The sequence below is a fragment of the Rhincodon typus genome, chromosome 20 (genome assembly GCF_021869965.1).
Source record: "Rhincodon typus isolate 14 chromosome 20, sRhiTyp1.1, whole genome shotgun sequence".
NCBI classification, from domain to species: domain Eukaryota; kingdom Metazoa; phylum Chordata; class Chondrichthyes; order Orectolobiformes; family Rhincodontidae; genus Rhincodon; species Rhincodon typus.
This window is the reverse complement of record NC_063351.1, coordinates 20,291,799-20,363,887: the sequence shown is the minus strand read 5'-3', so window position 1 is coordinate 20,363,887 and position 72,089 is coordinate 20,291,799. Positions and strand designations below refer to the sequence as shown.

Genomic DNA, 72,089 nt, shown 5'->3' with positions numbered 1-72,089 from the left:
TTCATCCTTATCGTCCAGGTTGCCCATCCCTCTCCACCATTTTAGTGCCTTTCCTGTGGACCTAAAAACATGGGGCCAAATTTTCCATTTTATGGCTGTATTATTTTTGGGGAGTTACATGGAGATTTTGCCACCATGACCCATGGCAACTTGGCTCACATTGTATGGCAGCAGAGGAAGGAAATCCTCATCACTACTGGCCCTGGTGCCCCTCATGCCACCATATTCAAGCCCCATCTGTGCACAACTTCAAACTTTGCAAACCAGGACTGCTCTTAGTACCATGCAACTTCATCATTTTTGTCCATGAGATGTCCAAGAAAGAGAATCTTGCACACCCCCTGCTCTAGAGAAAGGTATCTGGAGGTGCTGGTGAATAGGATGATGGAAAAGTGGGTTATCCTCTTTCTTTTGGATTTGCAAAGAAGGCCATGACACCAGAGATATACGCCAAGGTTAGTGCCAATTCATGCAGCAAGGGAAATGCCTGGCAGTGACAGAAGAGGTAAATGATCTTCTCTGCTCCACCAGGGTTTGTGTCACCGTGTCTGTCTGTTACCTCACTCTCATTCTAATTCTGTCACTGTACACTCCTGTCACCGAAGTTAATGGTCTTCACTCTAACTATTACATGTACCATCTCCACGGAATCGCTCTCCTCATCCAGCCAAACTACTGACACTTCTTGATCTCTCTGCTTTCCGCTCACTCAGTTGGGCACATCACCAATTCTCTTGCACCTAAACCACCACCAATAATTCTTACATCCATTTTCATCTCACTCATAATTCCTCCTTTTGTCTCATTGCAGGAGAAAACGTTACATAATAGAGTTATGAGAGCCAAGATGGACGGCAGTGTGGTCCATATTCATGTCCTCATCCCTATGAGGAGAAGATCCTTGAGATGGCTAGAGAGGATCAGGCAGCTCTTGTGGGAATTCTGTGAACTCCATATCCAGGCAACCCAGTAAGCTTCATTGTGCATTGCCACTCTACTCTCTCGTTACCACAACTGCTAAATTATTCTTCGGGCATTCACAATTCTACCTCAGTTGAGCAACATATGTACCAGCAGCCAAGGTTCAGACCTGGTCCAAACATGCTAACTGCTCACTCCATCAGCTCCTCAGCCACCTCCCTGAGGAAGAAGCTACAGATCTTTCAGAGGTTTCCTCCTGCTCCATCCACTATCTTGGAGACTGTCACCTTGATGGGATCTCTTTCTCAATTAGACTCGAGCACAATTTCATGAGCACATCACTGCCACATTCCCACAGCTGGTCAAGGAAGTTTTGCGCTAGACCACTGGTCCTCAATGGACTCCCACTGCCCCAGACACCAGGCACCTGCACAGCCCCAGAGGGGAGAGGGCCCATGCTGTTGGCATAATACATGGACAGTCACAGGACAAGAGACAGAAGGTGTACTGTATCAAAGGTCGGAAGGTTCCATTAATGTTGGTCAGTAATGTGCTGACTCCAGCATGCACACATCTGGCTGTCTCCATGGACATGTTGCCATGGAAATCCAGGCCCAGCTGAATGCTCAGTGACTGCCAGAAATAACTGTATATATTCCTGAGATAAGGGGGCCAAAACTGTTCACAGTATTTCAGATGTGGTCTTTCTTGTGCCTTGTATAATATTAGCAGCTGTCTCTATTTTTAAGCGCCATTCCCTTTGAAATAAAGGTGAGCAGTCCACTTGCCTTCCATATTACCTGCTGAATGTCTATGCCAACTTTTGTGATTTATACATGAGGATTCCCAAATCCCTCTGTGCTGTAGCTCTCTGAAGTTTTTCGCAATTTAAATAATATTCCGCTCCTCTGTCCTTCCTGCCAAAGTGCACAACCTCACATTTTACAACTTTATATTCAATCTGCCAAGTTTTTACCCACTTGCTTAACGTGTCTATATCCCTCTGCAAACTCTTTGAACCATTTGCTTGCCACTGTTTCTGTGTCATCTGCAAACTGGGTGATAATACATTTGACTTCAATTCATCCCAATCATGAATATATACTATAAGTAATTGTGGCCAAGGTGCTGATCCTTGTGGCACTCCACTAGTTACAGGTTGCCATCCTGAAAATGCACCTCCCTATCCCGCCACTCTTCCCCAACTCTCTATCTACTCTGTAGGAATTAATAAGACAGAATTAATAGAAAGTATAAACAGATTCCAATAGACAGGATAAGAGAAAGAGCTAGAAACAAAGATTTCTCTTCATTATACAAGAATATTACGGAAGCAATGTATGCGTACCAAGGTTGATGATTTTCTGTATGTTTCAGACAGACATCAGTGATCAGACAGTGGTGGGACTGAATCAAGCAGAGCCCAAAAAGAGTTTTAGACAGATTTCTATTTAGTCAGTCTAAAATTGAGATTGTTTGAATAAATACAAAGTAAAGCTGCACACCTGAGTCCTCCTGTGGTCTGTGTAAAGAAAATTAACCATATTACTATTATTAGTTAGTCAGTCCTCTGTCCAAGCTAAGATATTACTTCCAACACCATGTGCTTTTATTTTATTAAGTAGCCTAACATATGGTACCTTCTGGATATGCTTGTGGAAATATATCTATACTGCTTATTACTTCCTCAAATAATTGTAATAAATTTATCAGGCATGATTTCCTCCTTATGACCCGATGCTTATTCTTGATTATACTATGTATTTCTAAATGCTCTGCCATTACATCCTTTATAATAGACTCTAACTATTTTCCCAATAACTGATGCTAAGCTAATTGGTGTATAGTTACCTTTTTATTTCCCCCTCTTTTTGAATATGTTGTCATTGATACGTCATTGTCTTCTGTGGACAACAGTTTATTGAATGTGTTTATTGACCTCCGTGTTCAGTCCTAGGGGCTGCAGGCCCCAAGCAAAAAATGAAATGTTATTCTTCAAGTTTATACTGAGGCGTGCTGGAGCACTGCGGTTGGCCTGCAACAGAGATGTTGGTGTGGGAATAGAGTGGTGTGTTGAAGTGGTGGGCAACTGAGAGATCAGTTTTTGCAGACAGGACGTAAGTGTCCTGCAAAGTGATCACCCAGTCTGTGTTTCATCTCTCCAATATAGAGGGGACCACATTGTGAACAGCGAATACAGTCTGCCGGATTAATGAAGTTTAGGTAAATTGTCGCCTCACCTGGAAGGTGTGTCTGGAGCCTTGGATGGTGAAGAGGGAGGAAGCAAATGAACAGGTTTTACACCTTCTGCCATTGCATGGGAATGTGGGGAGGTGTTGGGAGTGGAGGAAGAGTGGACCAGGGTGTCCCAGAGGGGAATATGCGTCTAATGGGTCTGGTCATGGCGTCCCACTGGAGGTGACAGAAATGGCAGCTTAGGGTCCCCCTGTCCTTACTTGCCACCCCATCCTCATCCAGAGGACCATATGTTTGTTGTGGCAGGGAAGAGGAGGGTGAGGGCAGAAGTCCAGGAGATGGATCAGACCACAGGTCAGGGCCCTGTCAACCACGGTCGTGGGGAATTCTTTGTTGAGGAGAGAGGATATTTCTGAGGCAGCTAATTGGCAGGTGATATCATGAGAACAGCTGCAATGGAGATGGAAAAACTGGGAGAATGGGCTCCTTACAGGAAGCAGGGTGTGAGGATGTCAACATGCATTACTTAAATACAAAGCAAAAGAGGAATGTGAGCAATCTCACATTCCTACCGAAGAAGCTCAAAACAAGTGAGCAATGGACATTAGGTTACAATGATTTTGTCGCAGTTCTCCAATACATGCTGCCTTTTGAGCAAGCCGTCTGCATCAGAAGCAACAAAATGCTGAATTTATTGCACAGAAATTATGGTGAAATCACCAGACTTAAGAATAGTGGAAGTGAAAGTTGTAGCTCAACAAAGTTGACTGAAAAATGCCTACAATAAACACATTGGCTAAAACTTAATAAACACAGGAGAGTTTGATTACTGGCACTCATGCAATGCATTACTAGAAAACCACACGGGGACAGAAAAGCATCAAAAGGAACTCCATTCTTATAGTGTTGTGATAGCTGTTATATATCCAGGTTAATAACCGACAACCACCTGCTAAGGAACAAACGGAATACCTGTGTAAAAGTTCAGATTTTCTCACAGTGGGAGGCGTTATTAAGGCACAGAAATTATTGGAAATTGTGGCATGAGTGACAGATGCATCAGATACACCATAATTTTCTGGGTCGAAAACACAGTTCTGAGGAAGGGTCACTGGATCCAAAACGTTAACTCTGTTTTCTCCTTCACAGATGCTGCCAGACCTGCTGAGCTTTTCCAACAACTTTGTTTTTGTTCCTGATTTACAGCATCCGCAGTTCTTTTGGTTTTTATAATTTTCTGGGTATTTTGCACTGCTCTGCTGAAACGTTTGCTGAAAATGTTGAAGAGCTAATTATCATAGTTCAATCTCCATTAAAATCAAGGATTCTCTGAATTTAATGCTACTGTGATTGCTACAGAGATCTTAAACCATTGCTGAATGGTGCTGGAGAGCTCAGAATCAGTACGGTACATCAAACAGCAGGTTGCCTGGGGATAACAATTTCACTAACTTCATTGGAACCCTAAATGTCAATTAAGTAATAAGCACTTTGACAACCAGATTAATAACAAAAATTAACTATGAAAATAATACTATCAAGGTCAGGCACTAAACGTGGATTGCGTGCATTGAAATGTGGCTGAGAATGGCGCACAGTTCAGCAGACAATTCCCTGCAAATAACTCATTTCTCAATGTCAATTTATATATTTATTTTCAGTATGATCAATCAATACAGTGTGACTCAATTTCATGTTATCAGATTGAAGCTGTTACTCCTAAATTGGTTTCTGTTGACATAGAAGTAGGACTGGGATGTTGAGCCCCACAGGAATGTCTCACCATTTAGTGAGGTAATGGCTATGACTAAACTCCACATTCCTTACTAGTTCCTAATTCCTTAATATCTTTAGTTAACATGAATCTATCAACTGAAATTTTCAGTTAACAATTGCGTAAACAAGGCATCAAATGCTATTTGCGGAAGTGAGTTCCAAATTTCAAGCATGTTTTGTGTGTGGAAGCATTTGTTCATTTCATGCCTAAAAGGCCTAGTGCTAACATGTAGAGTCTGACCTCTAGATCCACATTCCACAACCGGTAGAAATAGTTTCTTTAAATCTAAGCTAACTGTTTTGCACACTCACTGGAATACTCTGTGAGCAAATCACACTTTATATTCAAATGTACATCCGACAATAGTTTGTGCAAATTCTCTGCACAATTTAGCTGGAGCTGAATTCCGTAGGTAAGGTGAGAGAGACAGCCCTTGACATCAAAGCAGAATGTGACCAATTGTAAGATCAAGGAGCCCTAGCAAAACTGGAATCAATGGGAATTGGGGAAATCTCTCCGCTGATTGGAATCACAGTGAGAAAAAAGATTGCTGTGGTTGTTGTGGTCAATTATTCTAGTCCCAGGACATCTCTGCAGGTGTTCCTCGGGGTAATGTCCTAGGCCCATCCAGCTTATTAACGACCTTCCTTCCATCACAAGGTCAGAAGTAGGATGTTCACTGATGACAGTCCAAAGTTCAACACTATTCTCAACTCCTCAGATACAAAAGCAGTGGATAGCCTTATGCAGCAAGACCTAGACAACATTCATGCTTGGTAAATGATATGTTACATGCATATCCCAGTGCCAGGCAATCATCATCTCCAATTATATACAATTCAACCATCTCCCCTTGACATTCAGTGACATTACCATTGCTGAATACCAACACCATCCCAGTGGTTATCATTGACCAGAAACTGAACTGGACCGGCCACATAAATATTGCAACTATGAGAGAGGTCAGAGGCTTGGAGCTTTGGTGTGAGTAACTCATGTCCTCAGAACCTGTTCACCATCCATAAAAATTATGCCAGGAGTATGATGGCATTATGTGCACTCACCCACGATTCAAAACGTAGTAACCCACTTCACTGGCACCTTATCCAATATCTTTAATATTCACTCCCTCCACAGTGGCAGAGCGTGTATCATCTACTACAGCAATTCACCTCTGTTCATTTAACAATGTGTTCTAAATCCATGATCTCTGCCATCTTGAAAGACAAGGGCAGCAGATACATGGAAGCACCACTACCTGCAAGTTCCCCTTCAAGCAACACATGATCCTAAGTTGCAACTGTATTGTTGTTCCTTCAGTGATGCTGGATCCAATCTTTGAAATCCTCTTCTTACCAGCACTGTGGGATATACCTAATGGACAGCAGTAGTTTAAAAAGGCTGCTCACCACCACTTCTGAAGAGCAGTTGGGTTGGGCAATAAATGCTGGTCTAACCAGCAATGCCATATCCTGTAAAAGTGTGGAAAAAAAACCTTCTGGAGGCCACGGGCCATTTGGCAATTACATTGCACTCCATCTAAGGCTAATATTTCTAACGTACAGTATGGTAAATGTTCTGTTGTTCCAATGTGTGCTGGATCCCAGCACTTTCAGTGTGTATCAGACGCACATCTCACGCTTTCAATCTGTCACAGTGCTCACTAAAACATAATCTAATACCTTCAATTTGCACTGTAGATTCTCACTGGAAGATGAGGGAGCACAAGAGTCTAACTCATGACATCTGTCAACCATATCAACATTATAGCAACATCCAGGCATTTACAATGAAACACTGTTTATCTTGTTCAATCACAATAAATTAGCGACTGAATTTCTACCGTAACAGTATCCCCAACTCAACTGAAGCAATATCCCAAGGAGATCTGTTTGTAACTTATTGTATGGACACTTTTCTACTTTAAATCTTGAGTAATGAGACCAGTTACCAATTTACACTGCTGGTGGTTACTGTTTCTGATAAAATATTGCAACTACTGTGAATTTCATGAAAGAGGAAGGCTAATTTCCTGTAACACCCCATCTCTTTCTTTCCATAGCAACTGCCTGACATTCTCACAGATGTATATCATTTGATCTTTCATTCTTATCTCTAGCCTATTCTTACCACATTGTTTCCTCCAACCTTATTTGTGACAGCTTTAGATTTGAGTTCTTAAGATGTTTCAATTTCTCTACAGCACTGACTCTTAAGAAATGTGAGCCTCAAACTTCACATCTAATATGGTGCTGTTACCTCTTGTCCTGATTTAGCTAACCTCCTTGTACTTACCTGTTCTTTTAGTTATGTTAGAAATTAAAGTTAATGCTGTAACTTTTATTTAATATCGAGAGCAAACAGGAGTAGCAACAACTATAGTAATATGGGCAATTGACAAAGCAAGTAGACCATAACATGTTGTAAGGACACCATTGGTTAAGAGTATGTTTAAAGACCATAATGATCTTGAAAACATGGAAAACGCAAAAGGCTGAGCTTTTACTCCGTGGTTTAAATGAAGAACTTGACATGTCATTGGGAGCTTTGTATTAAAGAAATCTTCTTAAGAGGTCTTCTCAATGTTGAACCCAGGCCCAAAGCTATTAAGGAAAAGTTTTAAAAGGTTTCACTGCAGTTAGTAGTGAACTGACTATCGAGAAGGAATCCATGCTAACTTTGGTTTAACAATCTTGGGAAGTTCAAGGAAAACTTTGAGAAGAAGGCAAAGAAAAGAGAAGATGGAAGGACGAGTTGTTCATTTGTGCCAGCTGTCCTACCTGATCTTGCCTAAGATTTGCAACTTGTCACAGTCATATTTATAAGTTGTATAACTGGAACTTAACTTCTGAGTAAATTTAACATGCCAATCACAACGCTTGTAGTTAAGCCTGCAAGACCGACTGGAGCTTTGGTAACAACTGTTATGTCAAGATCTCCCCTTAAAATTGTCAGATAATGGTTTTCCAATGTTAGAAGGCCATCTCCACTCAAATGTTAAACGATCCATCCATCATGGTCTCATGGTGTCTTGCTGTAGGCCTACGTCTTCAGTACTCCTACAATTACACCAAACCTTATCCACAACTACAGGAAATTGCCACCATCTTTCTACTGGGCAAGACAGCCTCAAAAGTCACTGCTCAAAGTGAGATTAGCAAACTTTGAGCTGTACCACTTCAGTAATTTATCAAATGTTAGAACACATTCAGTGGCTTTAATATTAATGGTTATAGTCTCCATCACTTAAATTGCTGTATTTAAAGATCACCCAAGAAGGTAAATACAACACATTTTTTCTTCACTGCTAACCATTGTTTTAAAGCACCCTCCCAGTGTCATCCCTAATATTAAGTGCAGTGAGCTCATGGACTTCTTTTGTTACAAAGATTATGCTGCCTCTGCTGCCGCCTGGCATTCCTCTAGCTCTCTGGGCCTAGCTTCTCTAACCTTGGCTTAATCAAGATTGCACGCTTTTCTTTAGTTTCTCTGCTGTCTTCATAACATCCTTTCCATGTGCATTTTGCCAATGAGATGTTCCTGTTGTTCGTAGAAGCTATTTCTAATAAACTGTTGACTTTGCTGGCACCTATGCTAGTTGGTTAAATGAATGATTCTCTCTCCTCAGATACTTTAATACAGCTGTCATAACCATCTCTCTCCTCAAAATAAAACCAACACCTGACCTGTTTGCCCTTGGAATCTGACACCCCATCTCAAATTATCTTCTTGTCTGCAACTTCCTTGAACATGTTGATTCTTTCCCAAATCTAGCCCCAAATCTTTTTATGTTCACCTGGGGCTGAATTTTATGCTGGAAAATGACTAGCAGGCCCTAGCAAGAGGTGACATAGTAGTCAGGGCTGGCAGTGAAAAGTTGTTTGGTGAAGAACTTTACTGGAGACCTCTGATGGGTACAGGGCTTTACATTGATGTGGTACTTTCCCAGAACAAAAACCAGGCCATTACATTTTATGGACTAAATTGGCCATCCCAGTGCTGTGCCCTGCCATGGATAAATTATCTAAGAGGGGATGGAGCGTTGGGTAGGTGATAAGGACATGTTACTTCCATGGCAACCAATTTTACACACCCACTAGCTGCTATTCTATCACTTGGGCAACTACAAAATTCAGCCCCTTGTTAAAACCCCTCCAAAGAGTATAGGTCTTACCAAAGTTACAGATTACATTCAAGTGGATTGTGACACAGGCAGATTATCCCTCCTGATTTTCCTTAATCCATGTTCAGATTTTTGACAGGGTTAATCACAAAGATCTGATTCATTGTCTCACTGATCATTTTCTGGCTGGATGTGACTGCATTGTGTGCTTTCATTCTTATCTATCCTGCCATCGCAAGAGAATCATTTATAATGGCTTCTCTTCTCACTTCCACACTGTTATTCCTGTTTTCCCCCAAGGATTTATCCTTGGCTCCTCCTATTTCAGTGATATCACCTGCAACCAAGACATCAGCTTCAACATGTGCACTGACGACATTACTTCACCATCGCTTCTTTCAATTCCTGTACTATCTCTAATTTGTCTGGTATCCAGTATTTCCAGTATATTTCTATCGTCCTCATAAATATTGGGAAAAGAGAAGCTACTACCTTTCCACAAACTCCATTCCCTTGTCACTGATGCTATCCATCACCCTGGCAATTGTCTGAAATTGAACCACTGTTCGCAGTCTGGTGTTGTATTTGACCTTGAAATGATTTTCCTACCACATGCCCACACAATTGTTAGTTAGTTTCCCCTCTGCATCATCATTCAGCATTGTCGCTCAGCTTTGGCCTTGCTTCAGTTTATATGCTGAAACTTTGATTGCTGCATTTGTTACTACTAGACTTGATTATTCCAACACATTTAAGGCTGATCTCCCTCTTTTTACCCTTTTCTAATTTGAAGTTATTGAAAATTTTACCTGCTTGCATCCTGACTCAGTGCCTACTCATCCATCACTGCTGCACTCACTCACTGATATTATTCCTGCTCAAACAATGCCTCAGTTGTAAAGATTTTGTTATTGTTTTCAAATCTGTCCATGCCCTTCAACGAGGTAGATATCTACATTCCATCAATTCTGACAATGAGCAGTCCTACTTAATCAAGCTACCATTGCGTAAAGTGTCTTCAGCTCCCTATCACCTAGGCTCTGGAAATTCCTCCCTATATGTCCCACTTAGCTTTTCTTTCCTTAGAGACGTTCTGTCAAATCTATCTTGCCAACTTTCTGGTCATGAGGTCCAATATTTCCTTATGTTTTGGAATCAAAGTTATTTGCCATAAAGCACCTCAGGATGTTCCATTAAGATTCTATGTAATTTTAATTTAGTGATTTAAGGGATCATTGTCCCAGATACATTGCTATATATTTCATTAGCTTTTTGAAAATTGAATGATCAATGTTTTTCAGGTGTCTTCAGAGATGGGTACTGTTGTATTCCCAGCAAAATATCTTTGCTTTGTTAATGAAACAAAGCAGAAAATCTGTAACACCTGTGTGTGTTACTGATGTGCTACTGTATAGCAATACCCAAATAGGATGAGGAAGCAATCTACTTTCCAAGGCATTTTATAGAACTCTTTCAGTTGGGATTGCGCATCTTTCCAATTCACTTCTCAGTATCGTTTTAGAATCCAATGAGTCACACGAAAAGCACTCTGCCCTTTCAGTGGCTGTTTTACCTGATTGGTGGCATATAAGCTTCATACATGATTAAAGCTGAAATGGCAATATCTAATGCCTTAGTACTGAGGACTCCAAGTTTGCCAATCAGATTTGTTCATACATACCACACAATAGAACAGATGCTATGACCAACTCAACACAGTTTGTAATTTTTAAAAAAAGGAGTGGGCAAAAAATACATTTAAATAACATGTCTTTAGGGCAGAATTTTCCCATTTTCTTTGGTGCTGCCCTCTGCTGCTGGGACCTTGCCCCAATCACATTGTTAACACAAAATTTAAACCTCTGCTGTGCATCACTTCAAACACTAGAAGCCAAGAATTGACCTTCAGAGTCTATCGCTGTATCTATTTTTAATGAATGAGAAGTACAGAGGGTGAGTTAGCATCCTGCTTTGGTGAAAAATAGCTGGAGGTGCTGGAGGACAGAAGGGTGGAGAGGAGGGCCATCCTTTTTCTTGAGAACCATCAAAGGAGGTCACAGAATCAGCCACAGCCAGAGTGGACCCAGAAAGTGGCGTTGTTTTGCAGACCAAGAGAAATGCCTAACAGTATCACAAGAAGGTTATTGATCTTCTACGTCCCACAACAGTATGTGCCACCATCTTCTCTACTGGACCTCACATTCACTCTAACTCTGTCACTACACAAGACTAATGGTCTAGAACTCTCATCCTTGCATGCAGCATGTCCACTCAATGGTGCTTAACAATCTCATTCTCCTAATCTATTAACCATTCCTGCCCTCTGTGCTTCCTATTCACTCACTTAGACGTCTGCTGCTCCTGCACCAACACTAACAGCTCTTCAGTCCACTTCCAGCTAATTCAATCCCTCCTTTTGTCTCATTGCAGGAGGAAGTGTCTCATAACTGGTCAGAGGGGTGAAAGATCACTGACAGTGTGGCCAAAATTTGGCTCCTCAGTCCTATTGAGAGGATTCTTAAGATGTTTGGAGAAAATTGAGACTCATCTTGTCACCCAGTAAACCTCATTGTGCTGCTCTGTACTGCCCTCCTCTAACTAACACTGAAAATGTATTCCTAGCATACTATGGTTTCTAGCCCTATTGAAAACCTCAGTTCTGATGCAGCCACCAGTAGCATCCACACAGTCATGGCCTGGAAGAAGCCTGCCTCTCACCCCATCAGCTCCTCTACCACCTCTGTAGGATGCACCACCAAGGTTTTATGCTGTATCCTCCAGTAGCTCAGAGACTTGTATGCAATGGGTTCTCTACCTCATTAGACATAAGAACATTCTGGTGAGTAAATCACTGGCAACTCTCTGTAGCTGGTCGAGAATTCAAACCATGAGTTTTTGGGCCTCAAACGTTAACTCTCTTTCTCACTCTACAGATGCTGCCAGACCTGTGGATCTTCTCCAGCACTCTCTGAATTTATTTCAGACTTCCAGCATCAGCAGTATTTTATTTTCATTCCAGGTCACTCAGAAAGATGCGGGAGATGCACACGGATCTGCAAACCATCACCTTAACCATTGCCCTCAGCATCAGCAGCAAGGCTGAGGAGGGCAAGGGAACTCATTGTTCCACATGGTGCTTCCTCTCAAGGAGACAGGTTTGGTGGCAGCAGGCACCCAGACACATCTAGAACCATACACAAGCCCGTCAGAAGTCTCTTCTCAGGACATTCCAAAGGTGCCAGGGCACTTACTACTCCGCTATCCCTGTGATCCCCAACCCTATGAAAGTTACAGCAGAGAAATTTGATTTGGTGAAATTTGAGTTCAATAAACATCTAGAATTAAGAATCTGCCGATGACCAGGAAACCACTGTCAGTTTTCGGAAAAATCCATCCTTAAGGAAGGAAATCTGCCATCCTTATCTAATCTGGCCTACATGCGACTCCAGACCCACAGCAATGTGGTTGACTCTTAACTGACCTCTAGGCAATTAGGGATGGGCAATAAATGCTAGCTTGGCAAGTAATGCCCACGTCCTGTGAACGAATAAACAAAAAAGATATTTGAAGTGGAGGACCTAAGGTACGTTAGCTAAACTTGCTAATGATACAAGTAGGAAAGTAAGTTGTGAAGAGGACATGAGGAGCCTACAAAGGGATGTAGATAAGTTAAGTGAATGGGCAAAGACCTGGCAAATGGATTACAATATGGGAAAGTGTGAAATTGTCCATTTTGGCTGAAAGAATAAAAAAGAAGCATGTTATCTCAAGGGTAAGAGGTTGCAGGGTTCCGAGTTGCGGTGAGCTCAGGGTGCCTGAGTGAACCAGTCACTGAAGGTTAGTATGCAGAAACAGCAGGTAATCAGGAAAGCTAATAAAATATTAGGTTTTATTGCGAAGGGGAATTGAATGCAAGAGTAGAGTGGTTATGTTTCAGTTATAAGGGCATTGGTAAGGCTGCAGCTGGAGTACTGTGGACAGTAGTGGTCACCGTAAATACCAAAGGATATAAATGCATTGGAAGCAGTTCAGAGAAGGTTTACTTGACTAATACCTGGAATGAGCAGATTGCCTTATGAGGAAAAGCTAGACAGGCTAGTCCTGTATGCTCTGGAGTTTAGAGGAGTCGAAGGTGACTTAATTTAAACATGCAAGATCCTGAGGGAATTCAGTGAGTGGATGTGGAAAGGATGTTTCCCCTTGTGTGAGAATCTAGAACTAGGGGGTCATAGTTTAAAAATAAGAGTTCACCAATTTACAACAGAGATGAGGAAAGAAAAAATTCTCTCAAAAGGTTGAGAATCTTTGGAATTCCTCTCCTCAAAAAGCAGTGGATGCAGAATCTTTGAATATTTTTAAGGCAGAGGTAGATAAATTCTTGATTACCAGGGCGATGAAAGATTATTGAGGATATTTAGGAATGTAGAGTTGAGGTTGAAATCAGACCTTCCTTGATCTTATTGAATGTTGGAGCAGGCTCAAAAGGCCAAGTGGCCTTGTTCATATGTTTGTAGGGTGAGCCTCCATTGTGCCCTCTAGCTCTAGTGTTGTCCTCTAAATCTTCCAGGCCAGCAGGGTTTGCTACAAAGCAGGCTCCCTCTACTCTAGCTGCAGCATCTAGACATGGAGGACAAGGAAGAATAAATGCACTGTTGGCACACAGGTGGCACAAGTGACACATTACTGTAAATAAACATTCACATCTGGAAATATATATATATAAATTTTCAATCATCACCCATCTATTCGACAGTCATTTTAGCTCTAGGTCCTGGTCATGCGGCTACCATGTCAGGTTTAAGCAGCATCTCTGTACATCCCAAAGATAGAAGTTATATTGATGGGTCAGATTTCAGTCATCCTTCAATCCTTTATGGTCAAGGATATAGCCAGGGCTTAGCACTATAAGGAGGAGATCACTGAGGCCAATGGTAATGTGAATGCCATGCAGTTCAATCTTGCGTCCACTCATGTTTTACACTTACGGCCACCTTGTGTGTTTGAGTATGTGATTGAGTGTGTACTTCTTTGGAGCTAAAGATTCATTTTAGCCATGTGCTTAACAAAGGAATGTACACACATCCAAGGATGGGTAAAATCCAAAACTGAACTGCCAACTGGATTTGGTTACACACTGACACTGTCCAGACCAAATAAAGGAAACTTATTCCACTCACTGAGAATACATTGGCAGCCATCGCTTTTCCTTTTTGTCTAATTGAGGTTTGGTTAAACATGGCATGCTATCTGGGTCACACTACTCTGAATGAATTTCAGGCTCCATTTGACAGTCAAGGCTCCCACAGTCCTCATGTACCCTTTTGTACTGTTCCTGTCAACTCCATCAGATTTCAGGCTCCACACATTCCCATCCAACATTTTTTAGTTACTGGTCAATATCCCCAATATTCTCCTCAGCCTTTGGTTTCCCCCATTGTCATACCCACCATCACTATCCACTTTCAGCCCATTGACTTGCGAATACAACTCAGCCTTAGCATCCTATACCATATCATATCGCACCCTTTTCACTGTTAGCCCCTCTCGGTGTCCAGCCTAAAGCAACCCATCCCCAGACTTGAGTTTACCACCTTCCCCTATACAGTGTGGACCACCTCCTGCTAAACCCCTTGGTGTTTATTACCCAAATTCAGGACAGTGACTGTGGCACATCCTCCTAACTGACTTGTGAGGTATCCCTAACTGATCATGGCCCAGCTCCTGGACTAACATCTCCACAATTCTCTGACTGACTTACATGTGATCTGCAGGCAGGTTGGATTTAACCTGCAGAACTGACATGCCTTAAACCCTAGACTACAAAATCATGGATCCCCAAACTCTGGTCACACAGAAACTTAACTTAGCCAACCTAGACTGTACGATGCTCTTGACTGAGTGCTGTGCCACCCCATGATTAATCATACTCCCCTTCACTCCACTAAGGACAGTTCTCTTTTGAAATTCATGCTTGGTTATTTCATGGTGGATTTGTTGCAAAAGCTGCTGCCAAATTCTATAGATGTGACATTGCTGTAGCATGGTTCCAAACAGCAACATGTCCACCCCTTTGACTGTTCAGTGCTGATAAACATGACAAACTGCCTATCTTTGTCTTTGCTAAAAGATAAGGCAAGCCAGAAGTGCTGTGAGCTTCCAACAAGCACAATGTGAATGAGCACTAAGAAAGTCAGTTAAAGCCATGAAATGCATCCTGTGCAGATCATGGAATCACAGAATTGTTATGGCACAGGTGGCCATTGGTATCCAACCCAATCATGATTTTAATAACCTCAATCAAATCTCCTCTCAGCCTTTTTGTTTTCAAGGAGAGTAGTCCCAACTTGTTTAATCTATTCTCATAACTAAGTTTCCCATTTCTGGAACAATTCTTGTACATCACTTCTGCACTCTTTCAAATGCATTCATTTCTTTGCTTCATTGTGGCACCCATAACTCAGACTATACTCCAGTGTCTTGTACAAGTTCAACATCACTTCCCTGCTCCTGTACTCTGTGCCTCTATTAATAAATCAAATGTGACCTCCAGCTCTCTTGCCACCTTCAATCATTTCAATACATATACACCCAGCTGTACTCCAAAACCCCCTCTATAAAATAAGGGGTACAATTCTAGTGTCTTCCAAGTGCATCACTTCACACTTCTCTCCATTCAACCTCATCTGCTGCTTCTCTGCCTAATCCACCAACTTGTCAATGTCCTTTTAGACTTCCACACAGTCCTCACAGTTTACAATTCTTCCAAGTTTGGTGATATCTGGAAACTTTAAAATTGTCACCTGCACACCAAGATCCAGATCACTAAATATACAAACATATATGTGTATAATAAAACCAAGTGTCCGAATACTAACCACTGAAAACTCCACCACAAACCTTCCTCCAGCTTGAAAAATATCCATTGATCATTACTGTTTCCTATCACTGGGCCAATTTTGTATCAACATAGCTACTGCCCCTTTTATACTATAATTTTCCTCACAAATCTGTTGTGTGGCACTTAATCTCATGCATTTTATTTCGAGAAGCCATTTGATAAGTGTGTTTCCCTGAATGTCGAAGACTGTGGCTGGAACATGGCAATATAAGGTGTACAGGAGCTCCAATGTGCTGGAAGATATTGAGTTATTATGAGATCAGCCATGACGATATGGTGAGACTGGTATTTTGCTGATGTGAATGAAGGGTAAAATTGGTCATTATACGTGGAGCGTGTCAAGAGATGTTGATGAATGGACCAAGATAAAAGCTCAGAGAAGTTAGTGGTCAGCTGCTTTTGACGGCTTTGACTTTCAAGACTGGATTTGGCACCATCTACTGTCTCAACAGAGTATGGAAGAATTGTAAACTGCATATAAGAAAGGCAAGCTTAGCAAATCAGATGCAAATGCATAGAAATATGGTACTTGCTGCTTATTAGCAAGATTTTTGTCTAAATATTTAAGTCTTAAAAGAGAAATAGGAGTTTATACTGTAGGAATTAACTATGTATTTATGAAAATACAGTAAAATGTGTACAAGTCACCATAATCTGGTACCATTTTAATCACAAATTCTATAAAGAAATAAATTATACAATCTAAGGTTTTGGAGTATATTATACAATTGTATATTATACAAATTATACAATGTTAGGACAAATTTAATTTTTTTGTTCCATCCACAGCTTCTTGATTTTCTAAGTTGCTATGGGATACTGTCACTCTCAACAGCTGCCAAAGCTGTCCCTGAGTCTGCAACACTGAGGAGGAAGCACAACAAAGCAGCCCCTACCGCCACCGACCGGACTCAGAATGCCATCTCTGCCATTCACTCTGCCAACTTTGCAGATGCTGCCAAAACATGAGAGGAAAAGCATAGAACCGAATTCATCAACACCAGAACAGTTGCTCAAGCTGCGATCACCATGCCTCGAGGAATGAACTGAATCTGCTGTCAACAGCTCCCTGCAACCTCTCTCTGCCATCGCAGCCACAGAAGGAAGGTTAATTTGATTCAAAAGTTAAATGAAGAACAAAAAAGGATAAAGTCGGTCATGTGAGAGGGAGCATACAGGCCCGGCAGCCTGACCACTTCCTATCTTGCCTCCTCCGCCATTTTGTAATATAATTATTGTAATATATTTCTTCAAATCTGACATGCAAATTTTCTTTCATTTTTTTGCCATATTCTCCCACTATTCTCGCCAAATACTCTCAGTCACTCAAAGACTGTAAAAATCATGTTTTTTTTTAAATATACAGTTCCCATAGCAATTAAAATCTAAAGAAATTGAGATGTCACACTAAGGCTAACTATGCTGTTAAAAACCTGCTTATATGGGGGGTAGCAAATCCAAACTTTATTAGACAGGCTAAGTATATAAAATGAAAGCACAAAGTTTTGGCATTGCTCAATATATTTCAACGGTGCGATTATCCAGATAAGTGCAGCTTCTGGGAAGAACAAATACATTTGGACAACTGAATGCATGATTAAAAGTGGATAATAATCTCTGGTAAAGTGCTGTTCGCCCACTATTATTTCAAACTCAAAATCTCAGACATTGCCTCTTTTGTCTGTACACTAATTCTGCCTCTGAATGTCTTTGATAATTTCATTACTCTTATTTCAGAGAAATAACAAACTTGAGAAAGATTGTCTTTAGAGTGAAAAATGTCAGCATGGTGGTCTAAGCTTTCACTGATTGATGCACAAAGATTAATGAGATCCAATCTGGTGGTTCTAATGACATAAACTGAATCACCTAAGTTGTTACAAAATAATTCAATATTAACAGAAACTAAGTGAAACATAATCATACAATGCTTTTATTTTTATGTTTTAAGCATTTAAAGCAAATTATGAGAATGTCCATGTGGATTACAAGCATGAAACATACAACATAGCATTTTGCAAAATTTGACACATTAACCTGTCACCTCAATACAGCAAATCGGAGGACAATGAAAGCACCATTAATCAAATTTCAATTATCTATTTTTCCCAATTACAGATCCCACCACTTCAAATATGCAAGTCTAAATTGGAGTTATTTAAATCAGAATTGCTTGCATCAGCCAAAACACAATGCTATCCTTTTCCATTAGCAACAGTTTCACAGCTTTTCATAATAACATCTTGGATACTCCCTTTCAAACAGAACCAACTGTGGTTAGTTCACATTTCATTACGGTGCACTGAATGTAACCGAAGTCTTACTCTGACAGACTTCTTTTCCCTTAAACTTCAATTGTTTGTACACATTTTAAAATAGTATCCCCAAAGATACCTCCAGATGCTTCCAAATTTCTCTCTCATTCTTTTCCATTTATTCTATGTACCGCATTGATGGCTCTGGCCTTCGACCTAGCAAAATAGTAAAGACTAAGAAAGCTGACTTACTCTTGAAAAGCAACACTGAAATTTTGAGGATTCTCCTTGTGGGAGTCTTTAAAACTGTGCAATACAAATTCTGCTCTGTAGCCACTCAAGGCCAACTAACTGGAATTGAAATGATTTTTAATTTTATCAAAGCTATCATGCCAAACTAAGCATCTGGCAGAAACGGTAACTCGCATTTGCACATAAAATGCCTGCTGTAAAAGGTTTGGACTAAATTACCAAAATTTTTAATGTGACAATGCTCCTGTGAAACAGTGCTAACACAGAGCCTGTGAATGCTTCATTTGTTATTTGAGTTGTATATATCTTCATTCCCATACCTAATGAATTACTATACTAGAATATGAGCGAAATTCTGGAACGTCCAGTTATCCAACAGGCAGGTGGGTTACCTCCATTGTAATGATCATGATGTTTCACTGTAGGTTTGTTATTTTTACATAAATTCTAAACAAGCCTATAACAATAGTAATTAGCACGAGTACTAAGCCAACTTTTAAAATTTCACGTATGATCCAGTACATTTATTAATGTTGTCATATCATGGATATTTTTACTGTAATTTATCACCAAGACAAACACAAGTGCAATCAATGAAAAAACTTTGCATTGAAATTAAGTCCAGTAACAATACAAAGTATACTTAATAAATTTGATATCATGTAATTGGCTTTTAAAAGATTATTTAAAAACTTCCTAAACAAAATTTTCAATCATAATTGATCTTATTCCATTTAATGATTTCAAATATAATGCAAGATCTCAACTTTTCAAACACCCCGGTATTCAATTACAAGAGTCAGCTACATCACGCTTTAGTTGCATGTATTTCAGTTCATTCACAGCTTTAACTAAATTTCGTACAGCTGTTCTTTTTACACCCTCTTCATTGTTAGAAATAACTAGGAATCTCACACAATTGTGCCTTTTCATTATCAGTTATAATGTTTTAAAGAAGGAATTCTTCCCAGCGGTGGAACACTGAAGAAACGTATAGAGAAGGTTGAACGCCTACACATCCATCCCAGGGGGAAGATTAATCTGAAAATTGTAAAGCATCCAACTGTTTCAGCGATGTGTTGAACTGTTATTCATATCAACCAAAATTTCTAAACTATTGTCTCTCACTTCTATGTAAAATATTTCACAACTTGTGAAATGGTTTCCATGAAAATTAAATCCCAATGTCACTGTATTTGTGGAACGGGAAAATTATTTTGAATAGATACAGTCTAACTAGGCAGTGAGGGGATGGGGCTAATCAATAAAGAACACAGTCTTTGAGATTGTTATTATCACTTGGCGGGGAGAGCAGGAACCCAGCAGCTACAGGAAAGGTGAACAAGGCCATTGTCAATGGCTGCTTCTGAAGACTTCTTCACAGGATCTGCCACATATCACAAGCATGCATCTTCACTTGGATATCCTTAAACAGCACTGGATGGGGTACTTAAGCGTCTACCTATGTAGATTCTAAAAATAAAGATAAATTGATAATAGAATTAGATGCATTCTGGGTAATTACAGCACTAGCCATGAGCAGTAATGATTACAACCGAATACCTTGTGGCTAATATAGAATGTGGAGAACATGTTTTGAGAAATTGACAAATAGTTAACTGTTTTTTAGTTCTTAGATTTGAACATTGGTTATTATAAATGTATAATTAAAAAAATGAATTTGGAAAATTGCTTCCTGGACAGGACCGATTACATTTTTGTAGCAGAAAGAGATAAAATGGTAGACTTTTGGCACTGGTTCTTTGATCTCCACTGTAAATATGATTATAATTCTGAAGAATGGGCTCCCAGAGATCTGTTAAGGGACATAGGTGGGTTGCATAAGCCCTTCCCAACAGGCCGATAGAACAAAAAAAAATATCGAGGTTGATCACAGCAGGACACATAGCTTCACTGACAAACCGGTTTTTTTCAATTACAATTTTATTACTGAGTACCAAAGTAAACTTGGAATTTGACAGTAGAAAACATTTAGATCACTGCAGTGTGTAGATCTTGATGCAACTCTACAAACTCTAACAAGCAATGATCAGATTGAATGAATACTTACCCCAAACCAATGGCTAACATGTGGGAGATAAGCAGGGAAGGTAGGAAGACTTTCAGAAATTCAGCTGAGAAAATGCCACCTTTTTTCATGACTCCAGTGTTCCTCATACTCAGCGTGGCAGACCGCTTTGGATGTTTGAACTGGAATTCCCTATTTCAGAACACATATCTTAGTTGGTGGTACAGTGTCAACAATATGACGGTGACCAAAATGACGTACGTTATAACAAAAATTAAGGCTTTTGGACCATTAGAATGCTGGATTTTCTTCATATGGAAGATCAAACGTAATTGCACTTTCCTACCTGTGCCAACTCACTATTTGAAGCAATTATCTGCTTTAAAATAATTTATGTAGCTTACTTCATAGCTTCTGGCAGAGCCACGATCTGTGTAAAGATTTTTAATCAGATGTGCCTCAAAGCTTTTTGTGGCTATATCTTAAATTTATGTCCTATCATTACCATCTTAACAACAGAAATAATGACCTATTATTGGTCTCACCAGAATGCTTTAAAATTCTGGACATCTCTATCAGATAGGAGTGTTAACTCCCCAGGACTGTCCTAATTTTGCTGACCCTACATCTGTGGATCATGTTATTAAAAGCAATTACATGACGTATAGAAAAAGATTAATAATGGATTATAAGCCAACTGTGTACTTACTTTGGGGGTATATTTTCTGGCCTGCTTGACCAATCCCAGATCCAATCAGCATTTTTCTTCATTATATTTTCTACTTCTCTCTTTCTCTCGAGATAATCTTCTTCAGACTGAATGAAGAGATAATGAAAATAGAATTGGATGTAAAAACTACAATCGTCACACTTGCGAAAATTCATTACATCAGGCCACTTGATTATAGAAACAAATGAATAACTTTTGAAAAAAGACAATTACTTCATGCTGAGGTCTTCGAACATGGAGTCAAAATTCTACAGAAGCTACAAGTATCTTCTAATTAACCCAAAGAACTTACAAGCAACTCCAATCACCTGGATTCCCCTGTTTTGTCTACTTCCCATATGGGGTACTTCAGCAGAACAGATTTTCATAATCAACTCCATCTCAATAGCTAAATACTACACTGAGACTAACTGGTAGCAGTATAATTAACATTCACAAGCTTGAACAACGTCCAGAAATTAATGGTCTATGCAGGTATCATCCATATATTTATAATTCAAATAAGTGATGATCCATCCATGAAGTGAAGAATGTTTAAAATCACAGTGCATGAATGCATTTCAATGTTAGGCTTGATAAATCAGGCAAAATCTATATAAAACCCAAAAAATAAACTGCCTCATTAGAAGTCATTTGTTATCAGTTTTTATTATCTACTAATCTTGACCCATGATGCAGCTGCTTCTCTGCTCTAAAGCTTGGGAGAAGAACCTTAGACAAGTGAGGTCTGTATCAAACAATGGTAATGTTTGCCAAAGTCAAATAAAATCTGCTAACACACTGTCATTTCGTGCATGAATATGCATGAAAAATGGCTTTCAAGGTATCCCAGCATGAAACAGATAAAAGTCATTTATTAACCCATCTATTTTAACCTCCTCATAAGGGGTTTAATTTAATGACTATGATGGTCACTGCACAATTGGGGAAAACCCTGCAATGACAATTTAGGGCTACTCTAATGCAATTTGCCTGACTATCAGGCAAATCACTGTTTGTTAATAGGCCTGTCTCTTTAAGGATGAAAGGCCTACCTCTATGAACTGCTGACTCTCTGAATCCACTTCCTTTGCACTGGGTGTGTATTTACCAAATGAACAAATGCCACCCTCCTCCTGCCTTAGTTCACGGCCCAAGAGTGAAAATGTATTCTACCTAAAGTAATTTGACACTAACTATTTTGAAACGTATAATTTCAAAAGTGTACCCAAAACTTAGTCATTACAATGGTTTCTTTCTAAACCATTCAGTCCATCTTGTTTGCACTGGCTCTCTAGATAAACAATTCATCTAGTCTCACATCCCCACCTTCTCCCAGTAGCCCTATGCATTCTCACTTTACAGGCATGCAGGCGCATACTTCTGTATAAATATTTCCTTTCATCTACCTCCTGATAGTAAATTATTTCATACTGAATTGACTGTTCTCCCAAATTTTTGACTGATTTATTTAATGCATCTAATTTCACCGTTCTAAAATCTTTTGAGTAAAGGAAAGTAAGGGTTATGCAAAATTTGAGTAGAATCAATATAGCACATGGGCAAGTGCTGACACTAAATATTTTTGCCTGATTAGCATCATTAGATCACTATTTTCTCAGCTCACCTTTAATTTTGACCCTTTTATTTTGCTGTGGCTACAATTAAAAGCACACTGAATAGCTAGTACACATTTGCAACACCTAGCAATATGTTAAATATTTTGCAAATATGTGGACTTTTTGTCAATGTTTTTCAGTATAAAATTCCAATGCTCAGAGTTAAAACAAAAACTGCTCAAGCAAACTTGTCACACTGTAATTATACCCTCCTATTATCGTAGGCATTGCCATCTCCTCATCTTCATCATGTATCTGCGATTTTGCAAATTAAATGCCTTTTAGCAGTACTGTCAGTTTACTTTTCTTATAACTACAGTTGACTCATTTTGTCATACTGATTTCCACTGTGAATGCGGGGTTGGTTTTCTAAGTTTATAACAGCATTGCTGAGTTATTACTGTGCCAACTATGACTGAAAAATAATCTTTTTAAAGGATTAAAAGATTAGTTTAAAAAGGAATCAAGTGTAGTCTGGAATTTTCTCCCTGGAAATAACACAAGGCAGAATGTTCTTTATAACCCTTTAAAGAATAAACAGCCTAAGTATATACAATATAATTACGTAGTTATGAAAGTTATCAGCCTTACTGGTTATGCCTGCTGTACTTCAGCATCTATTTGTGAACGGTGACCATTACTTGATCATTTGTGATCACTCTAAAAGTTCACAAACCGATTAAAATCTTATCAAAATTACCTTCAATGAACATGTTAATAATTCCATTACAGGTGCATGTGGCATGTGATTGATCAAATACTTCACTCATTTTTTCATACCTGAGAGCTGTTTTTCTCTCCATTGCTATGTGTGTCTATTTCAGAACTGCAGCGAGGCTGCTGAGGAGTCAATGAACGTGGAGGGCTATAGGGAATAAAAAGGAAAGAAATCAAAATTGCAAATTGTACCAAAAGTACCAGCTGTCCACTTTAATTCATGATTGCTGAAACAAATAATATTTTTCTCAATAACTCAAGAATGTCCGCTATTCACTGCTACTGCCTCGAGTTAGATTCTGTACCTACAGGAGAACTGACATGATTTTTGTTCGATTAATGTTAATGTAATGATACTTAGGTAGCTTTAATAAAGGCGAGGTATCATCTGTCAGACAACCACCTAGGAAACAAAGATGAAATCTTACCGTAGAGATGACACTTAATCGTGCTATACATTGGACAACCTATATAAATTGGGAGAGTCAGAAGTCACACAACAACAGGTTATAGGTTTAGCTGGGGTGGAATTTGTTAAATGTGTTTAGGAAAGATTGCTCAAGTATTATATAGAGGATCCTACTCGGGAAGGAAGGTTCGACCTACTTTTGGGAAATAGGACAGGACGGCTAACTGCAGTGACAATGGGGGGAGCACTTTGGGACTAGTGATCATAGTTCTATTAATTTTAAAATAGTTATGGAGAGGGACAAAACTCGGCCACAGGTTGAGGTTCTAAATTGGGCAAGGCGAATTTTGATGGAATTAGACTGGAGCTTGCAGGAGTTGACTGGAGTAGTTTGTTTGCAGGCAAAGGGACCTCTGGCAAGTTGGAGACCTTTAAAAGCATGATAGCTACAGTTTAAGGTCTATGTTCCTGTGAGGATGAAGGGCAAAGTTGGCAGGAGTAGGGAACCCTGGATGAAAAGAGATATTGAGGCTGTGACCACAAAAAAGGAGACATGACTCAGGTACAGGCAGCTGGGATTGAGGGAATCCCTGGAGGTATAGAGGGGGTACAGGAGTTTACTGAAGGAGGAAATCAGGATGAAAAAGGGGGCACGAAATCGCTTTGGCTGAGAAGATTAGGGTGAATTCAAGAGATTCTTTAAGTATATTAGAGGAAAAAGAATAACGAGAAAGAGAATAGGACCCCTCAAGGTCCAAAGTGAGCATGTATGTGTGGAACTGCAAGAGATGGGCGAGGTTCTCAATGAATATTTCTCCACGTTTACCGTGGAGAAAGACAAGACTACTTGGGAACTTGGTGAACTTAGTGGCAATATCTTGGGGACAGTCCATGTCACAGTAGAGGTGGTGTTGGAAGTGTTAGAATGTATGAAGCTGGATAAACCTCCTGGTCCCGATCAGATATATCCAAGAGACTAGAGAAGAAATTGCTGATATATTGGCATCGTTAGCCACGGAAGACTGGAAGGTAGCGAATGTTGTGCCCTTAATCAAGAAGGGCTGCAAAGAAAAACCTGGGAATTAGTGACCAGTAAGCCTAATATCTGTCGTAGGTAAGTTACTTGAGAAGATTCTGAGGGATGATATACAGGTAGTTGGAAAGACAGGGTTTGATTAGTAGTATTCAGCATGACTCTGTGTTGGGAGATCATGCCTCACAAATTTGTTGGAGTTCTTTGAAGAAGTGACCAAGAAGGTTGATGAGGGCAGGACGGTAGATGTAGTCTATGTGGATTTATGTAAGGCCTTTGATAAGGTTCCACATGGTAGGCTGCTCTGGAAGGTTAGATCGCATGGAATCCAGGGAGAGCTGGCAAATTGGATACACAATTGGCTTGACAGTAGGAAGCAGAGGGTAATACTGGAAGGATGCTTGTCTGACTGGAGGCCTGTGACTAGTGGTATGCCTCAGGGGTCAGCACTGGGCCCATTGCTGTTTGTTATCTATATCAATGATTTGGATGAGAACGTACAAGGCATGATTAGGAAGTTTGCAGATGACACTAAAAGAGGCGGTATTGTGGACAGTGAGGAAGGTTATCAGAAATTGCAGTAGAATCTTGATCAGCTGGGGAAGTACACCGAGAAATGGCAAATGGAGTGTCATCTAGGCAAGTGTAAGGTGTTGCATTTTGGAAAGTCAAATCAAGGTAGGAGTTTCATTACGAATGGTAGGGCCTTAAGGAGTGCAGTAGAACAGAGGGAGCTTGGAGTTCAGGTGCACAGTTCTTTGAAAGTGGAGTCATAGGAGACAGGGCAGCGAAGATGGCTTTTGGCACACTGGCTTTCGGCACACTGGCTTTCATCAGTCAGGGCACTGAGTATAGAAGTTAGGAAGTTATGTTGCAGTTGCACAGGACGTTGGTAAGGCCACACTTGGAGTATTTCAGTTTTGGTCACCTTGCTGTAGGAAAGAGAGCAGAAGAGATTTACAAGGATGTTGCCAGGACTCAAGGTACTGAATCATAGGGAGAGACTGGACCAGCCACATTTTTCTTTAGCACATAGGAGACTGAGGGGGGATCTTATAGAAGTGTATAAGATCATGAGAGGCATGGACAGGGTGAATGCACTCAGTCTTTTTCCCAGTGTTGGGGAATCAAGGTCTGGAGGGCATCAGTTTAAGAAGGGAAAGAATGGGAACCGGAGGGGCAACTTTTTTTAATAAAAACACAGTGTTTGGAATGTGCTGCGAACAGAAGTGTTTGATGTCAACAACATTTAAAAAGCATTTGGATGAATACACGGATACAAAAGGTTTAGAAGGATATGGGCCAAGTGCAGGGAAATGGGGTTAGGGTGGATGGACATTTTGGTCAGCATGGAACAGTTTGGGTTGAAGGGCCTGCCTCTGTGCTGTAGACTCAATGGCTCTCTATAACTCAGGCTGGAGTTTATTTTGCTAGTTAATACCTGAAACTCCTTTTCTTTGAAAGCCTTTTTTGCACACTTTGAACCAATCATAATGACTTAAGTCATACAAAATAGAAGATAATTACTTTGTGTTAATGTTTTAAAATTCTAAATACCACTTGTCATTGAATTTTCGCAAAGTTTACATTTTCACTTTAACCTTACAAGCTGGCACAAATGTCATCCCATTTAACAATTGGCTAGTTTACTGTATGATTAATACAGGCAATATCTGTATCATGAAGTACAAGCACAGATAAAACTTGCACACTTTAGAAGAATTTCAGTACAATCTATTATTTCATGAAAATCAGTTGTCCCTAATGTGCAATGTGACACTTTCATAGCTCAGAAACCATGTACACAGCAAGATTATTGCTACAATGTCACACAGTAAGATGATTTGATGGTATGTATTAAAACTCGCCCATTCAGTTCAGCTGGATAGCCCACTTCCTTATGGTTTCTGAACTTAAATTCTGAACCATTTTTATCCCTTTCCTCTTTCCAAAAGAACATGCAACAACCAATTCACAGGCATTGTCAGTACTGACGATAAGAAAACAGTGGCTGTGAAGCACGAGTAGTGTGAACCAACTAAGCCTGTTAAGTTGTTTTCCTTTAGCCTTAACAGTTAACAGGAAAGAAATTCCTTTGCATAGCACCGCAGTTCAGATTTCCCAGCAGTAGACAGCATTATAGGCCACGACAGGCACAGCCCATCCAGCACCTTTCAAATAATGTCAATGAGAAAAGCCACGTAGATAATGCCAGAATTGATGAAAGCGTGTAGTGTCTCTGAAAAGGGCAGGATGCTCATGAATTTCTCCCTTAATGCATGTTGTTTGCTTGCAAGGTCATGAAGAGCTCACTTCTCAGACTCGTGGCCTGAACAAAATAAGAGCAAAAAGTGGAGACTGAAAGGGCACCTACAATTTTCCATTTTTAACAATCAAGTAAGCGCTTAATCATCAACTCTGAAGCACTCAACACAAAGTAATTCAATTCAACCATAACTCTAATGTCAGTCCAGACTTGTACACCCAGTATGAACTATCTACTCAATCCATCCTTGAAACTGCTGAGAGGAATGAAGCTAACTATTTTGTGACGTATTTTACACTGAAAATAAATTAACGCCTTATTCAGTAGTTTTATCCCAGCAATTCCAGGGGAGTTTTATCCTAGAACTGATTTAAGTCCGGCTCTCAGAAGTAAAGGAAAAGTATATTAACCCATGCACCACTGAGTTAATAAAATGTCCAGCTTTTTAAACTGAGGTATGCAATCTTATGTAAAGAACAGAATATTCTCTTGCTGCCTTTTTCCATTCTTGTTCCAAGTTCCTTTGCAAAAAGTACTGGTAACTGCATGGTTGCAGTTTTCTTGTGTTAATGCCTACCATTCAAGTATGAAACAAAACATTTGTTGTGGAGTTAGAGATTAAGACGTGATTATGGTCTTGTCCGCTAAAACATACTAACTGGCAGCACTTCATCAACATTGGCTAGTTTGCCCGTTAAATTATAACGTGCTTCCTTACACAAGAACTGTAAGAATCACTACTATGCAGGAAATGTGGACAATGACCAAATAGTGTGTGGGGAACAATTTAAACATTTTCCCATATGGAAAATTTAGCAGACTCTCGGGTATGATGTTAGGCAAAAATCCCACAATTTACAAGTAATCAATAGTAAATGAACAGCAGATGGGTCATGGATATGAAAATTAAACAGCTCACTGAAACATCTTATTGGCAACAACAAAATTAAGGGTCCAGCAGTGTGGCCTCTGCATAGTGATACTGATGCAGTCACTGTTCAAGTTATTTGCAAACCCGTGTATGTGAGAACAGTTTCTCTGTTATGGCCCAACATCAGCTTTTATACCTAACTTATTGCTGTTCCTGAGGGACATCCAACAGCAATGTTATTGCTGGAATCTTGGTGGGGTTCATAACCTTTGCAGTATCCAATGTCTCCAATCGCTAGTGTCCAAGCGAATCAAACAACTACAGCTATAGAAAATTCTTTAAACTAATGGGGGTGGGAAGGTAGGAGGAGGAAATGGAAATGTAAGCTTACAAAGCTGGAGGATATAACTGAATCATACTGCATTTATTTGTAAAATGGTACCCAAAGTGGACAGGAAGGGACAGAATGTACAAACATAGAAAAACAACAGTAAACAGGGTTAAGAGGAACAAGATGGTTAAAAGACAAAATTAATGGCTCTTTAATTAAATGCACCTAGTATTTGGAACAAAATAAATGAACTAATGATACAAGTAGAGGTTAATGAATATGATCTTATAGCCATTACAGAGATATTTTTACAAGGAAACTAATAATTCAGGGGTATGCAACTTTTCAAAAGGATAGGCAGGAAGAAAAGGGTGGTGGGGCAGCTTTGTTCATATAGAACAGAAAATGTATAATAGCAAGAAATGATCTTAGATTGGGAGATGTACAATCCATATCAGTGGAGGTCAGAAAAAAAAGGGCAAGATACTGGGCGGAGTGGTCTTTACAGCCCTAATAGTGGTTATGCAGTGGTACAGTGAATAAATCAGGAGACAATGAGAACATGTAACAAAGGCACATTTAACATGGATGACTTTAATCTTCATATAGACTGGGGATAGGCAGAGGAAGCCACGAAGAAGAATTCAGAGTGTGTATATTTTGGACAGTGTTAGAACAATGTATAATGGATTGAATGGGGTTGGGGTCAGGTTATTTTGGATCTGGAGATGTATGAAGAGGGTGGTATAATAAATTATGTCACAGTAAAAGATCTCTTAGGGAAGTGTCCACAACATGATAGAATGTAGCATTGAGTTTGAAAGTGAGGAACTTAGATCAGAAACAACATTGCTAAGCTTAAATAAGGGTAAATACAAAGAATTGAAAGCACATTTGGCTAAAGTGGATTGGGAAAGGAATTTAGCAACAAAGACAGGCAAGGAACGATGCCAGACATTTAAGAAAATAGTTCACAGTTCACAAAGATATCCCCGTCTTAGAATCACTGGGATATGTCAACCATAGCTCTCCAGGAAAGTTAAGGATATCATCAAAAGAATAAACAACATGATAAAGATTAGTGATAAGCCAGAAAATTGGGAATCTTTAAAAAAAATCAGAAAACAACAAAGAAGATAATAAGGAGGGAAGAGATAAACTTTGAGGATAAACTTGCAAGTAATATCAAGATAGGGGTGTGACAAGAATTGTGCAAGTGTCAGAGTCTGCAGAATGATATAGATAGCTTACGCAAGCAAGGAAAAACTTGGCAGATAAAATATAATTTGGGAAAATAGGAAGTTATGCACTTTGGTAGAAATAATAGAGGAACTGAATATTATTTAAATGGCAGAAGACTGCAGTAACTTGCAGAGGGATATGGGAGCTCTTGTGCATCAATCAGAAAAATTGGAATACAAGTTTAGCAGGTAATAGGGAAGGCAAATGGCATTTCGGCATTTATTTCAAAAAGAATGACGTATAAAAATAGGAAAGTCTTGCTAAAAATACACAAGGCAGTACCACTCCATGGAATACCCCATTAAGATACATGCTAGATATAAGACCATTGATTGCTCTAGCTCTCGATGTAAACTTGTTACCACATTGCACGGAGAAGATATCTAAAGTTACGATGACTATTTTGTGAAAAGGCAAATTAGAAGCACGGGATCCCATCTTTGCTGTTTCAGATATAGTGCACTTTAGCACCAATTCTATTTCTGCATAACTGACAGAATATTCAATCTACAATCATAACTATTTAACAACATAAGCTAAATGTATTCATGATTTAGGTTTCTCACAAAATTACGTGTTGCATATACCTGTCACAGTGAGAACTTCCTCTGGAGCTGGTTCGGCCTGATTCATGTTGAGCATCTAGGAGTATTTTTTCCATTTCCCCATTGAGGATTGAAGTGGGTGCTGGAACCTGTTCCTGTGCTCCATTTTGTGTGCTGCTTCCATTGCTGCCATTGTTACTGTAGTGCAACTCTACCCAAGATCCTGAGTGGATTAAAAGTAAATTATTGTCAAATCCCTATATGAGTAGTCTGGGATTAAGTGACATCCCATAATATCCTGGCATTTGAGCTCTGTTGCTGGCAAGTTTCATTTTTACTCTTTACAAAGTCAACATTGTGCAAATATCCTGTTACATCCACGGTTGATGACATAGATAAAATGCAGGATTTAACAGGATTCCACTAACAGATCCACAATGGGGCTATGGGGAAGGGGAGATGTTAAAACAAAATTAGCAATTAACAGTTACAAAAAGCAGAGTTAACAACTAGTTCCCCCATTTCGGCTTACGTTTATCCCTTCTTCACTCCAATCTTGTCTGTGATTATTGTATCTCACTCAGAAATGCAGCTTTTTACTCTTGTTTATGAATCTAAGTTAGTATGACACCTTGGAACTGTAAATACATTTCTACTGTATTATAAAGGCACCTGCTTGTAGCCTGGGGGTCTGTGATATCTCTATGTTTAGATGATAAGCTGGTGACTCACTCTAACCTCCAGATCACTTTTACTTAAACAGTGGTTACAAACACGGGTCAGGCAAGATGATGCAGCAAATCATTATTTATTTTGTACTTTTGCATTACAGTTTATTTTTTGGTTACAAACTTGCTTATATAAAAGAATAGAATAAGCTGAGCTTAGTAAATGACACTGAAGTAAAACTGTCAAATTAATAATGTATTAAAAAAACCTGTACTCTCCTTTATTTAAAAAGGACCTTGCGCTACATTCATTATGTAAACTATCAATGCTGAACTGAAATTCTGTTTTTGGAAACTCTTCAAATTGATTTACTATCTAAAGATGAATTTTTATTCATAAAGTGTCCTGCTTTTTTATAAATCACAGAGCAGGAAAATAGCTTATCAACTTAAGTCAGAAACAAGAACCTGAATTTTATGGGCCCCTTCACACTGCAACGTCAGGCAGGGGTGTACTATTGAGCACCATGACAGTGGCACTGTGTCCGGCACCCGTTTGTTCCAACAGCTACTATTTCTACAATTAGGGAGGTGTCAGGCAACTCTTTGGAAAAATTGCTGTGCCTGGAAAGTCCGACATTGACTGCTCAGGCTGCCAGTAAAAGCTGGGAGGATTGGTTGAAGAGGAAGAGGAGAGCACTCATCACCCTCTGAAGGTTTCCCATACACCTTTGCCCTATCCACCTAGGCCCCACAGCTGGCTTCAAGATACCCCAGACTCACCTTGTTCTGGATTCCTGCCTCCTCCTCTTCAAGGGACCCACTGTAGCTTCAGCAATGGTCCCCACAGCAGATAGTCCTACTCTGACAAGGACACTACCGGCCAATCTCAGAGGTGGGGCTTCCTCCCATAAAGAAAGTTCCATATCAAGCCAGTTAAAGACCTGACAATCATAAAATGGCTTCAGGGTAAAAGCAAGAGGGCTTGCCTTGGCATAAAATTCAGCCCCAGCTGACTGAAGCTTTGCAATTCTGTAAATAATGGAAACAATCTGGAAAGAGTGAGAATTTCCTACTGATTAGAGAGCAAGCATAGGTTTGAAAAGGATAGGTCATGCCTGATGGAATTTTTTAAAAAGAGGCCACTTAAATATTGATATATGTTTCTTATACGGACAGGCAGAAGGTATTTGATGAAGTTCTTCATAAGACAGTTAGCTAATGCTGACATTTTTGAAACTGAAGTCAAATTATTACCTTGTTAGGAAATTGTCTGAGCAGCAGGAGGCAGAGTATGAATATTGAGCAGGTACCATAACTCAAAAGGATAGGATTAATAGTGTTTCACAGGTATCTGTATTGGGATCTCAACTGTATGTGATATTTGTTAATTACTCAGATGATGAGAGAGAAAGCCACACATTTAAAATTTGCCAATAACAATCTAAGTGGCGTCGTAGGTTGTGTAGATGGAAGTTTAAAATCAAGATAACATACTGAACGGCTAAATAAATGGACAAATAATTCCTAAAAAGTGGAGCCGCAGGTAGATAGGATAGTGCAAGCGGCATTTGGTATGCTTGCCTTTATTGGTCAGTGCATTTCATTTGGTGGTCTCGTTGCGGCTGTACAGGGCATTGAATAGGCCACTTTTGGAATATTGTGTGCAATTCTGGTCTCCTTGCTATAGGAAGGGAGTGGTGAAACTTGAAAGGGTTCAGAAAAGATTTACTAGGATGTTGCTAGGTTTGGAGGGTTTGAGCTATAGGGAGAAGCTGAATAGCTAGGGCTATTTTCCCTGGAGTGTCAGAGGCAAAGGGGTGACCTTATAGAAGTTTATAAAATCATCTCCGCGGTATTGGAGTCCAAAACTAGAGGGCAAGGTTTAAGATGAGAGGGAAAAGATTTAAAAAGGACCTAAAGGGCAAACTTTTCACGCAGAGGGTGGTGCATGTACGGAATGACCTGCCAGAAAAAGTGGTGGAGGCTGGTAAAAATTACAACATTTAAAAGGAATCTCAATGAGTACATGAATAGGAAAGGGTTTATAGGGATATGGGCCAACTGCTGTCAAATGTGACTAGATTTATTTAAGATATCTGGTTGGTTTGGATGAGTTGGAATGATGGGTCTCTTTCTGTGCTGTACACCTCTATGACTCCAATTGCAGTGCCAGAATGTGATACTGCCAAAGGTTTTCAGCGGCACACTGCCATTCTGAAAGTGGCAGTCCAGCGCCAACGAGGTTTTATTTTTCCACTTAAAAACTCTTTAACCTCTCTTCCAATGGCAATTTGAGATCAATGCTATTTACCTTATCAACTGTAAGTCCCACATACAGCATACAGCAGAAGCTATATTTGGTCTCAGCAGGTAACAGTTTTACTTGGCTTAATGGGAGTAAAATTATGCAATAGCCCCCACAATTCCAGAATCATATAACAAAAGATGGGCTGAAAAAGCATCCACTCTAACTGGTTAATTTCAGCAGCAACTTTAAAGCAACTCTTACCAATTTTTTATAGATGCACTACAGAAAGCATCCTTTCTGGATGCATCATAGTTTGGTAGGGCAACTGCTCTGCCCAAAACTGCAAGAAATTATAGACAGTTGGACTGGGCTGTGTGCACACCATGAAAACCAGTCTTCTTTCCAGAGTCTGTATATACTTTCCGCTGGCTCGGGGAAGTGGCAGACATAATCAAAGACCCCTCATCCATCGAGCAGAAGATACAAAAGTTTCAAAACACATTAACAGAAGATTCAAGAACAGCTTTTTCCTCAGACTTATAAACGGACCTCTCTTACTTTAGAGGTGATCTTCCTCTGCATCTTCTCCGGAGCTGTAACACTATATTCTACATTCTGTTCTATTACCCTGGTGTACTTATGTAAAGTATGATTTGTCTGGTTAGCACACAAAACAATTACTTTTCACTGTATCAGAGATAGTAGGAACTGCAGATGCTGGAAAATCTGAGATAACAAGGTGTAGAGCTGGATGAACACAGCAGGCCAAGCAGCATCATAGGAGCAGGAAGGCTGACGTTTTGGGTCTAGTCTTCTCTACTTTTCACTGTATCTCACTAAATGTGAGAATAATAAATCAAATCAGGAGGAAAGTAACCCAAAGGTCTACAATCCACCTTGAAGCAGAGTTTCTTATCATCTGTCCTTGAAATTCTTTCATGAAACTGTTCTAAATTAATGCAATATTATTTGAACAATTTTGCTGTATTTAAATGTGCAATTTATTCTTAAAAACAGGCTACTCTCTGAAGTACAGGCAGGAGGTAATACAATCTAGGTAATACAATTATCTCAGACTTGACCTCTGCATAAATATAACCCTCACAAAATGTGTCATGACCTCGCTATGTAAATCATATAACTTACAATAATAGTGGTTCAAAATGGACTGAATAAAATGCTACTCTACTGTGCAAACATACATGCTCCACATAGTAAGCCAAATACCTGACAACTTTATGCTGGAAGCTAATATACTATCAATAACCCTGTTAAATAATCAATTACCTGTTTCTCTGTACTACATGTCTAAATGCATTGAATAACAAAGATTTTGCATTTTAATAATAACACTTTCTCAGGTCTATATTTTTGAACTTTTAATTTGACAGTAATGACAATTGTGCCATGATTTTCTATGAAATGTCTTTGTTGCCAGAATGACAAATGGGTGTTTAAAGTACGAATGATCAAATCTGGGAATCAAGAAGCCAAGCAATCAAATAAATACATCTTAGGTATGGGAGTATCACTTTTCCACTTTCTTGACAGTCTCAATCATCCTCTCCTATTTTGGCATACAGATTAGCTGGAGGCATTCTGATCTTAAGGAATAGCATTTATCAGTTTCACTAAGTATTGCACACTAGCAAAGCTTTTTTTTGCACATGTTCACTAATCGAGGGGGTACTGCAGGTTAGTGTAACCCCAACTGTAGGTTAATGTAAAGGAGAAGAGAAACTAATAGAGACGGAAGTACGAGACCAGTTAGAAAACAGATATGTAACACTGATATCTACCATTTGCAACAGTTTAAAAAGATTCATGCAAGTTAAATTTATCTAGAGCTTACTGAAGAGACTCAAGTTGAACCAAGTTGTTGACAGAAGTTACAGCAATCTAATACATGCAAACAAGAATATCAGCACAATTTATACTAAGTCAAGGTGGCATTGCTCTGTGATTCTATGCCACTGTGCCTTGCAGACAGTTAAGAAACTTGACTGGAATCAGGTGAAGCTTTTTATTTTTGATACACCTGAAAAGTTTTAACAGACACTGCACCAGTTCACTGAACTCAGCAACAATAGGCACAAACTGTTATAAAATCTCAGTAGATCTGGCAGCTGTGGACACAAATACAGTTAACATTACTCTGATAGAACAAGACATGCTTAAAAGAAGTTAGAAAACTCAACAACCCAATGCTCTGCAACAATGTTGCCGGAGATTTAATACATATTGAGGCAAGACACCTTGTTTTATTGCTCATGTGTGTAACTTTGAAGGCTATGAGTTAAATATCCAAGTCTTGATGTGAAGCATTACCTGGACAGATAATTAAGTTTCGTTTTTGAAATGTTCACAGTTGGGTATTGGGTTGTGAACCACATACATTCCTGGAAGTTTGATCACATCATATTTCTCTGCACTTTGCAAGGGATATTGTAATTAATTTATACAAGTTGGGTTACCTGTAGTCAAATACCCAATTAGAGTTAATGTCCTCAGGAGGGGGAAAAGAGAATAGGAAAAGAAATTATACTAATTTGTGCTCTAAGGTCCTTAAATCATAAACAGAAGTAAGTAGCAATCTTATTATGAACAATAAATCAATGCACTTCCAAACAGATTCTTGGGTTACTGCTTCTTTTTAAACCAGCTATTTAGCATCTTTCAGATGGCACACCATCCAATGACAGAATTTACTTCGAGATGGATTGTCTATTTGTGTTAGGGGTGCCTGCTTTTGCAGCCAGTACAGTTCCTGCAATGTGTTCAAGTAGTCTACTTTTAGATTTTATTTGCTTTGATGTCACTTGGAGACTGTGCAATCAGAGGAGGGTTAATGCAGTCCTTGGCCTGCTCAACTGAAATTGGGAAAACGCCATTCATGAAACCATTCCAGGTGACTGGTTAATTACTTATCACTAGAACATCCAGCATTCCACTTCCCCTCACCCTGTTGCTGTTCCCATATTTACTATATCTGTAAAATTTCACAGGGCTATTGTATCCTAATTCATCCAAATGGAAACTATGACTAAATTGGATACTTCTGATAACATCCAGTCGATTTGAACTGGTGAAATAAACCTTATCCCATCAATTTTCCATTAGAAGAAAATGAACACTTTAGACTGATCAATTATTCTTTTTCTCTTACCTGGCACCAAAAAAGTCTATGGAAAGGAAGAAGTGCCAAACTCAATAAAACTTCGCACACACTGCTGCACTGAGCCAACACTTGGATAATGGAGCAGTGGGGTGTGGAGCCAAACATACCTGGAAAGAATGATTTCAACCGGTATCTGAGCTGGCACTTTTTTTTGGAGGAGTAGGTTTGTGAAAGGGAAACTCTAACATCCTCTAGAAAGTAACAAGGTGGACTTGTTGGGCTGAATGGCCTGTTTCCACGCTATGGGATTCTATGATCTATGACCTTGGAGTGCATTTCAAAAGATTGTTCCTTTGTGCCAAAGGAGGTGCTTTTCATGACCACCCAAGCACAAAATGGGCGAGTTTGAATTCCTGAAAATTTGCATTTGAGAATAAGAATATACAAACAGCTAATCAAAAATGCTGCCTTTTTATGCAAAATACCAGAGACTAATAACTATTAATAGGTACACCTCTGGTACTTTTGTACTTGAGAGCATCATATTCAATTTAAGTAAAAAAATTTCAAAGTTCTGGAAAGCCTGAAAATTGTTTTCAGTTATGGCATTTCCTTCAGTATTACAAGTATGCCACCTAGTGCTATATAGAGAGATAGTTCCTGTAAAATTGACAATTAAACAAAAACGAGACAAGCCCAGTGCAAGGGTTATATTTCAAGTTTTACTCATGTTCCAGAACAATTCAAATAGAATTATAGGAAGATTCACTTCCAAACATTTTCCATCAGAAATGGAACATACGTAAAACATCCAACAATGTAAAATAAAAGGGTAAAAGTTAAAGTTGCCATGGTCCCATATGAGTGCTGTCTCATTAGAGACGACTGAAGGTGGTTGAGGAGGGTCCTTCATGGTAACCGTAGCCGGTGTGGAAACTGAACCCACGCTGTTGGCATCACTTGCCTGCCCTCCAGCCAACTTAGCTGACTGACCCCCATACCCAACCATATATGGGCAGGCACACTATAAAGTGTTTTAAGTGACAGGCATTACATTAAGTACTCATTAGAATCCAGAAGGGGCACAGAGGGTTTAAACTTTAAAGAAAGCAGGAAAGCCTAACCAAATGATCTTCGGGGAATTTATTACATAAAATATTAATCAGGAATTAAGGTAGGAGTGCATTTCCTGCACAAACCCACTCTGGCTCTATTTCCCTCCCATCTGAAATCTCAAAAGGGCATGGTGATTTTAATTATGGTGCAATGTCCCCTCAAACTCTCTTTTTTGTACAAGTTACTTGTTAAGTGCTTGGCCTCTTTAATTCATTTTTGGGTGGCTGGTGTATAAACATAAGTGTGCCGACCAAGATGCCGCCTGTATGATTACTGCACTGTTTACAGAAAACAATGCTGCCAAGCCATAATTAATTTTAATGGCCAACATGCTGCCCATATGCACCCAGCAGCTTTCAGATAAATGATTGGGGGTTGGGGGCTGGGGGGAGGGAGGAGGTAGGAGAGAGTACAAACCGACATGTCATGGAAAAGATGCTACAACCTGTTTTGTGTGGTCCAAACTGTGAATTCCAGCTCTTAAAGATCCCACAATGGAAGCTTTTTTAAACATATTATAGTGATAGTTCAACATATTTTTGACTTTAGCCTAGGTTAAGGAGAAGGGGTTTCATCAAAATACTTTTTTGCCAAGGTACCTTTACACACCTTCAGAAATTGTTCTTTCAGAATGAACACAATTGTTGTCACCTTAGAATAAACGCCAAGCTAACGAGCAACAGCACAGCACCCTATTGATCACAGACATGAGACTCTCTGAGGAAGCCTGATGAATCGAGTGACTGTAGGTTGAATTTCCACTCCAACAGGAGTGCGTGAATTGGGAAATTTTCCAGCTTGCTACATCTATCTTGGAAGAAACTATCCCATTAGAAACAACTTCTGCTCAAAGGGAGTAGGTGTGGGGTGAATTTTGGCTTGTCACCTCTGGTTGTGAATTGAAACCAGGCATAACAGATGCTGATTGTTGAGATATGCTATTTAAAAAGACTCATTTTGGTTATCTGGAACCTTGTCCAGGATTTTTCTTAAATTTAGGTGCTCTAACACTCAAATCACTTCATCCCCATCCATTCCCAACTCATGCCAACCCATGTTGCCTTACAGTCTCTGCCATTAAGGCTCTTTCTGTAGCAAAAATGGGGTCTACGTGTTATGAGCATTCTCCTTCACGTGGCCCTTGTGTGTTTGGGCTTCCCTAATGTATGAATCATACCCCACCACTTCTCCCCTAGCAGCAAAAATTGATACATCGGAATTGAGGGCAGAACGTCTGAATCTGGGTCCAAGGTTCTCACCACTCTGAAAATTTACCCCTATGTGTTATCAATGATTGCTAATATCATCAGCATCTCAATTCTTTTGCCTCCAGATCTTTGCAGAGTTTTCATGCAAACATGCCCAGGATCTCCCAATCACTCAAATACATAAGGTGACTGATGTCTTGTTTATAAGGACTAAAAATAACATCAAATTTGCCTGCAATTGTATCAAAGCCCATAGGTTTGCGGCTCTGGCTGGCTTCCCAAAGGCAAAAGGCACCACTGACTGCGCATCCATAGCAACTAAACAACTAGGAATATTTGTCAACTGTAAAGCTGCCCTCTCCAACAATATGCAGCTGCATGCAACCACAAAAAGGATCTACTTGTAGGTATGCAGAAACTTCCTGGTCTGATAAAATGATTCTTTTGTCCTGCAGAAATTCCCCAACACCTTTAACTCAGACTTAGTTTGTCTCTGAAGCTGAGATTAAGTCATATAGGCTCATGTCACAGGGGCTGCTAATAATTGGTCAGGAAGCTAGAAGACATGATATTGAGATGGCTGAGTTAAAAACCCACTTACCTACAAAGAGCACTTACTTTCACTCTTCCCATACACTGTCAAAACACCCTACATCCAGGGCATCACCAAATTAAAATCAGTGTCAGTTTTTCAAGGATCCTACTGTTTTCAAAAATCTGATAAATGTTTGCATATTTTATGTACTGCCTGTAAAAGGGTCGGTTAGCTCAGCTGGCTGGTAAACTGGTTTGTGATGCAGATTGAGGCCAAAAGAGTGGGTTTAATTCCCATATGGGCTGAAGTTACCACAAAGAACTCTCCTCAGCCTCTCCCCTAGTCTGAGGTGTGGGGTGTGGTAATCATCAGGTTAAACCACCAGTCGTCTCTCCCCAATGGGAGAGCATTCCTATGATCTGGTAAGACCACGATGACTTGACATTTAGAACTAGTAAGAAGGTATTTTAGACAACATTCTTCACTAATTGAATACAAAAAAAAACTACTGAGTAACAAAATATCATGCTTAGAATTCCTAACATGTTCATATAATGATTCCTGAACCAAATTTATGGAAAAGCACACTTCACCAGCTGACATAGCTCCCTCCTGTTTTTGTTTTAAAAGTACGTTATGTTTCCTGGTATGCACACACCCTGTCAAAACCATGTGACAGTCACGTTAGAGCTAGAGTTTACTGCTTACTTATGTCAAACCACCCAATCACAGAACAACCAGCTGATGCAACTGTTACTTTGATGATATTTATAAATGAAGTGTGGAAATAAAGAGAGGTGATGCCACACTTGTTCCACTTCAGAATTCCACTGGAAGCCTAATACACCTCCCTGGAAAGGGCATCCAGTGACTGTCCTATACATCTAAAAAACTCAAGGTCAAAATATATCATAATGCTTTCAGTCACAGGCTTCTTCAGAATAGTTGATTATATATAAATTACCAGCCATTCTCCTCTGACTAACAATGACAAGTTTTGCATCTGGTATAATTTTATATCACAGTTATTTTCTAAACCATAAAATTTCTTTAATAGCAGATGAACGTGTTCTATAAAAATTAAATGGTGACATTTAAAAGTTATGATAACATTGAAAAATCTCACCAGGTACGTAAGCTTTTGTGACCAATCATTTCTGCTTGCCACCCTACTCCTTTTTCTCTGATTGTTTGCTTAAGTTGATTATATCTAGCTTCTTCAGACTCTGATGAAAATTTAATGTTGAAATATGAAATGTAGGGTGGTATTGTGGCTCAGCGGTTAGCATCGCTACTTCACAGTACCAGACACCGGGGTTCGACTGTGCGTGAGTTTGCACATTCTTACCGTGTCTGTGTGGGTTTCCTCCTGGTGCTCCTGTTTCCTCCCACAGTCCAAAGATTTGCGGATTAGGTGAATTGGCCATGTTAAATTGCCCGTAGTATCCAGAGATGAGCAGGTAGGTGGATTAGCCATGGCAAATGCAGGGTTATACAGTGGATCTGGGTGGGATGCTCTTCAGAAGGTCGGTATGGACTCGGTGGGCCAAATGGCCTCTTCCCACACCTGTAGGGATTCTATGGTTCTATTCTATGTTAATTCTATTTAATCAATCAAAAGAGGCTGCAAACCCCTCCTTGTGAGTTTCCAGCATTCTTTTGGTTTCATTTCGGATTTCCAGCATCAGTAGTATGTAGACTTTGTTACTCTTCTGACATCTGGAAGGCACAAGTCAAGAATGTGACGGAAAACTCTCCATCTGTTAACAATACTTAAGGATCTCAAATTATTCAGAACAAAGTAACTCATTTGATTGGTATCCCATCCATCACCTCCACCACCAACACACAGCGACAGCAATGTGTACAACTTGCAAGACGCACCAGCAACTTGCCAAGCCTCCTTTAATCGTATCTCCCCAACGTGAAGAACAAGAACAACTCTGACCATTTATTTTCTATATGTTGCAGACAGATAATCCACAATGCCCAGATCCAGAGAAAGGAGAGTCTGCCCTCTATTTTTGAGCAACCAGATTGATCTTTTTGCACAGACAAAAACTGTTATGTGCCTGTATGCCTTACCATAGTCACATTTGGATAAATTTTTGTTGAATCTAAATGTATCAGTGTTTACACGGCCATTTTTGTGGTAAAATTAATTAAAACATATTGTTGACAAAACAAATGTTTGGATGTGGGTCAAGAAAAGAAAGAAACATTATAAACTATTCAAACCTTAACTCCTTGATATAAAACATGGAAGAAAATGTGGGAAAAGCCATTGAAACATCTATATTGGGCAGAAGTACATGAAAATTTTGCCTAACATCACCTCCAGCACATGCTTGTGAATATCAACAGGAGGCTAAAACAAAAAAAAAGCACAAAATAATTGATTTTCCATTTTGTTTTACATTTTCTGATACCTTCTAGTGAATGCCTGAAATCTGAAAAATGCCTGCTGTCAAAATCCATTGCACATTATGGTTTGTCTAGTTTTTGCTGTATAGATTTCTGCATGATTCAAATAAATGCCTTTATTACATTACATCTGAATCAGAAGTTTATATCTGGCAATGTGTGATGTCGGAGAATTCATGGGCAAGAACTGAAAACACACCTTTTGTGTATATAGGTTCAAGGGGCTTAACAACCAAATAACCCATTAAGGAATACTGCTCAGATGTTCCCATGTCCTATAGAAAAGTGTTTAGAGAGAGTTAGCAGAAAAGTTAAGATGTATGAAGTGTGCACGTGTGAACACTTATGGATAGTATCTATTTATAAATAAACTTTAATATCTGTATGAGATGGAGAGAGTCATTATGAAGGAGAGTAACAGAATACAATGGATTAGAACAACAGTTAACGAAGTAAAGCAGAGTTGGGGCGGGCAAATAGATATACCAGTGAATCTGTGAAGTGAATAATGTTGGAGCTGACTAAAAATAAATAAATAATATCAGACACACAGGGTAATATTAATAATATAGTACTGGGAGCAGAAATCAAATGACCAATATCAGTACTGCAGAACTAAATAACTGAGGCAAGGAATAAAATAAATACTATTTTGATCAAAAATTAAATAAAATTAAGATTAGAAACAAAATAGATAATATCAGAACAACAGAATTAAAAATAATCTTGGAACTGGGAGACAACAAATACTACTGCAGACATCAAATGAAGTAAATTATGGTGGGCAAACCTGAGCAACTGAAATCACAACAGTGCCTGCAGGCACCTAGTGACAGACAGATAGGTTTTACCAATTATGAAAATGTCACCAATAATTAATTACACCAGCTTCTATTGATCTGCAAGCAACATTTCATTCCATTCTTTCACCCCGCAAGAAGCAAAGTGTAATCATAATTCAATAAGGCAGGAATTTCATAAAATCACGGTAACAGCTTGGAGATGAGGCTGTTTGTTAGAAACAGAACCAGGATTATTTTTAAAGTTTTTTTTGTTAACCACTTATGCTATTAAAAAAGTGTATTTATTTGCACTTAAATAAACTATTAAACAAACATATCTGTTTTAATGCTTAAATGAAAGCACAAGTCAATAACTCACTGTGCATTTGGGTACAGTTCAACTGAAATATAAATATTTCTAAATTGAACACATGGTAGAGATGGCAACATTTACCAACCTCCCTGAAAGTAGGCACAGGGATTGCGGTAAGACCATTTACAGCATTTAGACAATGTAATAAATCAGTGCAGCTTACAATTTTAAATGATTATTGCATGCAGCTATTGTTACCCACACTGGTAACTGGCTACACCATGAGAAGGGACCTAATTTTGTAAGTGACTAGAACTACCTAAAGTCTGGAATAAGTGATGGGAGTTTTAGAAAAAGTGAATCTGGACTGCAATACTTTGAATGATGGCCAGACATATGACAGAGAATACAACAGAATTCTTGGACAATGATTTAGAGGTCTTGGAACAAGGCGGGGTAATTAGGAAGAACGATAGAAAAGGTACTTCACTGTACTTAGCATTGGGTTCAGCCAAGCAAGGGTAAGACAAAGCATCAGTTTAAGTGTCCAATTGCACAACGTTAGCACTGGCACCACATCTATATTGCACATGACTCTTATCATGATCTGTTTTCAAAGCTGCCAGTGGTTGTTATGATTCATAAACAAAGTGGTGCCACATGTTCGCTTCAGAAGAGGCCATGCGTACCCTTGGACTCCATTTTTGGGCGGCATTGTCATGCCTAAACATGGGTGCTACGCAGGCCAATCTAGTCCCCTTTCATTTACAGGGCCAGTACTAAGATTTTATCACTAATTTTCATTTTTAAAAAAAAAACAACCTTGTGGTACATTTAAGTTCAGCATTTTAAATCTGGATAGCAGGAAAATAAAGCCAGACCCAGTTTAACAGCTGGTCCCCAAAGCAATACAGTAACATAAACGCTAATTTTATCACCTGCATCTCTGGAGCTGATCTGGATTAAGGAGGCTTAGGGATATGGGTTAGGACACGTTAGTGCAATTATTAAAAAGGTTTAAAAAAAACAAAAAGTACGTCCTGCAGAAGAAGCTATAACGTACTTCCTCTGAACTGCTTCTCGTCCAGACCTTTCAGACTGCTCTACAGGGTAATCATTAACTCGATGTACACAAGTCCTTCACTGAAAATAAAGCAACTGCCACACTGCTTTGATGAAGTGCACGCCTCTTCATAGCCCACAACATTTTCTAGATTACAGGTTGAAATTTTTTTCATTTAACTTGCCCAGACATGTTAATGTCAATATTAATTGTATATACAAGTTGCATATAATGTGTTCTTTCTGATCAGCTCTTCTTTCCCTGCACTGGACAGAATTGAGCCTTTCACACACAATTACTACAGGGACTATTTTTGTTCCTTATAGTGACCCAGCACATTACACTGAATACGTCACTTGAACAGTTGTTTACTTTCAAAAAATCATAAGAAATAGATGTTTCCATCGAAACTGAGCTACCGTAAATGAACAGATGTTCTGAACTAATCAAATGAGACAAATCAACAAAGCCAATGATAATTTAGTTTTATCTTTGTAAAAATAATTGGCGCCAACTTTCTAAAATTTGCTGTTCTGGTTACAAAGCTTCATATTGTGAGTAACACATACTGGTGTGACCATATTTCTCTCCATTCTTGTTTGCGAGAAATTGCAGGAATTTGCAAGGCATGCTTCTGGGGATGAGGAGTAAGATGCTTGCCTCATTTTTACTTGACTTAATACCCAACACTCACGGTAAATTACCTTTAAACTGCAGTATAGATGTGCCTTCCACTTTAAGTACCGTGAGAACATCACCCTCCATCCCAACTGTTGTCTTTTTCCAAGTGAGATCATGCAACTATCCAGCCCAGACAGGTAATCATTTTGGCTCTGCATGTTGCCAAGACATCTTTAGAGTGATGTGAGATGAACATTACATACTCCTCTCTTTGTAGGCAGGACACTGTTAAAGCCAAGGAACTATTCAACCTATTGGCAAGATGATAGAAAGAGGATCATAGAAGATCATAGATCAGATCATAGAATCCCTAAAGGACTTGATCCCCAGGACTTGAATTAAGAAAAGAAAGTCAGAATGTCTGACCTAGTGTAGTCAATCCAGTGTGAACACCACTCCCAGTTTATGGAAGTTTTAGAGGGAAGCACCAGAATTGTATACAGGAGGGCTCACGTGTACATTCCCCTCTAGCTGTCGCATAAACAAATGGATCCAAACTGAAATGCAACAACTAATGACATATCCAATACTCAATAGTACTGACTGCTATATATGTGCACCAAAACAGAGCACATCCCTTAGAAAGGGCGGTTATATTTTATATTTAGTTGCCCCGGCATGTCAAACAAATTTTATTTAATCAAATAATTATTTGAATAATTATACAAAACAAATGTACTCATGGGTTGTTGATCTAGTTTGTGTTTAGTAGACCAAGGTTAAAAAGATACTGTTCCAATTGTTAATCTTGTTGTCTAGGGCCATAAATAAGATCATAAACAGGGATAACAAGGTGTAGAGCTGGATGAACACAGCAGACCAAGCAGCATCAGAGGAGCAGGAAGGCTGACGGTTCAGGCCTAGACCCTTCCTACTATCTCATAAACAGGGATAGTTAGGAGGGAAAAGTACAAAATGAAAAATAAACAACTTATTGCAGAAATGTAAGATGATTTGCTTTTGGAATTTAGTTCTGTTACATAAAATTAGTAGACACTTGTAAGTCACATCACCATAGTTTTACCTGACCATAGGGCTGCTCTTTCATTAGAGAGAGATGACTGGTGGTGCTTTAACGAGAAGGTCACCACACCTCAGTCAAAGGGAGAGGTAGAGAAGAACAGTCCTTCATGGTAAGCCGAGTCAGTACAGGAATTAAACTCACAATATTCAAATCAGCTGTCCAGCCAACTGAGTGGCACTTGTTTACAAACATAACTGTTTCATCACAGACCACAGTTATATGGTCAGCTCCAAATCAATTTGCAAAGTTTTATATTGACATACACAGGAACCAGCTAACAACTTTCTTGAGACACATTGCTTCTAGAGTATTTAGAAGCCAAGCTACATGCAACCTTCTTATGAAATCTACTCAATTAAGCTGTGTTTGTACTAGAGGTAATATTATGAAATTGGGCTGTTGATGTTGAATCTCATCAAATGAGCCTGCAACTATGCATTAAAATTGATCATTAAAAATTTTTGGGGAAAGAAGACAACATCTCCAAAAGGTATTCTTGACATGTTAGCTTCTAAAATGGAAGAGTAGCTTTCTAAATTTATTCTTTGGTGTAATTAATTCCAGCAGTATTATAGTTAGTATGAATCATCCTTTAAACATTGCAAAAGCAACAATATCAAACTACACTACAAAAATAATGTTATTCTTTTTAGTTTGTTTCTATTGCTATCTGGAAAAGTTGCATGCCTGCTTCAAATCAACGTTGATAGAAAAAGCTTACTATTCACATAAGCATATATTTTGGATATCCAATATGAAGCATGGTGCAAGCAACAAGCAAAGCCTGTGCAAGATTGTACATCCACAGCTAGAATAACCTCCTGGCATGTGGCCACAGGCAAGATCAAGAGATAGCAGCCACAGAACACACGCAGTAAAGATATAAGGTGATAATTTATAGTCTTGTTTAAGACATCATGGGAAGCTGGTGACTATTTCTTACCACACAAGTTGAAGGAGGGCTGGAGAAGGGGTGCATCTAAAGCCTGAGGTAATTATTAAGTGGGCCGAGACCCTAAAGGATACACACTGTTTGGTGCATTTCAAACTCCACGTGCTGCTCATTCAGCCTGGCATGCTCTCCACAATAATTTCACTGGTGGGAAGTCTGGGATGTGTCGTTGATTCATCTCATGAGAAGTCTGCGCACATACATTCTGCAAGTTGCAATCATCTGCTGGAAAGCACTTGAGCATGCATTTTGAAAAGTCAGTGGGGTGATGGGGGTGGGGAATAAGGATAATACTTGGTGTAGATGAATCCAACAGAATGTGAGACACACCTGCTGGGCACCAGTCGATCATTCAAAGGTGAGGAGGCTTTAGGAGCCTTTTGTAACAAGATTCTGACTCCAGTCTGCCACAAGTCAGTCAGAGATTAGGGACCCTACCTCCGAAGGAAGATCAGAGATCAGGAGCTCATATCCTTGGTAAATAGAATGAAGCAGTGCTTTGCCCCGGTCAATAGGGCAGGGAGTGGGCAGAAAATCTAGTCCATTGTACCTGGCATAGAAAACAGAGGAACACTTTGGTCTTTGCTGAACTTGTTTTCTTCTACAGTTAAGCTGCCATTTTAGATGTTACATTAACCACCAGTAGAACTATCCCAATAAAGGGGAAAATTTATAACAGCTCTGTAGAGAATAAACAGACAGCCTATACCATTGCGTGTTTTATCAGTGAGCAAGTAATTAAAATTCATTTGTGAGAGAATTTTGCAGTAAAGGTTCAGAAAGGATATACTCAGTGAACAAACAGACTCCATCACTGGCACTAAGTACAGTGAATATTTAATATTTTTACAACACACACTGTCCATGTGAATGGGGTGTGGGGGAAGGTATCAGCGGATGTGCCGTGTGGATTTGGTTTATATTCTGCGGCAGTGCTCTCATCACTAAGCTGCTTTGGTTACAAAGGGAGTTTTACTGAGGTTCGGTGCAGGCTGCAGTTAATCCCCGATCATCAGACTTACCCGCTTTCGAACGGAGAGACCGAGAGGCCGGCAGCAAAGGAGGAGCGGTCCCCCCACCCCCGGCGGGGGGTCGGGAGTCGGGAGTCGGGGTCGGGGTCCGGGCCTCTCCCCGGCGGGGGTCAGGGTCAGGGTCGGGGTTGGGGTAAGTCCCCGGGGAGAGGGCCGACACCCGGAACACATTGGTGTATCCGCGACCAGCCCCGGGCTCACTTACCCTGCAGGCTCTCCTCCTGGTTGCTGTGCCGTTCGCTCATGGTTCTGGAAAGTTCTCTCCGGCTGCGGGCCCCCGCGCCCCGGCTCCGGCTCCGGCTCCGGTGTAAACAAACTGATCCCCGATCCGTGGGGCAGCGGCGGCCAATCAGCGCCGAGCGGAAGGAGCTGCCTGAACTCGGCCGCGTACTTCCGTGGACAGGCTCCCTCAGCTCGGCTGCGGGGTAGGAGAGTGTGAGTGTGTGAGTTGGAGAGACCGGAGAGGGGAAGGGGGTGTGAGACGGGGAGATATGGAGGAACTGAGGGGGGGGAACACAGGGTGGAGACAGGGAGGAACTGAGGGTGGATCTGGGGTGGGCTACAGGGAGGAACTGAGGGGGTATCCGGGGTAGAGAAAGGGAGCAACTGAGGAGATATAGGGGGCACGGTGACGATTGAGACACAGAGGGAGGACCAGCGAGGAACTGAGGGGGGACAGGGGGAGCACAGCAGTGAAATATAGCGGTATTGAGGGGATGTAGGGGGCACTGTGAGGGCCTTACGTTCACAGGGAGGGACTTATAGTGGTCATGGGTGCTTTGGGGTGGCATGATTGGGGCTACAGGTAAAGGGAGGAGCTATGGCGGAACAGAGGGTAAAGGGCTATAATGGGCACACAGCAACAAAGTGGCGATGTTACAGGGAGCATGGAGGGAAGGGGCTACAGTGAGGTGGCAGAGAGGGAGGGATCTACAGAGGAAGGGGTATATTGAGGAGTCATGAGGAGTACAGGGAAAGGGGCACAGATGGGAGTGGCTGTAGGAAGAGGGGCACAAAGAGGAGGGGATTTGGGAAGGGGGCTACATAGGGAGACACAGAGGAAGAGGGGTTATGGAGGGGCTGGGCTTCAGGGATGGTAAGGGCTACGGGAGAAGGGACAAAAAGGAGCAGGGCCACAGAGACAACAAGGTGCAGGGCTGGATGAACACAGCAGGCCAAGCAGCATCATAGGAGCAGAGAGGCAGGACTATATGAGGAGAGGGTAATGAGGTGATTCAATTTGGGTGAATGTGGAACAGCGTCAGCCCATCTGATGCTGCAAACACCTGCTCTTCTTATCTTGAAACTGCACTACTGTGTCTGGCCAACCTCCACAATCTTCAGCTGTCTTGGTATGATACAGTGTTGCCCGATTATCGGGTTCACCCACTGTGTCATAATATGAAATCATGATCCAGTGCAAATGAAAGCAAAATACTTAAGAACACTCGCAAGGAAACCAAAGAAACTGAACTGGAGGAGATAAAATAATCTCTGTGGATGCCAGTCAAGGTCAATGCAAAGCTGTCCGCGAGTCCGTACTTGTATGGTATGGCACAAGTCTTAAATTCATATTCTAGAGTTTGCAAAAATGAAACAGTACTTGTACAAACTCCTCCAGCTCCATACTTGTAGAAACTTCTGCTTTCCTGCATTTCCACTGAACAGCCGTTGTTACCACTAGATGGGGCAGTTGCAGTAATATTTTAGATTTTTTATTCTGCTAGAATGCGAACAAGTACTGAGGGAAATAATTTAGAAACTGGCCAACAATATTTTGACATCAGTCCAACCTTGACTTGGCCGTATAAAAAAAAAGTATTAAAAAAGCTAACTGCTATTAAGATTAATTGAAAAGTAGGATATGGCAGATAAAAACCGAAAGAACTGCGGATGCTGTAAATCAGGACCAAAAACAAAGTTGCTGGAAAAGCTCAGCAGGTCTGGCAGCATCTGTGAAGAAAAAATCAGCGTTTATGTTTCGGGTCCAGTGACCCGGTTCTGAGGAAGGGTCACCGGACCTGAAACGTTAACTCTGAATTTTTTCTTCACAGATGCTGCCAGACCTGCTGAGCTTTTCCAGGATATGGCAGATGTTGCATAGAAATCTGAAAGAAAAACAGAAAGTGCTGTAAGTACTCAGCAGGCAACATCTGTAGCCCTTTCATCAGAACATCTTAAATTTACACAAATATTTATTATGTGGTTAGTTCTTTGAGTCTTTAAAGATTTGGTGCAACACCTCTATATTGGAAATGACAGTTTTGATGTGTCATATTGATTTCAGGCTAGACAGACAGTGTATCTTTAAGACTGTTACATGACATCATGACAGGTGACGTTCTGAACTAAAGTGCCACACCTTCGGTGGGGCTGTTAGTTCAATGGATTCCATTTTCATTCAGACGTTTCGTCACTATGCTAGGTAACATCATCAATGAGGCCTCCGATGAAGACCTTCGTCAGAGGCCTCACTGATGATGTTACTTAGCATGGTGATGAAACATCTGAACAAAAACAAGCCAGCTCAGCGAGCAAATCAATAACCTTACCCACAACCTGAGCTACAAATCTTTGCTAAAACTTTAATGGACTCCATGTCATGTCCAGTCCAGTCACTTATGTGACTCCAGTGTCCAGTGACTACAGTCACTTATGTGCTTTTATTAGTACGCACAGAGCACAGATTATAGGAGTGTAAATAGTTAGAATTGTTCATCAACTTGAAGACATCTGTCTCAACAAGAATCCTGTTTTTGAGTATTAAAAATAGGTGGCCATAGCTGAGCTGATTTAAAATATAGAAATTTTGCACGTGTAAAGACAATCTAACAAAGCAATTTTAGAAAAAGGTACAAAAATCCCACAGAAATGATATTGTTTTCTATATTAATAAGGCCTTTTTGTGTCCAGACATCATTCAATTCTGCAAAGTTGTTTCTCAAGAACTGCATAAAAACAAAATAAAACATGCATGATGTTACTATTTGTTTTTTGTAATGAATGTCACCTACAAGTTTGCTACTCTAAAAGCAACAACAGGCAGGAAAGGAAGTCAATAACAAAAACAAACCCAAAAAATACACTAAGCAAAGCGAGTTTTTGGTATTTTAAAGGTCACAGTAAAGACGGAAAGCAAACATGAGCATGTATTGGCACTCCATTGAAATTCTGTCAGAATTTCAATTGTAGAATGAATAAATCAATCTTCACTCCTCAATCAACAAATAGCTGATAAAGAAAGACAAAAAATCAAACTCATTGCTTTTTGAAGTGAAGGATTAAAAAGTGTCAGATCCTCTGATATTTCTGATGTTAGCAGCAAAGATCTTGGCAACATATTTTAGAACAATAAACATTGAATCAATTTAAGTGCACACAGGCTTGAGTTCGTCATATTGACAAGAGCTGGATGAAATGACTGATTAGTAAGCAGGTGTCAATGCAAACATAGTGAATGTGATTTCACTGAAGCTAACTTAGCCAAGATACTCATGGAATTGGTCATTGCTTATACATTCCATAGAAAAGCACTTTTGGAAGAATTGAAAGTATATGCCAATGACACACACTAGAAATGATGGTGGTGGAGTAGGATGGTCCAGCCGGAACTCCTCTGCTCCACCTGTTCTTTCTCTTCTACTTCTATTTTTTCTCTCTCTCCTGCCTTCTCTCCCTTCTTGGGCTCCCAGCCTCTGAAGCGGGGATGCCAGTAACCAGCAGCTCCATGCAGAACGTGGCGGCCCAGTGCAGGAGTAGGTATAGCAGCCCAGCACAAAGCATGGCACAGCCAGCAATCAGACCATGTAGAGGCCGCCTACATTGGTCTGCTGCGGGGACACCAACAAGTAGTGGCCAGAGAGGGGACGCCAGCGACCAGCAGCCTGGCGCAGATCATGGCAGCAGTGGCCCAGTGTGCGACGGGAGTAGTGGTCTGGTGCAGGATGGTGGCGGCAGCGGCCCAGTGCAGAGTGTGACGCAGGTAACAATCAGATCACATGGAGGCCACCTGCATTGGTCTGCTGTGGAGAGCCTTTGGAGAGAGACTATGATGTGTGTCTTTTCGACACTGCTTCTTGTTTTATTCTGAAGTATGATTACACTGAGTATAGCTGTAATGTAACTTTTTTCTTCATTTCTAAATTCTATAACTAAGGATTGTACTTAGGTACCATTGTTGAGTTGAGTACATGTGACAATAAAGCTAATTCAGTACCTGAACATGTCCAGCTCAAAAGGATTATTACCAGAACACATGCCTTTTGTGCAATAAATCAGAGGTACTACTAGTACAAAGGTTGTAGACACATTGACCACCACATCTCCAGTATGTTCAATGTTCTTTAACTAATTGCCACTGACAGTGGTCTGCAGTACACGAGTGAACCCTCCACAACATGTGTAAGAAATAGGGTATTTAATATATTACCTCTTCTCAAACTACCCTCAGTCAAATGGTCTTGCAAAATGAACTGCCTGTACTGTAAAATCAACAATTATTCAACAAAAAGTGACCTGCCAAGGTTTTTGGAGAGCTGTGCTGAAGCTACTTGATATTCCTTCAGTATACAGTTTGTCTTCACCAGTCGCTCTCATGTTTAAGAAACAGATCTGCAAAGTTCTCTCCTCCCACATTCCCTGATTGTCTCCGAGTTATCAATGTCAATGTCGGCCATCTTCATATCTTGTTAGGAGCTGTCCTTTTATTAGAAAGATGGATGCTCAGGTGGTCATGACCAGTGGCCACCTCACTGTACAGAAAGTCTTGGGTTATACAGCTATCGAGTATTTGATAATCATGGCCCAGCCAGAGCAATGTCTCCAGCTTATCATTGAGCACATGTGTCACTGTGGGGGTTGGGGGGGATGTAGGTGGGGAATATTGATAGATTTTCACTATTATCCTTCGGACAGTAAAATGGTAGATCTATTCACAGCCTTTTCTGCAATTTCCTGCTTTTATTTTCATTGATTTTAATCTAAATAAATATTGTGTCAGACAATGGATAGGCTGCACTACTTTACTAGCCAAGAAATGAAGGTAAAAACTACCCATAGTCTCTGAAATAATCCTAATAATCAGTTGTTGGAATCTACTAAATAAACTGTAGAAATAATGCTTTGTAATGGGCGTTATTTATTCATAGCATTAAATGCACTAGAAGCCTAAAAATTCACAGTTCAGAAGGAGGTCATTTGAGCCCTTGAGTCTGTACTGGTTCCTGAAGTAGTTTTCAAATATATATCCACCTTACTTCTGAAACTACCTATGGAATCTGCCTCCAGCACACTCCCAGGCAGTGCATTCCAAATTCTAACAACTCTTTGAGCAAAGAAGTTTCTCCTCATCTCACTTCTACCTGTCTTGTTGACAGTCTTGAAATTGTGACCCTTAGTTACTGATATATCAAATGGTGTAAACAAAAATTCCTCTTTACCCTGTCAAAATTGTTCATAATTTTGAACACTTCAGCCAGGTCTCCTCGTAATCTTCTCTATTACATGTAGAATATGCCCAATTTCTGTAATCTTTCCTTGTATCCAAAATCTCTCATTCCTGATATCATTCCAGTAAATATCTTTTGAACCATCTCTAGGGCTTTAACATCCTTCCTTAACTAAGGTGCCCAGAACTGTACGCAATACTCAAAATGTGGTCTGACCAATGATTTGTAAAGGTGTAGCATCACTTCCTCTCTTTTATATGCTCTGCCTCTATTTATAAATCCAAGGATCCTATAAGCCTTCATAACAATTGTTTAAACTTGCCTGAATACCTTCAGAGAATCATGGACTTGAACCCCAAGGTCCGGCTTCTCCTGTATTCCCCTCAAAGTTGTACCATTGAGCCTGCATTGTCTCTCCACATTTCTTCTCCCAAAATGCATTACCGCACATTTCACTGCATTCAAAATCACATGCCAGGTGGGGGCGCCAACTTGTAAATGTCTCTGAAGTCATTGAGCATCATCCTCGCAATTCACTATTCTCCCTCGCTTAGTATCATCTGCAAATTAGAGATTTTGCCCTCAACACCCATCTACAAATTGTTTACATAAATCAGAAAAAGCAGGAGTTCCACTTTCAACTCATTTCCAATCTGAGAAATGCCATCTATACCTACCCTCTGTTTTCTATCTTTTAGCCAACTTCAAATCTATGCTATCAAGGGCTCATCAATCCCAAAGATTTCCAATTTGCGAACAAACCTGCCATGTGACACCATACCAAATGCTTTCTGAAAGGTCAAATATACAACATTCACAGCACTACCGCCATCTACTTGTCAAAGAACTCAATTAAATTTGTCAGACATGACCGGCTCTTGAAAAGCCATGTTGACTGTCTAGTATTAACTTATTTTTCCCTAAGTGTACATTTACTTATCCCATATTGTGGCCTCCATCAGTTTGTCCATCACCTTTTAATTATGATATCAACGGTTACAGGGGCAAATGCACTCAAGACGAAGGAAATACACAAAGGATTTAGGAACATAAGAGCAGCAGAGACCTTTAAGCCTATTAGGACTGTTCCATCATTAAATGAAATTATGGCTGATCTGTCACCTAACTCCATTAGCTTTCTTGGTTCCATATTCTTTTCTAAATTATATTGATTTTAAACCTAAAATAATTAGCTGAACTAGCATCTACTGTATTTTATAGAAGAGAGTTCCTCACTTCTACCAGTCTTTACCAGAGAAGTGATGATTCTATGGAATGCCTGGATCTAATTTTAAAGTCATGTGTCCCTGTCCTAGACTTCCCCACCAGTTGTTTTTGTCTACCTACCCCATCAACTTCTTTCAATTCAAACATCCCAACCATATTTCTCTCTAATCCTGTAAATTTAGATATCACAAATTCAGTTTATGTAATCTCTCCTCAAACATTTTGAAAAATCTATATTGCACTCCTCCCAACGTGTAAGAAGTAGAAGCCAAAATTATATTGCTTCATAAAGCTGTACCAAAACTGTCTCTCCACCATATTTCAGAATTTAATTAGAGGAGCTACATTTTATTATATTTTTACAGTTATGTTTTAAAGCTGATTGCTGTGTTTCAGCAAATGGTGTACATGGTTCCTTAATCTATTTGAACCATTATTATTCTTAGCTTTTCATTATTTAAGGAATACTTGTCTGTATCGGTTGTCAGTCTTTGTGTCATTGGTAAATCTGTGGTATATCTGAGTAGAAAGATACTGTCATCAGCCGTCTTTCCTTTGACTGTGTTTACAATTGGTTTACAGTGGCAGATGATCAATCACTACCGAATCTTAACAAGAAGAGACTTTTTTCTAAGTGAGATACAGTTTATGACATAATAGCAATGAGATACAAATTACATTAGTTCATTGGACATTTTTACTAAGACTATGAGGAGACCTGTGGATATAAGGCTGCACTCAAGATACTAAGATATTGTCTTATTCCTACTCAAGCCAATATGAGATCAACATATTGGGCGGAGCTTAACACAGACTCCAACATTAATCATTTCACAGACTTTACCTTATATAACACATGGCTTTCTATTGTTGTTACCTCAGCCATTAATGAAGTTAATTGTTGAAGCCTGAGCTTGGATTATTATGATGTAGTCTCTTCCATCCTTTTGAAATACATGCCCATTATCTGTACAATTCGGTCTGATTATAGGGCGACCTGTTCCCTGAGTGTTCTAACTGTGGGTATGACACTTGGAGTTGCCACCAATGAGCACACAGCACCATAAAAGGAGGCTCCCACTAAACCATTCCCAATGCCAGCCCAACAGGGGCAGGTAGAGGCATGTAAGGGCATTAAGTGCCCACAAGGGCCTCAATAGACCGAAGGGCAGACAGCATGCCTCATGCTTCCAGATCAGGGATGAGCAAGAAAGCAGTGGACAGGCCTTCAAATCTTCCAGCAAAAGAGTGTAAAATCCAGTCCTCTCTTCTCCGCACCTAACCAAGCCCACAACCTGCTTCAGTTCCTTGAGCTTTAACTTCTATTAACCATGTGCAACCTTCATATACGTTCTGGGAGTCACTGATGTGATAAATGGTAACTGTCCATTGTGAAACTCATACCATGAAAGGAAGTGATTCCAGAATGAAATTGCATCAATTGAACCCCTGAGAAAAAAATCAAGCAAAAGGTGAGTCAGATTGAAAAAGGTACATTCCATACAAAGAAAAGTTATCAAATGTAGGGATAAAGGGAGAGTCCAGCGTGATCAGCCGTTGTGAACTTCCATTGTAAAAGTACACTGCAGATGACCCAAAAATAGGTGCAATGGCAAGTTGCAAGAGTGATACAAATAATTCACAGAGATATTGATAGGTTAAGTAAGGGGCAAAAAGTTGGAAAATGGAGTATAATGTGGAAAATGTGAAATTGTTCATTTTGGAAGGGAGAACAAAAGAATAAATATTATTTAAATGGAGAAAAACTGCATGACGCTGCAACACAAAGGAACTTAGGTGTACTTGTGAATGAAATGCAGATAGCTAGTGCACAGGTACAGTAGGTAATCAGGAAGGCTCACGAAATATTGGCCTTTATTTTAAAGGGTTGGAGTGTATGAGTATGAAGTCTTTCTGCAAATGTACAAGGTGCTGATGAGACCACATCTGGAGTACTGTGAGCAGTTTTGGTCCCCTTATTTAAGGAAAGATAATATTTCATTGGAGACAGGTCAGACAAGGTTCACTGGAATGATTCCAGGTAGAGGGATTGTATTATGAGCAAAGGCTCACTGGAGCTTAGAAGAATGAGAGGTGACCTCATTGAAACAAATAGGATTGTTAAGGGGCTTAACAGGCTAAATGCTGTGAGGATGTTTCACCTCACGGGCGAGTTTAGGACCAGATCAGAATAAGGATGTGGCAATTTAAGACTGAAATGAGGAGGAATTTCTTCTATCAGAGGGTTGTGAAACTTTGGAACACCTTGCCACAGAGAGCTGTGAGGGAGAGTCCAAATGTTATATTTAAGGTTGGGATAGATAGATTCTTGATCAGTAGGGGAATCAAGGGTTATGGGGAAACATGGGAAATGGACATGAGGAATGTTGGATCAGCCATGATCTTATTGAATGGTGGAACAAGTTTGAGGGCTGAATGGCTTACACCTGTCCCTATTTCTTTTGGTCTTATAAAGCACCAACTTTACCTCCTAGCAGCATAATGAGAGTATGGTCTGATTGAAAATGGCTATAAGAAGGCTGGTGTCTTTAACCTAAATGACCATTAAATCAGTTTAAAAAGTCAACTGTCTTGTTGACCATTTCTAAGGATCAAGGGAAACTCTTGCATGTCATTAAGTAAATGACTGATTGAGCTTTGCCAAGAGAAAAAAAAATCTAGGCCAGTGGAAGCCTAAGTTTTCTGTGTGATGACTAGAGATGCTGCTCTTCCTGGTCGCAAGGATTCTTTTAAAAAATTGATATCTTCACTACTGAGCATCATCTGTTTCTGGTTCTTGTTTCTGGCAAGATTAACTTGCAGGAAAGATAGCATCAAAAGCAACATTTCATGATGACGTAGATGCCATTGCTGGCATGTTTAAAAATCACCCAATCAGCTCCAATCAGATGGATATCCTTACCAATGGTAACCTGGGTAAACTTCGCCGTGAGATAGTAAGAACTGCCGATGCTGGAGTCAGAGATAACACAGTGTGGAGCTGGAGGAACACAGCAGGCCAGGCAGCATCAGAGGAGCAGGAAAGTTAAGATTTCGGGTCAGGAAATTTCTTCAGAAACTTTGCCATGATGTTTTCTTTTAATTATCGGCACTTCTTTGGGCCAAGATCCAATTTCTTCCCTGACTCTGACTTATCAAGTCTAAGCTTCAATGTGGTAACCTCACTCCAAATTGAAATGATATGTTTCAGAGTTATTACTATCTTTATTGTGTAATATTAGGTAGTAAGATCACATAAAATAGGAGTGTGAGTTTAGCTGCTCTGCCATTTGGTAAGATCATGGCAGATCTGATTACGGACCTAAATATTTCTGCCTGTCCTGCATAATTCTTGTCTCTCTTGTAGATCAAAATATATGTAATCCAACCTGAATATAGTCAATTGTTCAGCCTGCACTGCTCACTAGGAAAAGAATTCCACATAGTATCTACGTTATGAGAGAAAAAATTTATCCACATCTCAGTCTTAAATAGGAGACCCCTTATTTTGAAATTCTCTCTCCTAATTATACATTGCTCCACAGGGGCAAATATTCTCTCAGCAATTATCTGTCAAGTTTGCTCAGAATCTTATGTGTTTCAATAAGCGTAGTTCTCATTCTTTTAAACTCCAATGAGCATAGGCCCAACATGATAATCCTTTCCTCATCTACTATCTCTTCATCCCAGGAATCAGCCACATGAACCTTTCTTTGAGCAATGCAGGTGTACCCCTTCTTAAGTAACTCCAAGATGGTGGCGGAGTAGCTGGGCTGAGGTTGGGCCTCGTCCACTTTCGTCTGCTTTCTTTCTCTTTTTTGCTTTTTTTGTCCTTTCTTCTTTAAAGCTGGAGAGTGGCAGGTGAAGGAGGAGGCCTCCAGCAGCAGCAATGCCAAGACAAGCCGGACATGGCTCCACCCCAGCCAGGGGTCTTCTGACAAGTGAGAAGCAGGTCATGAGCTGATTCGCCCGGCCTCAACTCACAGACTGAGCTGAGGTTCCAGGTCCGCAGCTAGCCCCGGGCTCCCAAAGGAGCAGTGAAAAGGACGCCGACCCCAATGACCGAAGGCTAGAGGAGAGGCTGAAGGAGCTTCAAATGGGCAACAGGAGGTAAGGAACAAGTGCACACACCAGACCCATGGCTCCAGCTCAGACACAGCAGTCATGATTGTTGCATAGGGAGCGCCCATAACCAAGAACCCAAAGCCTGTTACGGAGATCCCGGAGCCCATTTCAGAGACTCTGGATGATGTCAAACAGCGGAGGAGGAACAAGAGGAAGGGAGGAATGTGAACTCTATTGCAACAAAATCTTGCATTATATTCCGTGTTTCAGCATGGTGTTGGAATGTGGCGACACTTTGCTTATAATACATGAAATAAAAACTTCTCACTGTATTTTTATATATATGTGACGATCAATCTAAATCTAAACCTGAATCTAAGTGAGGAGACCAAAAGCATGCTGGCATCCAGTACTCATCAATGGCCTATACAGTTTTAGCAATATACTTGTATACTTCGTCTCCCTGAAATGAAAGCCACATTCCATATTCCTTCCAAATACTTGCTGTACATTGTGTTACATTTCTGTGATTCATGACCATTGACATCCTAATCCCTCTGTACTGCAGCATTCTGCAAACTCTCTCCACTTAAATAATATTCCGCTTTTCTACTCTTTCTACCAAAGTGGACAACATTACATTTGATGATATACTCTAGCTGCCAAATTATTGCCCACTCACTTAAGCTATCTATATTCCTGAGCAAACTCTTTATATCCTCCTCACAACTTGCTTTCCTACATATCTGCCTATCATCAGCAAATATGTCTACAGTACTGTTAGTTCCTTCATCTGAATCATTAACATAGGCTGTAAATAGTGGAGGCCCAGGCTATGATCCCTACAGCACTCCATGTTATGGTCCGCCCTGTTGAAAATGACCCATTTAACCCAATTCTCTGTTTCCTGTTCATTAACCAATTCTCTATTTATGCTGATATATCACACTCATTGCAGGAATTATCCAACATATTGAACTTTTATCTGAAACATTATCAGATGCCTTTTTATTCAAAATATGCTACACCTATTGGTTCCCCTTTAGCTGACCTGCACGCTACATCTTCAATGACAGATGTTTAGCTAACTGGCCTGCCTTGATTTACTGGTAAGAAATATTCAGTAGGCTAAGCACATTGGCATTGAAACATTCGCACAATGTCCATTAGGTTTTCAATTATTCTGATGTGAGAGCAATCAGTTTAAGTTTAGTACAGCTTGCTAAGAATTGAGGTCGATATTGCTTTAGGTGTTTTATGTAAAGTAAGGGATCTTCTCTTTTGCTTTCAAGTTTCCAGCCTTGAGGAACTGTTTGTGAATGCAACTGGATTATTGCAGGAAATTCACAGAGATTTAATGCTAAGATTGAAAGTAATGGAGATATCTTTTCTAAAAAAAAAACTTACATTTATAGAGTGTCTTTCATGATTTTAGGTTTGTCTTATTGTGCTTTACAGCCTGTAAAGTACTTTTGAAGTATAGTTACTGTTGTAATGGAGGAAATGCAACATGGAATCTACTGAATCTACAATAAAACTACTCCACTGAAATTGTATGGAATTTTCATCAATTAAGCTGTATCATTCATATAGATTCTCATTACCCAATGTTCAGCAATGGCTCTGCCACCTAACATTGGGTTTGCTTAATGAAAAGAAAAATTCATTTCATCTTTAAAAATGTGCCATCTCATCCCTCGGATTGGCTCTGCCCTAAGCTGTTTTCTCACCTTCCTAAAACTGTTGGCTAAATACAAATGAAGCATACATTTGAAACTGATTTAACTCTTCCTTGGCAAATTGGCATGTTGTTCAGTTGATTTAATGCCCATTTTGGGCACACTGTGACAATCCCTATCCAAGTTTGTAATCTGACAGTAAGCTAATCGAGACAGTCTCTGCATATTGAATATACTAAGATCTTGCTAAATACATTAAACTGACACCATGACATACGTTACAAAAGCTGACACTGACATATCTTATTCTGCATGGCTTATGATGTTGAGAACACATTTAGCTATGAAACACACGTTTGCGTGAAGTTTTCTAATGGTAGTATTTTTGACAGTTTTGACAGTAAGGAGAAAACACATAGAACTTTTGACAGGTATTGCGTGAAGACAAACTGAAAACAATTACATTGAGACATTGGGGTTTTCAGTGATAGACATACCAAGTTTGGGCCTCAGCTATTATTATGTTAACATGTGCAACACTCAAACCCAATTCAATTATTCAGACTTCATGAAATAATTTAATAGGTTTAGTAACTAGAATCAACATCTTTAACCATTCAGGGATTATAGTCTAATCCAAGAATATCTTGTCAATTCTTTATTTTTTAACATCTAATATATATTCAAAAAACATTTTGTGCTCATGCCAACAAGGCATAACTACATGTTGTACTATATTTACATAATAATCCAATATTGCCCATTTAGATTGTATTCATAAGTTTTTGAATTTGGCTTAGTTTATGTCACTTTGAATAGAAATACAATTGCCTGTTTAAATAAAGGGCCTTAATCAGGTCTAGCTGGAGGGATATTCAGGAAGAGTAGCTGGGGCAAGGTTGGGTGATTGCTTGGAAGTTAGTTGGATGTTGGGGATCAGTTAGCTCAGTGGTCAGAGTGGGGAGTGATCTGATTGGGAGGGGTAGGTTTTAGTCAGTTGGGTCGAGTTGGGGGGTAGTAGAATGGTCGGGTGTTCAGTAGGGATTCATTTGTGTAGTTACTCAGATGTTAAACAATGTTTTAATCTTTCTAACATTTCACTGATAACTCTCTAGGTAAGTGCCGTCCAAAGTCGCTGACTCCAGCTCAGAGGTGGACACATTCACAGAGGGTCTGACTCAGCAAGAAAATTTCCCATCAGAAGTTTAAACAATGTGAGCAATTCCTGCATAGTTCCTTGTATTAGGATATCCACAGGCTCCTATCATGCATCTTCAGTTATTCATCTGGTCTCCAACAATCCAGAGATTGGAAGATTTGGCCCGTGAATCTAGTAATTTCCTGACAACAGATAATTGCTTATTTAGTTGATAATTCCCTAATTACCCTCTCTCAACTTCCTTAATTAGCAGAATAACTTTTGTAAATCACCAAATTGAAAGATGAGTTCTCAAATCTAGAGAACTTTGGAAAATTATAGTCAAGGCATCTGCAATGCTCTCGCCAACTTCTTAAAATGGAATGAAAGCTGCTTATCACTTGTTTGTGTCATTATATTCTTTGTTAATGCTGTTTGCATTGTATTAATATGCTTATATTAATTTGTTGAATCCTCGATTTGATATTAGTTTCCTTGAGATGTCCAGTTGACATCTCAACTCCAATTAAGGACGCTAAGGAACTATTCTACGTGCTGTTCAATTTTTGTTGACACTATCGCTTGTCAGTCTTAAGGGTCCCACATTACTGCTGACCACTCTTTTACCTATTACAGGATTTTTTGTGTTTCTGCTCATATTTCAGTTTTACACTCTTTTGTTTTCATCACTCATTATAGTTCTTTTTATCATTGTTTTTACATTTTTGTATGCTTTCACTTTTAGTTTTCTCTTATCTCTTAATTTGACATTACATTTTATTTTGGCATGAAGAGATCTTGCCCGTTAATGACAAGTAATTCACCTCTTGTCTCACAAGTTATGTTCACTATCTACAAGGTACATGTTAGGAGTGCAATGGAATACTCTCCATGTGCCAGGATGGGTGCAACTCCAACAATACTCAACATGCTCAGCACCAATCAAGACAAAGCAACCAGCTTGACTGGTACCCTACCAATTACCTCCCACATTTACTCCCTTCCCAATGATGCACACTACCAGCACTATGTGTTGTATTATGTCTCATGGTCAGTATTTTAATATGCCTTTAAGAGGTATACTTATGTGTCATAACATGTGATCTCTGCTGGAAGCATGCTCCTCAGTTGTAATCTAATTGTTTAATGCTAGCTCAGACATATATGTGTTTGAGGAATATAATGGTTGCACATAATAGTTGTTTGTAATAAATATCTACTGGATTCTTCAATTCCACAATATTCCTATCCAGTTTGTTATGGTACAGGAGGTAACATAAACATTGTTGCATCAGGTAAAACACTGTCTTTTCGTAGCAAAATCACATCAGTGTGTAATATCTACAAGACGCACTGCAGTAACTCACCACGGCTCCTCCTAAAGCACCTTCTAAACCTGCAAACTTTATTATCTAGAAGGACAGCAAATGCTTGGGAGGATCATGATCTGCCATTTGCCTCCAACTGATGCACCATCCTGACTTGGAACTGTATTACCATTCCGTCACTGTCATTGCTTCGAAATCCTGGAACTCCCTTTCTAACAGCATTGTGTGTACCCAAAACACGGATTGATGTGGTTCAAGAAAACAGTCACTATCACCTTCTCAATAAGGCACAGGCTATAAATGCTGGCTGAGCCAGCAATGCCCAAATCCCATGAATGAATAAAAATAAGTTTCTGTATTATATTACATTCTTTTTGCACTCTAGCCGCTGATATTCTGTCATTATATCCATTAGCTGATTTGTCCAGTTTGCTGTGAGCAGTGTATTGAAGTCAACCTTACCTAAATCAAGAGTCTAACAGTTGTGCATTTTTCATGTATAGCACTGCATTGAACTCAATCATATAATGATCACTATTGGATAAATATTCATGCATCAATAGGCTTAATTAATTAAATCTGGTTCATTACTCATTACTGATTGTGACATGCCATACTCCTTGTTGGCTGCAGGACATATTGTTGTAAAAAAACTATGCCGAACACACTCAAAAATTCACTACATTTCGACATGTACCAGTCTGCTTAGTGTAATCTACATGAAAATTAAAATCCCCCATTAAAACCCCTCTGCCTTTGTTATGTGCTTGTTTAGTCTCTCCACCTATGCTGTCTACTACATCACAGTTGCCGCTGGTAATCTAGACACAAACCCCACTACAATCTTAATTCTATTTCACTTATTCTATTTCTTAATGCCACCAGTAAAATTGCCACTACTTGCTTACCTCTCCTTAAAGTCTCTCTTATTATTGAACTTATTTCATTTTTACTCTCTTAGGCTACTCCCGCCCCTTTACATTTTCCCCATCTTTTCTGGAGATCTTATGACTTGGTATCTTCAGCTTATTTTCCTGACTGCCTAGCGGTCATGTCTCAATAACGTTTCCATGTGTTTGCATGTGTATATCTTAAAATGTTTCTTAATATCTCAAGATTTAGAAAGGTAAAGTCTGCACCTCTGGGTTTTCAGGATCAGTTTTTGCTTATGGAGGTTCTAATTTCATAAATTGAAAATAACACAATCCTTCTGATACTAAATTTCCATCGGCTCCGGTTTTGGATTATTAAAGTATTGCAATTTGACACAAATATGACACTGTGGAGGTACTCTCAGTTAATATCTGCTGTGTGCGGTTAGACACTGTTGAATCAGGTGTGGATAACTGAATTAATGCTGCTTAATCTTTCTCGTCTCAGTGTACAGATGATATCAATGATCTTCTGCAGTAAAATTACATGATCTATATTTAGACATTAGCTTTCTTTTGCTCTGATTCATTATGTTGATTTCTTCTAGAAATAATTTTAGAGCAACAGTAAGGATTCGATCAGTGCTTCCCCAATGCTTCCCTATTGCGATTTATATCAAATTGGATGCCATGTGTATAATTTTCATTTAATTGACTAATTACATTGTGAGCTTTTGTAATTACAATCTTATCACTGATGACCTGTCTGCACCCCTATCAAGGAGGATTATCTGTGGAGGCATGGTCATGTTAAACATAATTTGGTGTAGCTTTTCCAAAAGGATGCCAGTGATCGCAGTCTCTGCTGCAGACTGCAACATTCTGCTTTTCCGCGTTTATATAATCCTGCCTCAGAAAAGATAATGTGTGAATGAAAAAATTGGCTGGAATGCCATGGTAACCTTCTAATTCGTTTCACTGTGTTCTCAAGTTGATAAAATACCTTTACGGTTTTAGGATTTGGGAATGATTTCTGGCTGCAAATGATATTTTGGAGCCCTGATTCCAATCTATTGCAACAGTACACTCAGATTCTTCTCTATTTAAATTTCTTGCTCGCTGACAGCTTAATAAACTATATCCCATTCCGTTTTCAAATTGGAGAAGGTTTGGTACGGGTTGGCTTTATAGCTGATCTTCCTTGGTGACGTGCCTACACTCAGTAGACGATCTGCAGTGACACTGCAATGGCTGAGGGGCGGCTGTTGGCAGCTTGGAATGAGCTCATTCTCCCAGGAGGGAGCAAGGCTCAGAGTGAATCACTGAGAAGCTGCAGCCCGTCTGCGAAATACATCCTCAGTCTGTCTCTGCTGGCCTGATTCTTTACTTGGGGGTGTGCACATGGTAAGCAGATATCTTGTTTGATTCATATTAAATTATGCACGGAGGGGTTTTTGATGAATCATTGAGTCTTCAGCATTTTCTTTTATTAGAGAGGCTGAGGGCCTGAAATAAATTCCTGGAGCTTCAGGACGGGATCATTCTGTTTGGATAATGCTATCCTGTGTTCATGGAAAAATACCTTTTAAATCCATTTGTAAAAAGACAACGTGTAGCCTGGGAGAATAAATAGCAATGCGTACAAAATTGCACCTCCTCAGATGTTAGAACATTACCATGTACTGCATTTTGTGCACTGTACTTTGGAACATGCATTAAAGGTTAGTGATTCCATTTTTGCACTAAAGATGTTTCACCTTGCACGCAGGATTGTTATATGTCTGATGTGCTGTGATGCTTAGTTGTACCAATGTAGGATAAACTGCAGTGCTTTGAAAGAAAGCCAGAAAGGGAGTAGACCTGTTTGAAATCAATATTATCATAGGAGGAAAAATGAATTGAAATCATTATTTTGTAAACATTTGATGTGACAAACGTTATAGTTGACAGATGCTTTTTTCAGCCTTATCACTTTAATAGTGTCAATGTCAGTTATATTCACATATATTTACATTTTTTATAGCTATATCTGTGCTCTTATTTGGTAAAATTTAAACTCTGAAATGGAGGATTCTCGTTCAATGGAACTGTAAATTTAATTTTAATCACATTAAACTCCCTGTATTGTAACTGATGTAAAGCTTTGCATCTGGTAACTGTTTAATATGCAGACTGCAGCTTTTGGACGTGGGACATTCGGAATGTAATGGATCAGTCAAACCTGCCATGGTTCCTCACTGTATAATCATGTATCTGTTTTCTGTGAGGGCATCCCTAGTACTTTATCTGACAATTATAATTGAATTAGATATTTATTGCTGCTATTTCTTTGTGCAATTTCTTTTGTGGGCCTGGGTAGTGTGTGTGACGTGGTATTTCTTACTCTGTTGCTTGTTAACTGCTGAGATCAATGTAATTATTTATTGAAAGTAACAGAAATGTAATTTTGCTTTATAACTGATGCATTTCCTTCAAATTGCGCATAAAGATGCGACGGGAGATGTAGTTGTGTTTTTACATGGATTGCGAAATGCACTTAAATGGTCTTTAAATGTTAACTTTCATCAAAGAAGATGGTAGGTGCCTGGCTCGGAGACAGGAATTGGAGGAGTTAAAGGTTGTACAGCTATTCTCAAGATCTGTATTCTAGAACAGCATTTCAGCCCTAGTGATTAAGAATAGGATTATTGTACCACCACTATAAAGCTCTTTTGTAGGAAGGCCTACAGATGTAATTGTAAACCTTAAGTTCTTATTAATGTTTATTGAATGATGCTAAACAAAACAAATCAGAGCCAACATTTGGGTGGCATAACAATTGCAGTTGACATAAAATGATAAATAAGAATTGATACCTCTTAAAAACTCATGTATTACCAAAGATGTTGAACTCCAGGGAAGCTAAGTATTAGCACCATGGTTGCCTGCACAGTCAGCATAATATGGCACCTATTCTGCATTGTAAAGCCTAAGAAGCTAATAGGGCATGGAAAAAGCTACAGGTTATATTTGTTGCTTCCACATTTTCCATGTTGCTTCCTTGGAGTATACTTTAACTATTTCAAAAAATGCTTGGTACCTCAACATTGCCATTTTTTTTCATTTGGAATAATAAATAAGTAGCCCAGATGATGCAAGGGAAATTGCTATAAATAAAGCAATGCCTGATGTAAAATTTGTATTGCTAGTATCATCCCGTGTTTGCAAATTTTTTTTTTGTGACAGCAATTAATTCACTTGGCTTCCTAACACCACTGCTGAAGCTTTGCTGGATGCCCATATGCCACATGAATGGCACATTAAGTAAAGCACTAGATTTCTCAGCTCTTTGCTGGAGTATGGAATGATAAAATGAGAATATACTTGAATCATCCAAATTTACGTTATTGAGCTATGGACTTCTGAGGGTTATATCCTGATTATTCATCATGTACATAATGTAGTGTTTGATAATTTGCTCAATTGACCATGTATGAACAGCCACATTATAGAGTAATTTAAAACCTATAGTATTATACCTTCTGCAGAGATAATTGCGTGCCAAAAATATCTGTCACTCAGATCCACTGAAATTTTAAATTCATTTTAATTTCTAGAAGAAATAAATAAGCATTAGCTTAAACATTTAATTTCATTAAATAGAAGCATGCTAGTGTGTATGTACTATCTTAAATAAAGTACAGACTTCTGTTTTGTGAACTATATTTCTGTTTTGCAAATTTACATAGTCCGCAATTTAGTGTTATATGCAGTTGTCAAAAAGGCCACCTAATCTCAGAAAAAAAAACATAATTTCTATTAAACTGTAATTGTCTTGTACCAATGCACAACTATAAATCTTTCAATGTTATAAATTTTACAATTTGTGAAATGCTAGGATGGTTCTACTTTAACATCATAAGACCAAAAGATGTAGGAGCAGAAGTAGGCCATTCAACCCATCAGGGATGCCCTGCCATTCAGTAAAATCATGTCTGATTTTATAATCTTTGATTCCTTTTGCCTACCATAACTCTTAATTCCCTTACTGATTAAAAATCCAAACAGTCATGAATATACTTAATGACCCAGCCTTGACAGCCCTCTGAGATAAAGAATTCCGCAAATGGACTATCCTCTGAAAGAAGAAATTCCTCCTCATTATTATCTGAAATAGGTGACCCCTTAGTCTGAGATTATGTCCTTCTAGTCCTCGGCTCACCCACAAGGAGAAACAACCTCTGGATCTACTCTGTGAAGCCCCCTGAGAATCTTGTATGTTTCAATGAGGTTGCCTCTCATTCTTCCAAACTCTAATGAGTACAGGCCCAACCTACTCAACCTCTCCTCATAAGACAGTCCTTCTATATCCAGGATCAACCTAGTGAACCTTCTCTGCACTTCCTCCAGTGCCAGTATATCTTTCTAATTCAGTTTAATAAGGAAATATCTTTTTAGACAAGGGGGCCACAACTGTCCACAGTATTATAGCTGTGGTCTGACTAGTGGCATGTATAGCTTTAACAAGACTTCTTTGTTTTTGTACCCTATTCCCTCTGAAATAAAGGCCCACATTCAATTTGCCTTGCAGATCATCTGTTTATATGTGATCTACGAATGAAGACTTCCAAGTTCCTCTGTATGGTAGCTTTCTGCAGTCTTTCTTCATTTAAATAATATTGAGCTCCTCAATTCCTCCTGCCGACAGGCATAAGCTCACATTTTCCCACATTGTATTTCAGCTGCCAAGTTTTTGCCCATTCTCTTTACTGCAGATTCTTTGAGTCATTCTCACTACCTGTCTTCCTATACTTGACTTTAATACATTCACTTTCCTCAACCAAGTCATTGCTGGGGCCACAGTTATTTACAATATATATCACTGATCCCTATGGTGCTCCACTAATTTCAGGATGCCATCCTGAAAATGCCCCTCTTATCCTAACTCTGTTTTCTGTGAATTAGCCAATCTTCTATCCGTGCTATCTCCAATACCATAGACTGTTATTTTATTAATTAATGTAATGTGTGCTACCTTAATAAATGCCACCTGAAAATCCAAATGTATTACACTCATTATATCACCTATCCTACTTGTTATCTCCTCAAAGAATTCTAATAAATTTGTCAGACATGATTTCCCCTTCACGAAGCTATCCTGATTATGCTTGATTGTACCATGTGTATCTAAATGCTTTACTATTACATACTTTGCAATAAGCTCTAACATTTCCAATTAATAGATGCTAAGCTAACTGACCTATTGTTACCTGTTTTTTTGTCTCCTTCCCCTTTTAAATAGAAGTGTGATATTGGTAGTTTTTCAATCCTCTGAGACATTTCCAGAATCTAAGTCATTAGAGTAATAGAGTCATAGAGTTACACAGCATGGAAACAGGCTCTTCGGTCCAGCCAGTCCATGCCGAAAATAATCCCAAACTAGATCAGTCCCATCTGCCTGCACTTGATCCATATCCCTCCAAACATTTCTTATTCATGTACTTATCCAAATGACTTTTAAACGTTGTAACTGTACCTGCATCCTGCACTTCCCTCTGGAATTTCATTCCATACATGAACCCCTTTGTGTGAAAAAAACACAAAAGTGCCTCCATGTCTTTTAAAAATCTTTCTGCTTTCACCTTTAAAAATATACTCCGTGGTTTTGAAATCCCCCAGCCTTGGGAAAAGACACCTGCCATTCATCTTATTTATATCCCTCATGATTTTATAAATCTTTATTATGTCACCTCTTAACTCCTACACTCCAGTTAAAAAAGTCCCAGCCTGTCAGCCTCTCCTTGTAACTCCATTCCTGGTAACATCCTGGTCAATCTCTGCTGAACCCTCTACAGCTTAATAATGTCCTTCCTATAACAGGGTGACCAGAACTCCAGGGGAGGCCTCACCAAAGTCCTGTAGAACCTCAACCTGTTGTCCCTGCTCCAAGTGTGATAAACACCTTCTTAACTACCCCGTCTGCACATGACACAAACTTCAAAGAATTATGTACCTGAACCCTTGGGTCTCTCTGTTCTACAGCACTAGCCAAGGCCCTACTTTTAATTGTGTAAGTCCTGCCTTTGTTTAATTTTTCCAAAATGCAATAGTTCGCATTTATCCAAATTAGACTCCATCTGCCACTCTCAGCCCTTTGACCCAATTGATCAATATCTCTTTGTAATCTTAGATAACCTTCTTCACTGTCCACTATACCACCAACTTTGGTGTCATCTCCAAACTTACTAACCAAGCCTTCCATATTCTCATCTAAATCACTTATAAAAATGACAAACAAAAATGGACCCAGCACCAATCCTTGCTGAGCACCACTGGTAACAGGCCTCCAGTCCAGAAACAACCTTCCACCATCACTCTCTGTCTTCTGCCATTAAGCCAATTTTGTATCCAATTGACATCCTCACCTTGAATCTCAAGTGATCTAACTTTACTAACTAGTCTAACATGCAGAACCTTGTGAAAGGTTTTTGTAAAGTCTCAAGACAAGCTGGAACAGGCACAAAGAGATAAGATTTAAGAAGAATTTTCGGAATGAATAAAAAGTGGAATGTGATGATGGGTCTTGGAGAGTCTCATATCGGGAGTCGGGGGGCTGAAGACTGCCATGTTGGCATAAAAATGAAGGTTGAATAGACATTGAGCCAGAGTTTGAATAGTTAGTGTGCATTCAGGGAAGTAAAGTTGGGGAATATTACAGAAGTGTGAAGTGTCTGTACATGAAGAGAACAGTTTTCATGTCAGTGTTCTGAGGGATGGGGAACCAATGAAGGTTAGTCCAATGAGCAGGTTTTGTGGAGGATAGGATATGGGTGACCGAGTTTGATTGAATTTTTTTTTGGAAGTTCAGGCAAACTCTGAGGAGGGCATTTGAAAACCTAATATTTGTATTGAGGTGTATGAAACTCAGCTCAGTGCCAAAAATCTTAATAAAGGTTGCACCATCAGGTTGCGTTTGAGCAAATATCTGGGAAGCGGGATAGGATCAATGGCTGAGGTACAACTTATTTTTTTGACAGGGCCACATAGGTTACTTTTGTCTAAGCTGATAAAAAATATCTCAACCATGAGCTGTTATTGGTCATGCAATATTGGAAAGCAGAGGGATAGTTATTAAATGAAAACATATGGATGTGGAATGAAAAAACACCAAAGATAGAAACAAGGTACAGGAGATTATTGTATGAACATGGGAGGATGAGCACTATGGAAACGTTTGGTGTGTCGGGAAAATATGAATGACATGTCTGTATTACCACAGAGATGGATTATATATATGAGGTGGTTGTAGAGGTTATATGTCCCCTATGTCAAAGTACACAAAGCTTGAGGATTGATAAAAAGAAATAAGACAGTAGTTACAGACATATAGAATATTTTGATGACTTGAAGCAGGAAGAGAGCAGTAATATTGTAGATTAAGAGAGTATCTGAGATTATGGAGTAACTAGCAATATTAGCAAATATTTAGCCAAGGCGATATATATTGTGTGGTCATGAGTTGAATATGAGTTGTTACATAAAGAAGTTAAAAATATTGAGGATAGTCTCCTCTACAGTCATACCTAATATGGAGGTGGGGTGGATTTTGTGATGGGCTATGAGATCTAAAGGAGTCTGTCAGATGATGTGTGGATCGAGAGAGCAGTGGAAAGTACTCAGTGGAAGTTCAATGAAGAAAAGGAGGTTTAAATTTCAATGATTATTCTAGAAGAATGAGAGAACTTAGTTTTTAGAGAGATGGAGTGAGCAGTACAGATTAAAACAATGCAGCTAAGCTATGATTTTACTATCCTCTGTAGTTTAAACATAAAAATCAATAGTCCCCCTCTGTCATGAGAGATGACTGGTGGTGGGTTTAACCCGAGGGTGACCACACTTCAGGCAACAGCAGGGTTGAGAAGGAAGGACCTTCATGGTGACCTCAGCTAGTACAGAAATTGAACTTGCACTGTTGGCATTACTCGACATCACAAATCAGCCATTCAGCCAACTGAGCTAACCTACCCCCTTTATAAAAGAAACCAAGTAAAGGAACTAAATGACTGGTTTGAGCAGCTACAGTTAGTTTGCTGAGTAGTAAACATTGCCAAGTGTGAATTTGCAAAAGCAAGGGTAACATACCCATGATATACTGTAGGGCAAGAGCAGGTGTTGCCAAGACTGGTGAAAGTGAAAGCTCAGATATAATTCTTCACTCTTAAAACTAAACAGGGAATCGTGAGATTTTTGGGAATGTGTGGGTTTTATCAGAAGTTCATGCCTAACCTCAGCAATGATAGATGTAATTTTAGCAAATTTGTTTCATAAACATTTGAAGATGTTTTGGTTGACTGAATGCCAAGCTTTTGCGAAACTGAAGGCAATCATAATAAATGAACTGGTGTTGATCATCCTGACTTTTCTAAACCTTTCAAAACAGCAATGATGCTAGTGGCTTGCAAGTAGGTGCAATCCTATTAAAGGATGATGAATAAGAAATAGAGAAGTCACTGGGGTAATTTTCTAAGAAATTAAACCAATATGAGAAGAAATATTCTACGGTGATAAGGAAAACTTTAGAATTAGTATTTGATCTTCCAAAGTTGAAGTCTATGTTTGTCATGATTGTAAAGAAACGCTGATCTATACTGACCATAATTCTTCAACTTCCATAGACAGATGTAAGACTCAAAATGTGATGTTATTGTGGTGGTGTTTGTCAGTTCAACCTTTATAATATCAAAATTGTTAACATTGCTAGATAAAATAATACAGATGTGTTATTGAGCATTTAAAAATGGTGGAATAAGTTAGAATTGTATAAGACATGAATGAGGATGAATGGATTAAAGACTCAAGTTTAGTTATGTAAGTCATGTATCTCATGCTGAAAAGTTTTTGTTTGAAATAGCATTTCATTTCTTTTAAGGGTGGAGGTATGAGAAGAGCCTTTTTTTTATTTTGGACTTTGAACAAATTGGAAAAATGGATGGTA

At 39.4% G+C, this 72,089-nt stretch overlaps 1 protein-coding gene across 1 annotated transcript; it reads right to left on the bottom strand.

Annotated features, from left to right (window-relative positions):
* Window positions 1–17,821: 17,821 nt before the first annotated feature.
* On the bottom strand, window positions 17,822–48,556 carry LOC109935590 (BCL2/adenovirus E1B 19 kDa protein-interacting protein 3). The gene is made up of 6 exons (XM_020534232.2): window positions 47,565–48,556; window positions 30,236–30,416; window positions 23,560–23,644; window positions 21,161–21,267; window positions 20,494–20,643; window positions 17,822–19,895 (listed from the first exon to the last, which is right to left on the bottom strand). Exons 1-6 carry the CDS (start codon window positions 48,148–48,150, stop codon window positions 19,850–19,852), a joined length of 1,155 nt encoding a protein of 384 aa, XP_020389821.2. The 5' UTR covers window positions 48,151–48,556; the 3' UTR covers window positions 17,822–19,849.
* Between the last annotated feature and the right edge of the window lie 23,533 nt (window positions 48,557–72,089).

Coding starts and splice junctions, on each gene's coding strand:
- LOC109935590 (XM_020534232.2), bottom strand. CDS start 48,150: ATGCCACCCCAAAGCACCCATGACCACTATAAGTCCCTCCCTGTGAAC. Junction 30,417..47,564: donor CCAGGAGGAGAGCCTGCAGG/GTAAGTGAGCCC, acceptor TAATCCACTCAG/GATCTTGGGTAGAGTTGCAC. Junction 19,896..20,493: donor ATGTTAGCCATTGGTTTGGG/GTAAGTATTCAT, acceptor CTTTATTTTTAG/AATCTACATAGGTAGACGCT.